Source organism: Oncorhynchus keta, chromosome 20, assembly GCF_023373465.1.
Source record: "Oncorhynchus keta strain PuntledgeMale-10-30-2019 chromosome 20, Oket_V2, whole genome shotgun sequence".
Classification (NCBI taxonomy): domain Eukaryota; kingdom Metazoa; phylum Chordata; class Actinopteri; order Salmoniformes; family Salmonidae; genus Oncorhynchus; species Oncorhynchus keta.
In genome coordinates this window covers 47705535-47757130 of record NC_068440.1, presented here as the reverse complement: position 1 = coordinate 47757130, position 51596 = coordinate 47705535, and the positions used below count along the sequence as shown (strand labels likewise).

At 43.2% G+C, this 51596-nt stretch overlaps 1 long non-coding RNA gene across 1 annotated transcript; it reads right to left on the bottom strand.

Moving 5' to 3' along the window:
* Positions 1-32351: 32351 nt before the first annotated feature.
* On the bottom strand, positions 32352-33032 carry LOC127910135 (uncharacterized). Its single transcript, XR_008073999.1, has 3 exons — positions 32901-33032; positions 32575-32810; positions 32352-32501 (listed from the first exon to the last, which is right to left on the bottom strand). It is a non-coding gene; the product is annotated as an uncharacterized LOC127910135 (long non-coding RNA).
* Between the last annotated feature and the right edge of the window lie 18564 nt (positions 33033-51596).

Sequence of the window (51596 nt, the reverse complement as noted above, 5' to 3'; positions counted from 1 at the left end):
AGAGTAGCAACGGTGTAAAAGGGGGGGTCAATGCAAATAGTCTGGGCAGCAATTTCATTAGATGTTCAGGAGTCTTATGGCTTGGGGGTAGAAGCTGTTTAGAAGCCTCTTGGAACTAGACTTGGTGCTGCGGTACCGCTTGCCGTTCAGTAGCAGAGAGAACAGTCTATGACTAGGGTGGCTGGAGTCTTTGACAATTTTTAGGGCCTTCCTCTGACACCACCTGGTATAGAGGTCCTGGATGGCAGGAAGCTTGGCTCCAGTGATGTACTGGGCCATTTGCATTGCCCTCTGTAGTGCCTTGCGGTCGGAGGCTAAGCAGTTGCTATACCAGGCAGTAAATCAACCGGTCAGGATGCTCTCGATGGTGCAGCTGTGGAACCTTTTAAGGATCTGAGGACCCATGCCAAATATTTTCAGTCACCTGAGGGAGAATAGGTTTTGTCGTACCCTCTTTACAACTGTCTTGGTGTGCTTGGACCATGATAGTTTGTTGGTGATGTGGAGACCAAGGAACTTGAAGTTCTCAACCTGCTCCACATCAGCCCAATCGATGAGAATGAGGGCGGCTCGGCCCTCTTTTTCCTCTTGTCCACAATAATTTCCTTTGTCTTGATCACGTTGAGGGAGAGGTTGTTGTCCTGGCACCACATGGCCAGGTCTCTGACCTCCTCCCTATAGGCTGTCTCGTCGTTGATCAGGCCTACCACTGCTGTGTCATCGGCAAATGTAATGATGGTGTTTGAGTCTTGCCTGGCCATGCAGTCACGAGTGATCAAGGAGTACAGGAGGAGGCTGAGCACGCACCCCTGATGGGCCCTTGTGTTGAGATTCAGTGGTGGATGTATTTTTACCTACCCTTACCACTTGGGGGCAGGAAGTCCAGGATGCAGTTGCAGAGGGAGGTGTTTAGTCCCAGGGTCCTTTGCTTATTGATGAGCTTTGAGGGCACAATGGTGTTGAATGCTGAGCTGTCGTCAATGAATAGCATTCTCACATAGGTGTTCCTTTTGTCCAGGTGGGAAAGGGCAGTGTGGAGTGCAAGAGAGATTGCATTATAGTGGATCTGTTGGGGCGGTATGCAAATTGGAGTGGGTCTTGGGTTTCTGGGATAATGATGTTGATTTGACCAGCCTTACAAAGCACTTCATGGCTACAGACGTGAGTGCTATGGGTCGGTAGTCATTTAGGCAGGTTACCTTAGTGTTCTTTGGCACAGGGATTATGGTGGTCTACTTAAAACATGTTGTTATTACATACTCGGACAGGGAGAGGTTGAAAATGTCAGTGAAGACACTTGCCAGTTGGTTAGCGCATGCTCGCAGTACATGACCTGGTAGCCTGTCTGGCCCTGCTGCTTGTGCATATTGACCTGTTTAATGGCCCTGCGGCTTGTGAATATTGACCTGTTTAAAGGTCTTACTCACATCGTCTGCGGAGAGCGTGATCACCCAGTCTTCTGGAGAAGCTGGTGCTCTCATGCATTTTTTCAGTGTTTTTTTCCTCGAAGCGAGCATAGAAGTAGTTTAGCTCGTGTCACTGGGCAGCGCTTCTCTTTGTAGTCTGTCATGGTTTGCAAGCCCTGCCACATCCGACGAGCGTCAGAGCCGGTGTAGTTCAATTTGATCTTAGTCCTGTATTGAAGCTTTGCCTGTTTGATGGTTTGCCGGAGGGCAAAGCAGGATTTCTTATAAGCTTCCGGGTTAGAGTCCCGCTCCTTTACAGCGGCAGCTCTAGCCTTTAGCTCAGTCCAGATGGCTTCTGGTTGGGGTACGTACGTAGGGTCACTGTGGGGACAAAGTCATCGATGAAGCCAATGACAGATTTATTTTCATTATTCTTTTTTAAATTTTATTTAACTAGGCAAGTCAGTTAAGAACAAATTCTTATTTACAGTGATGGCCTACGAACAGTGCACTGCCTTGTTCAGGGGCAGAACAACAGCTCGGGGATTAGTCCAACGCTCTAATCACTAGGCCGTGCATGTGATGTGGAGGGCTCCTCAATGCAACTGGAGGAATTTTATTTTTTTATTTTATTTTACCTTTATTTAACCAGGCAAGTCAGTTAAGAACACATTCTTAATTTCAATGACGGCCTGAGAACAGTGGGTTAACTGCCTGTTCAGGGGCAGAACGACAGATTTGTACCTTGTCAGCTCGGGGGTTTGAACTCGCAACCTTCCGTTTACTAGTCCAACGCTCTAACCACTAGGCTACGGAATGCCGGAACATATTCCAATCTGTGCTAGCAAAATAGTCCTGTAGCTTAGCATCTGCCTCCTCTGACAACTTTTTTATTGATCGAGTCACTGGTGCTTCATGCTTCAATGTTTGCTTGTAAGCAGGAATCAGGAGGATAGAATTATGGTCAGATTTGCCAAATGGAGGGCGAGGGAGAGCTTTGTATGCGTCTCTGTGTGTGGAGTAAAGGTGGTCCAGAGTTTTTTTCCCTCTGGTTGCACATTTAACATGCTGATGGAAATGTATAAAACAGATTTAGGTTTCCCTGCATTAAAGTCCCTGGCTGCTAGGAGCGCCTCCTCTGGGTGAGCGTTATCTTGTTTGCTTATGGCAGTATACAGCTTATTCAATGCGGTCTTAGTGCCAGCCTCAGTCTGTGGTGGTATGTAAGGGAACACCCCCCTGAAATGTACAAAAATGAATGGGAAGTCACTGGCACTGGACAAACCATATACACGGTGTCCAATACCACTCAATTCGGTGTCGTTTCATTCAAAGTTAATTGCAAATGCCATATGGCAAATGCCAGGTGTAACACTTTTAAAAAGATGGCGAGTGCGCTCCACCGTGGTTTTTCATATTGCAAATGTAACACAAGTCAACATCCAAAAGTACAATTTTGAAAAACTGAACATTTTTTCAAAAACGTATCAACCCCTTAATTAAAAAAGGGCTTTCTGGACCGTTTTTCGAAATTCTTTAAAAAAAATGTGTCAATTAATCATGTGTAAGACTGTATGAATATACTTTTGTCAAATTTTATTATGATCATTCTTTTTTAAACTTTTTTTTTTTACTTGTGCATAAAGCATATGTTTTGTCTATTTGCAAAATGATTTCATAGGAAGTCAAAAGTCAAAGTCAAAAGTCACTATTTTTGGGCCAAATGCCATAAGAAATGTCCAAATGCAATATGAAAGATTTGAAAATGCCAAATCAGGATGTTATGTCCATTTGCCATGTACCATCATGAATTTGAAATGCACGTGCATTTGCAATATGTTTCAATGGGCATTTACCATCACGAATTTGTCATGCTCAAAAATCGTGCAGAAATACAAAATTGACTGGCCTGATGAACACAGGATGGCCGGGCAGTGATAGTGGTTCCTCTCCATCGCTCGTTGTGTTGATTTCATCATGTCCATTTGGTGATGTTTTTCACTGTTGAATCATATTGCAAATGCACATACATTTGTAATATGTTTCAATGGACATTTACCATCACGAATTTGGCATGCTCAAAAATCCTGCAGGAATGCGAAATTGACTGGCCCGATGAACTCGGGATAGCTGGGCAGTGATTCTGGTTCATCTCCACCACTTATTGGGGTTGATTTCAGAATGTCACTTTGGTGATGGTACCTCACTGTTTAAACATATTGCAAATTGACAAAAGTCACCAGCAAGTCACCGTCCATCAGTCAATTAGATATCATTCTGACACCAAACTGATACAAACTGACACCACACCCACTTTTTCCAACTCGTTTAGAAGCCAACTATCACATATTTCAGAGCTGGCCCAAAATTCACAATGCCTTTTGTTCAAACCATAATAAAAACGTAAAACACATAGTTATGTTCTAGCTGCGGGTTCAGTTCTGAAATTATGTGTAGGCCTATGTGAGGCTCGATAGGTCATTTGGTGCCCGAGCAAGACCCTAATTGGTGCTGAAAATCCACTTTTTTCCATGCCTTGCTACGGCGTCCTTGAATGAGTTATCGGACAGAAACGTAGGGGTCCGTCTATATAGGCTGAGGCGGTCGCAAAGCACCTAGGCTTGCGACTCTGGGACATTTCTAAATGTCTGCATTTTCGTGATGCAAAAATTAATTGAAGTTATTGCAAATATACGAGGCTGTTTCTCGGTCCGAGAACCTTCTAGAGCCACGTAACTCACCACGCACTATTGACCTGAGGTCTAGAACAGGTTTCTAAAGTTTCAGAACTCTAGGTCTGACGTTTTTTTTTAGCTCTAACATACCTTAATAAGGGAACATTTTGACATTTGCTGTATGGTTAGTGAGAAAGTTACCCTTACTAGACGTCCGAAAACGTTTTGTAAAATTCACGGACGGCGTCGGGCCGAGCGGCAGGGCCGGACCTACCGGGAAGTCATCAAATGAACTTTGTCGGACATTCGGTTTCCGTTTTATAAAATAATCAAATGTTGGTCATTTTTCCGCTGTCCCGGAAAATCCCACAAGAGGGCATAAGCAATCATATTGGGATTGGACAAAACATCACGAATCACGACGGGGCCTTATCTCGAAAACTGAAAATATTTTGAAGCCGAAACTTGGTGAGCATAGGTTTGGCATAATGGGCAGTTGGCCCCGAACAAGATGGTGTCTAGGCCTCAACAGTTTTTGAGTTATGGCCATTTCTCTGGGATTAAAGGTCCAAAATGAAAATAGAGAAATTATTTTTCCACTTCACGTCAAAGTCAAGGAGCCTCCGGTGTCAATAAAAAAAGAACCAGCCATTTATCTATCGTCATTTAAGAGAAATAGTACAATGACAGAGTGGTGATGTTCAAAGATAGGTGTTTTTTTTCAACAGTTACAGATCGATATTTGTGTGATTTTCTGAAATAACACACACTCACTAAACCCTCTGTAAATAACTCAGTTCTTAACGTAAAGACTTAAAACTCAGGATTCTGTAAAGGCATACCCCAATCAGGATATGAGTTTATTTATAGCTTCCTGTGCCAACCGGAAGTGCCTTAAATGGTGTCATAGTGGCAGTTTCCAAGGGTTAAAAAGGTCAGATCTTTTCAAAACTTCATATGTGTGATTAGGCAACCCCCATGAACTATAAGTCAGTCATTTCTACTAACAGATGTCAAAGAAAAGCTCTCTCTCACACACACACACACACACACACACACACACACACACACACACACACACACACACACACACACACACACACACACACACACACACACACACACACACACACACACACACACACACACACACACACACAGCAAGGATGGAGTGACAAAGTACGGTGCTTAAAGTCACACAGAGCCTACAATGGCATTTCCATGTTCTCTAGGCCATGCCGAGTTCAACGAGATGCCCCGCTTGACCATAGCTCGCTCGGTCTAAGCGCAGCGACCATTAGAAAAGTAGGCCCAAAATGAAGCCTGCCCCACAACGTCATTTGCTTTTGGGTGACAGTGAGAGAACCGTTAGGGTGAGAAGCACAATTCGACCTCAGGTATGTTCCTAAGGTCCTCCCGATCTGTGCAAGCCTAACCTTGACCGTGTAGCATTAACCCTTAACAGTAAAACAGGGTTTTTTGATCTCACAGATTACAATGACATCTCTCCCCATAGGGATACATTGCCTGCTCCTCTAAATTCAACCTGAGGGTTATGAATGCCTTATGAACCTGTCCTCGATGACAGTCCATCAGGACACTATGAGGTCTACCTGTGTCGATTCTAAGCTTCCTGGACCAACCGGAAGTGGTTAAAATCGCCCTAAAAGTGTATATCCATACCCTGCCTGCAGTTTGATAGACATAGTGCATTCAACCCTGTGTAAATCAGTCAGTTCTTAATGTAAGGACTTAAAACTCAGGATTCTGTAAAAGCATACCCCAATGAGGATATGTGTTGACTTAGCTTCCTGTGCCAACCGGAAGTGTCATAATTGGTGTCTCAGGGGCTGTTTCGAGGGGTTAAAAATCAGATCTTTCCAAAACTTCATATATGTGATTAGGCAACCCCCATGAACTGTAAATCAGTCATTTTTCCCATAAAATTTCAAAGGAAAACTAAATCACACACACACACACAGCTTGGAAATAGGGACCCATTGGGGTGCATAGAGACATACACTGCCCGCATTAGTTAACCTTGTTGGAACTTTTAAAGAACCGTCAGACCTAGAGTTCTGAAACTTTAGAATCCTGTTGTAGACCTCAGGTCGATAGTGCGTGGTGAGTTACGTGGCTCTAGAAGGTTCTCGGACCGAGAAACAGCCTCGTACATTTGCAATGACTTCAATTCATTTTTGCATCACGGAAATGATGACATTTAGAAATGTCCCAGAGTCGTAAGACTAGGTGCATTGCGACCGTCTCGGCCCATAAAGACGGAACCCAACGTTTCTGTCCATAGCTCATTCAAGGACCCCGTAGCAAGTCATGGAAAAAAGTGGATTTTCAGCACCAATTAGGGTTTTGCTCGGACACCAAATGACCTATCGAGCCGAAACTTGGGATTCAGGGTCGCCTCAGCTAGGCCTACACATAACATAAGAAATGGACCCGCAGCTTAACTACGTGTTTTATGTTTTTTTTATGGTTTGAACCAAAGGCGTTGTGAATTTTGGGCCAGCTCTGAAATATGTGATAGTTGGCTACTAAACGAGTTGGAAAAAGTGGGTTTGGTGTCAGTTTGTATCAGTTTGGTGTCAGAATGATATCTAATTGACTGATGGACGGTGACTTGCTGGTGACTCTTGTCCATTTGCAATATGTTTAAACAGTGAGGTACCATCACCAAAGTGACAGTCTGAAATCAACCCTAACGAGCGATTGAGATTAACCAGAATCACTGCCCAGCCATCCCGAGTTCATCAGGCCAGTCAATTTCGCATTCCTGCAGGATTTTTATAGCATGACAAATTTGTGATGGTACATGCCCATTGAACCATATTGCAAATGCACAGTGACTTTGCAAAAGTGAGAAAATATAAACAAATGGACATAATGAAATCAACACAACGAGCGATGGAAAGGAGCAACTATCACTGCCCGGCCATCCTGTGTTCATCAGGCCAGTCAATTTCGCATTCCTGCAGGATTTTTGAGCATGTCAAATTTCTTATGGTAAATGCCCATTGAACCATATTGCAAATGCACGTGCACTTGCAATATGATTCAACAGTGAAAAAACATCACAAAATGGACATGATGAAGTCAACACAACGAGCGATGGAAAGGAGCAACTATCACTGCCAGGCCATCCTGTGTTCATCAGGCCAGTCAATTTTGCATTTCTGCAGGATTTTTGAGCATGTCAAATTTCTTATGGTAAATGCCCATTGAACCATATTGCAAATGCACGTGCACTTGCAATATGATTCAACAGTGAAAAAACATCACAAAATGGACATGATGAAGTCAACACAACGAGCGATGGAAAGGAGCAACTATCACTGCCAGGCCATCCTGTGTTCATCAGGCCAGTCAATTTTGCATTTCTGCAGGATTTTTGAGCATGTCAAATTTCTTATGGTAAATGCCCATTGAACCATATTGCAAATGCACGTGCACTTGCAATATGATTCAACAGTGAAAAAACATCACAAAATGGACATGATGAAGTCAACACAACGAGCGATGGAAAGGAGCAACTATCACTGCCAGGCCATCCTGTGTTCATCAGGCCAGTCAATTTTGCATTTCTGCAGGACTTTTGAGCATGTCAAATTTCTTATGGCATTTGGCCCCAGAAAAAGTTACTTTTGACTTTGACTTTTGACTTCCTATGAAATCATATTGCAATTGGACAAATCATATTGCTTATGCACAAGTAAAAATCAATAAATAATTATGATAATAACATTTTACAAAAGCATATTCATACAGTTCTTACACATGATTAATTGACATAAAATCGTAACAATTTCGAAAAACGGTCCAGAAAGAACTTTTTTTACGAGGGTGATACGTTTTTTTTTAAGTTCACATTTTCAACTTTTGACTTCCTATGAAATCATATTGTAAATGGACAAAACATATGCAAGTAAAAAAATATATATATGATAATAAAATAAGACTAAAGTATGTTGATACAGTTCTTATACGCGTGTAATTGACTGAAAATTTGAAAGAATTTCGAAAAACGGTCCAGAAAGCACTTTTTAAAGGGTGTGTGAAGTTTTTTTGAAAATTTTTGACTTTTGACTTTTGACGTCCTATGAAATCATATTGCAAATGGACAAAACATATGCCTTATGCGCAAGCAATTAAATAAAAAAATATGATAATAAAATTGGACAAAAGTATATTCATACAGTTCTTACACATGTGTAATTGACCAAAAAATTGAAAGAATTTCGAAAAACGGTCCAGAAAGCACTTTTTTAAGGGGTGATACGTTTTTGACAAAAAAAAAAAAAAATTCAAAATTTTGCTTTTGTATGTTGACTTGGGTTACATTTCCAATATGAAAAACCAAGGTGGAACGCATTCGCCACCTGTTGGATTTTTAAAGTGTTACAACTGGCAATTGCCATATGGCATTTGCAATAAACTTTGCATGAATCAACGCCGAATTGGGTGGTATTGGACATCGTGTACATGGTTTGTCTGATGCCAATGACTTCCCATTCATTTTTGTCCAATTCAGGGGGTTATTCCATTTACATTTACATTTAAGTCATTTAGCAGACGCTCTTATCCAGAGCGACTTACAAATTGGTGCATTCACCTTATGACATCCAGTGGAACAGCCACTTTACAATAGTGCATCTAAATATTTTAAGGGGGGGGGGGGTGAGAAGGATTACTTTATCCTATCCTAGGTACTCCTTAAAGAGGTGGGGTTTCAGGTGTCTCCGGAAGGTGGTGATTGACTCCGCTGTCCTGGCGTCGTGAGGGAGTTTGTTCCACCATTGGGGGCCAGAGCAGCGAACAGTTTTGACTGGGCTGAGCGGGAACTGTACTTCCTCAGTGGTAGGGAGGCAGTGATCAGTGCCCTTGTTTGGGTGTAGGGCCTGATCAGAGCCTGGAGGTACTGAGGTGCCGTTCCCCTCACAGCTCCGTAGGCAAGCACCATGGTCTTGTAGCGGATGCGAGCTTCAACTGGAAGCCAGTGGAGAGAGCGGAGGAGCGGAGTGATGTGAGAGAACTTGGGAAGGTTGAACACCAGACGGGCTGCGGCGTTCTGGATGAGTTGTAGGGGTTTAATGGCACAGGCAGGGAGCCCAGCCAACAGCGAGTTGCAGTAGTCCAGACGGGAGATGACAAGTGCCTGGATTAGGACCTGCGCCGCTTCCTGTGTGAGGCAGGGTCGTACTCTGCGGATGTTGTAGAGCATGAACCTACAGGAACGGGCCACCGCCTTGATGTTAGTTGAGAACGACAGGGTGTTGTCCAGGATCACTCCAAGGTTCTTAGCGCTCTGGGAGGAGGACACAATGGAGTTGTCAACCGTGATGGCGAGATCATGGAACGGGCAGTCCTTCCCCGGGAGGAAGAGCAGCTCCGTCTTGCCGAGGTTCAGCTTGAGGTGGTGATCCGTCATCCACACTGATATGTCTGCCAGACATGCAGAGATGCGATTCGCCACCTGGTCATCAGAAGGGGGAAAGGAGAAGATTAATTGTGTGTCGTCTGCATAGCAATGATAGGAGAGACCATGTGAGGTTATGACAGAGCCAAGTGACTTGGTGTATAGCGAGAATAGGAGAGGGCCTAGAACAGAGCCCTGGGGGACACCAGTGGTGAGAGCACGTGGTGAGGAGTCAGATTCTCGCCACGCCACCTGGTAGGAGCGACCTGTCAGGTAGGACGCAATCCAAGCGTGGGCCGCGCCGGAGATGCCCAACTCGGAGAGGGTGGAGAGGAGGATCTGATGGTTCACAGTATCGAAGGCAGCCGATAGGTCTAGAAGGATGAGAGCAGAGGAGAGAGAGTTAGCTTTAGCAGTGCGGCGCGCCTCCGTGATACAGAGAAGAGCAGTCTCAGTTGAATGACTAGTCTTGAAACCTGACTGATTTGGATCAAGAAGGTCATTCTGAGAGAGATAGCGAGAGAGCTGGCCAAGGAGGGCACGTTCAAGAGTTTTGGAGAGAAAAGAAAGAAGGGATACTGGTCTGTAGTTGTTGACATCGGAGGGATCGAGTGTAGGTTTTTTCAGAAGGGGTGCAACTCTCGCTCTCTTGAAGACAGAAGGGACGTAGCCAGCGGTCAGGGATGAGTTGATGAGCGAGGTGAGGTAAGGGAGAAGGTCTCCGGAAATGGTCTGGAGAAGAGAGGAGGGGATAGGGTCAAGCGGGCAGGTTGTTGGGCGGCCGGCCGTCACAAGACGCGAGATTTCATCTGGAGAGAGAGGGGAGAAAGAGGTCAGAGCACAGGGTAGGGCAGTGTGAGCAGAACCAGCGGTGTCGTTTGACTTAGCAAACGAGGATCGGATGTCGTCGACCTTCTTTTCAAAATGGTTGACGAAGTCATCTGCAGAGAGGGAGGAGGGGGGAGGGGGAGGAGGATTCAGGAGGGAGGAGAAGGTGGCAAAGAGCTTCCTAGGGTTAGAGGCAGATGCTTGGAATTTAGAGTGGTAGAAAGTGGCTTTAGCAGCAGAGACAGAGGAGGAAAATGTAGAGAGGAGGGAGTGAAAGGATGCCAGGTCCGCAGGGAGGCGAGTTTTCCTCCATTTCCGCTCGGCTGCCCGGAGCCCTGTTCTGTGAGCTCGCAATGAGTCGTCGAGCCACGGAGCGGGAGGGGAGGACCGAGCCGGCCTGGAGGATAGGGGACATAGAGAGTCAAAGGATGCAGAAAGGGAGGAAAGGAAGGTTGAGGAGGCAGAATCAGGAGATAGGTTGGAGAAGGTTTGAGCAGAGGGAAGAGATGATAGGATGGAAGAGGAGAGAGTAGCAGGGGAGAGAGAGCGAAGGTTGGGACGGCGCGATATCATCCGAGTAGGGGCAGTGTGGGAAGTGTTGGATGAGAGCGAGAGGGAAAAGGATACAAGGTAGTGGTCGGAGACTTGGAGGGGAGTTGCAATGAGGTTAGTGGAAGAACAGCATCTAGTAAAGATGAGGTCGAGCGTATTGCCTGCCTTGTGAGTAGGGGGAAGGTGAGAGGGTGAGGTCAAAAGAGGAGAGGAGTGGAAAGAAGGAGGCAGAGAGGAATGAGTCAAAGGTAGACGTGGGGAGGTTAAAGTCGCCCAGAACTGTGAGAGGTGAGCCGTCCTCAGGAAAGGAGCTTATCAAGGCATCAAGCTCATTGATGAACTCTCCGAGGGGACCTGGAGGGCGATAAATGATAAGGATGTTAAGCTTGAAAGGGCTGGTAACTGTGACAGCATGGAATTCAAAGGAGGCGATAGACAGATGGGTAAGGGGAGAAAGAGAGAATGACCACTTGGGAGAGATGAGGATCCCGGTGCCACCACCCCGCTGACCAGAAGCTCTCGGGGTGTGCGAGAACACGTGGGCGGACGAAGAGAGAGCAGTAGGAGTAGCAGTGTTATCTGTGGTGATCCATGTTTCCGTCAGTGCCAAGAAGTCGAGGGACTGGAGGGAGGCATAGGCTGAGATGAACTCTGCCTTGTTGGCCGCAGATCGGCAGTTCCAGAGGCTACCGGAGACCTGGAACTCCACGTGGGTCGTGCGCGCTGGGACCACCAGATTAGGGTGGCCGCGGCCACGCGGTGTGGAGCGTTTGTATGGTCTGTGCAGAGAGGAGAGAACAGGGATAGACAGACACATAGTTGACAGGCTACAGAAGAGGCTACGCTAATGCAAGGAGATTGGAATGACAAGTGGACTACACGTCTCGAATGTTCAGAAAGTTAAGCTTACGTAGCAAGAATCTTATTGACTAAAACGATTAAAATGATACAGTACTGCTGAAGTAGGCTAGCTGGCAGTGGCTGCGTTGTTGACTTTGTAGGCTAGCTGGCAGTGGCTGCGTTGTTGACACTACACTAATCAAGTCGTTCCGTTGAGTGTAATAGTTTCTACAGTGCTGCTATTCGGGGCTAGCTGGCTAGCTAGCAGTGGTGATTACGTTACGTTGCGTTAAAAGAACGACAATAGCTGGCTAGCTAACCTAGAAAATCGCTCTAGACTACACAATTATCTTTGATACAAAGACGGCTATGTAGCTAGCTATGTAGCTAGCTACGATCAAACAAATCAAACCGTTGTGCTGTAATGAAATGAAATGAAAATGTGATACTACCTGTGGAGCGAAGCGGAATGCGACCGGGTTGTTGAGTGCGGAAGTTCTATTCGGTAGACGTTGGCTAGCTGTTGGCTAGCTAGCAGTGTCTCCTACGTTAAGGACGACAAATATCTGGCTAGCTAACCTCGGTAAATTAAGATAATCACTCTAAGTCTACACACTCTAAACTACACAATTATCTTGGATACGAAGACAGCAAAGACAACTATGTAGCTAGCTAACACTACACTAATCAAGTCGTTCAGTTGAGTGTAATAGTTTCTACAGTGCTGCTATTCGGTAGACGGTGGACGTTTGCTAGCTGGCTAGCTGCTGGGCAGATAGCAGTGTAGACTACGTTAGGACGACGAAATACGATAATTACGCAATTATCTTTGATACAAAGACGGCTATGTAGCTAGCTAAGAAGAAATTGCTAAGATTAGACAAATCAAACCGTTGTACTATAATGAAATGTAATGAAATGTAATGAAAAGTTATACTACCTGCGGAGCGAAGTGCGGATGCGACCGCTCGCTCCAACCCGGAAGTTGTAACTCCCTCTGACCTTAAACTGACAAAGGTAACTATTTGCAGGCACTGTCTTTCTCTACGCACCCCAATGTGTCCCTCCTTCCAAGCTGTGTGTGTGTGTGTGTGATTTAGTTTTTCTTTGAAATTTTATGGGAGACATGACTGATTTACAGTTCATGAGGGTTGCCTAATCACACGTATGAAGTTTTGAAATTTGATTATTTTATAAACTTGAAACAGCCACTATGAGACTTTGATGACTTCCTGGAAGGCACAGGCCCTGCCGCACATATCCTGATTGGGGTATGCCTTATACAAACGTTTTAAGTGTTTAGTAAGGGACTGACAATTTGCAATGTGGACTTTCTCACTAACCATATGGAAAAATGTTCCCTTAAGGTATGTAACCAACTTGCTTCAGGAAAAATACAGAGGTTGACTCTATTGGTAGATGGTGTCATCTACAGCTCATCATGAGATACTCTAGGCCTCAGGTTGACTTTAATAACAGGCAATGAACTCCTTAGATATGTCACCATCTGTTATTTACAAAAAACATTTAACTGTCCCTTGTCTTAATGCCAGATGCCGCTGTTCTATCCTGCCGTTGCAGGACCTCATAAACAGCCAGCTGTATGTTTATAGTGTCGTAGTTCACCCTAACGACTCTCACTGTCACCCAAAAGCAAATCACATTTTTGGCAATGTCCTTTTTGGTAGTTTAAACTTCTGCACTCAGGCATCGGTTATTTTCCAAAGATTGCACCTTTGCTAGCAGAATGGAAGGAAGTTGGGGTTTTATTTGATCCATCCTTGCTGTGTTCTCAGAAGTGTGTGCCCCCTTTTTATTTTATTTTTATTTCACCTTTATTTAACCAGGTAGGCTAGTTGAGAACAAGTTCTCATTTGCAGCTTTTCTTTGACCTGTTCAAGATAAAGACTGATTAGCAGTGTGAACAGACAATCACAGAGTTAACATGGAAAAATCAATTTTGCCCTTCAATAACAGCAGTATGAAAAAATGGGCACTTCTATTACAATGAAGCTGAAAGGCATGAGGAGGTAGGCGAATAATAGTCTAAATGTAATGCAATTATAGAATTTTGAGTTTTAAGTCACTGGAGTGATAAATTATCAGATGGTCATGTACAGGTAGAGATATTGGTGTGCAAAAATCACAGAAAATAAATAAATAAAAACAGTATAAAAACAGTATGGGAATGAGTTAGGTGAAAATGGGTGATCTGTTTACCTATTTTGAACTCATCAATTTGACATTGTACGATTTAGCTGCTCGGATAGCTGATGTTTGAAGTGGTGTTCTTTTTTTTAGGGCAGATAAAAGTCTCCAACTTCAGCTTTTGAATTCGTTCCCGTCACAGGCAGCACTGTTTCATTTGGACCTTTAATCCCAGAAAAATGGCCAAATAACTGAGGCTTTATTTTTTTTATTTTATTTTTATTTCACCTTTATTTAACCAGGTAGGTTTCTGTTTAGCAGATAAGGCCACATCTCATTTGTGAACTGTTTTGTACCTGGCCAAGATAAAGCATAGCAGTGTGAACAGACAACACAGAGTTACACATGGAGTAAACAATTAAAAGTCAATAACACATTTGGTTATTTTAAAAAGGGCAGTCTATATACAATGTGATGACAAAAGGCATGAGGAGGTAGGCGAATAATACAATTTTGCAGATTAACACTGGAGTGATAAATGATCAGATGGGCATGTACAGGTAACCATATGTCAAAATGAGCAGAAAAGTAAATAAATAAAACAGTATAAAAACAGATAAATGAGGTAGGTGAAAAAGTGTGGCTATTTACCTATAGATATGTACAGCTGCAGCGATCGAGAACTGCTCGGATATCTGATCTTTGATTGGTGAAAAGATAAATTCTCCAACTGTCCCTTGTCTTACCAGATGCCGCTGTTCTATCCTGCAGCAGAGTACTGGAGCGTATAACCAGCCAGCTGTATGTTTATAGTGTCGTAGTTCAGCCACGACTCTGAAGCATAAGATATTACATTTTTGAATGTCCTGTTGGTAGTTTAAACTTCAGTGAACTGAGATCAGGCGGATTTTACCAAAGCATGGACTTGCTAAAGAATGGAAGCCAGTGGGTCTTATTTGATCGCCTACGAATATCTCAGAAGGCCAGCCCTTTTTATTTTATTTTTTATTTCAGTGGTGGGTGGTTAACCAGGTGCTTTAGTGACAACAAGGATGGCATTTGCAACTGCATCCAAGTTTGCTGAGTAGCAGTGTGAACAGACATTTTGTAGATGACATCGGAGTAAACAATTAGGAAGTCAGTTTTACAGTAGAAAAAATGGGCAGTCTATATGAATGTGAAAAAGGCAGAGGAGGTTGCGAATAATACACTCTTTGGATTAACACTGGAGTGATAAATTATCAGATGGTCATGTACAGGTAGAGATATTGGTGTGCAAAAGAGCAGAAAAGTAAATAAATAAAAACAGTATAAAAACAGTATGGGAATGAGGTAGGTGAAAATGGGTGAGCTATTTACCATAGACTATGTACAGCTGCAGCGATCGGTTAGCTGCTCGGATAGCTGATGTTTGGCATGCGGGTGCAGGCAGATAAAAGCATGCATTTGGTTTTACTCCGTTTAGGCAGCAGTTGGAACAAAATGCGGAAATGAGTGCTTTAGGGATGATCAGTGAGATACACCTGCTGGAGCGCGTGCTACGGATGGGTGTTGCCATCGTGACCAGTGAACTGAGATAAGGCGGAGCTTTACCTAGCATGGACTTGTAGATGACCTGGAGCCAGTGGGTCTGGCGACGAATATGTAGTGAGGGCCAGCCGACTAGAGCATACAAGTCGCAGTGGTGGGTGGTATAAGGTGCTTTAGTGACAAAACGGATGGCACTGTGATAAACTGCATCCAGCTTGCTGAGTAGAGTGTTGGAAGCGATTTTGTAGATGACATCGCCAAAGTCGAGGATCGGTAGGATAGTCAGCTTTACTAGGGTAAGCTTGGCAGCGTGAGTGAAGGAGGCTTTGTTGCGGAAAAGAAAGCCGACTCTTGATTTGATTTTTGATTGGAGATGTTTGATGTGAGTCTGGAAGGAGAGTTTGCAGTCTAGCCAGACACCTAGGTACTTATAGATGTCCACATATTCAAGGTCGGAACCATCCAGGGTGGTGATGCTAGTCGGGCACGCGGGTGCAGGCAGCGATCGGTTGAAAAGCATGCATTTGGTTTTACTCGCGTTTAAGAGCAGTTGGAGGCCACGGAAGGAGTGCTGTATGGCATTGAAGCGTCGTTTGGAGGTTTGATAGCACAGTGTCCAATGACGGGCCGAAAGTATATAGAATGGTGTCGTCTGCGTAGAGGTGGATCAGGGAATCGCCCGCAGCAAGAGCAACATCATTGATATATACAGAGAAAAGAGTCGGCCCGAGAATTGAACCCTGTGGCACCCCCATAGAGACTGCCAGAGGACCGGACAGCATGCCCTCTGATTTGACACACTGAACTCTGCAAAGTCTGCAAAGTAATTGGTGAACCAGGCAAGGCAGTCATCCAAAAAACCGAGGCTGTTGAGTCTGCCGATAAGAATATGGTGATTGACAGAGTCGAAAGCCTTGGCGAGGTCGATGAAGACGGCTGCACAGTACTGTCTTTTATCGATGGCGGTTATGATATCGTTTAGTACCTTGAGTGTGGCTGAGGTGCACCCGTGACCGGCTCGGAAACCAGATTGCACAGCGGAGAAGGTACGGTGGGATTCGAGATGGTCAGTGACCTGTTTGTTGACTTGGCTTTCGAAGACCTTAGATAGGCAGGGCAGGATGGATATAGGTCTATAGCAGTTTGGGTCCAGGGTGTCTCCCCTTTGAAGAGGGGGATGACTGCGGCAGCTTTCAATCCTTGGGGATCTCAGACGATATGAAAGAGAGGTTGAACAGGCTGGTAATAGGGGTTGCGACAATGGCGGCAGATAGTTTCAGAAATAGCGGGTCCAGATTGTCAAGCCCAGCTGATTTGTACGGGTCCAGGTTTTGCAGCTCTTTCAGAACATCTGCTATCTGGATTTGGGTAAAGGAGAACCTGGAGAGGCTTGGGTGAGGAACTACGGGGGGCGGAGCTGTTGGCCGAGGTTGGAGTAGCCAGGCGGAAGGCATGGCCAGCCGTTGAGAAGTGCTTATTGAAGTTTTCGATAATCATGGATTTATCGGTGGAGACCGTGTTTCCTAGCCTCAGTGCAGTGGGCAGCTGGGAGGAGGTGCTCTTGTTCTCCATGGACTTCACAGTGTCCCAGAACTTTTTGGAGTTGGAGCTACAGGATGCAAACTTCTGCCTGAAGAAGCTGGCCTTAGCTTTCCTGACTGACTGCGTGTATTGGTTCCTGACTTCCCTGAACAGTTGCATATCACGGGGCTATTCGATGCTATTGCAGTCCGCCACAGGATGTTTTTGTGCTGGTCGAGGGCAGTCAGGTCTGGAGTGAACCAAGGGCTGTATCTGTTCTTGGTTCTGCATTTTTGAACGGAGCATGCTTATCTAAAATGGTGAGGAAGTTACTTTTAAAGAATGCCCATGCATCCTCAACTGACGGGATGAGGTCAATGTCCTTCCAGGATACCCGGGCCAGGTCGATTAGAAAGGCCTGCTCACAGAAGTGTTTTAGGGAGCGTTTGACAGTGATGAGGGGTGGTCGTTTGACTGCGGCTCCGTGGCGGATACAGGCGATGAGGCAGTGATCGCTGAGATCCTGGTTGAAGACAGCGGAGGTATATTTGGAGGGCCAGTTGGTCAGGATGACGTCTATGAGGGTGCCCTTGTTTACAGAGTTAGGGTTGTACCTGGTGGGTTCCTTGATGATTTGAGTGAGATTGAGGGCATCTAGCTTAGATTGTAGGACTGCCGGGGTGTTAAGCATATCCCAGTTTAGGTCACCTAACAGAACAAACTCTGAAGCTAGATGGGGGGCGATCAATTCACAAATGGTGTCCAGGGCACAGCTGGGAGCTGACGGGGTTCGGTAGCAGGCGGCAACAGTGAGAGACTTGTTTCTGGAGAGAGTAATTTTCAAAATTAGTAGTTCAAACTGTTTGGGTATGGACCTGGAAAGTATGACATTACTTTGCAGGCTATCTCTGCAGTAGACTGCGACTCCGCCCCCTTTGGCAGTTCTATCTTGACGGAAGATGTTATAGTTGGGTATGGAAATCTCTGAATTTTTGGTGGCCTTCCTGAGCCAGGATTCAGACACGGCAAGGACATTTGACTCCTTTTTCTCCACATTCTCTTCACGCAAATCACATTGATCTGGGCATGTTCCCGGGAAAGTGGTACATCATCCACGTCGGGCTCGTCAGACTCGTTAAAGGAAAAAAGGATTCTGCCAGTCCGTGGTGAGTAATCGCAGTCCTGATGTACAAAAGTTATTTTTGGTCATAAGAAGCGGTAGCGGCAAATTTATGTACAGAATAAGTAAAAAAAATCAAAGTTACAAAGAAACAAACAAAAAAACACAATTGGTTGTGGACACGTAAAAGGTCAGCCTTCTTCTACGGCGCCATCTTATCAACACCAACACAAACCTTTAGTCTCAATTGCTTGGCCATTGTACGCTTTGAGAGGCACAGCCTTTTGCGTGATGACTGGTTTGTGCTTTAAAAATTAACTCATGAAAATCCCTAATATTTATTAGGTTGGATTAGATTGTACCATTGACCACTAGTGGTACAATCCAGTGATTGTTTAGACCTGTGATGGTTCTTGCCCGTCCTCCATGCAATCCACAGTGCTCACAAACAAATCACCTTGTTCATTCTGCTCCATTTCAATGGTGTGAACATTATGTTTCCCATACTTACTTGTCCTTTGCAAAACACATATTTCCAAAATGACTTTTTCCCTTGCACTTGTAGCAACATTTCCTAAAGGCAGGACACTTCCTGGTCTGGTGCCTGTTACAATCTGTTACAATCATATTGCTTGTGAATGCTTTAATCAAAGTCCTATTGCTTGTGGCTCCTTTGCTCATAGCGTCCCCTCGTGTCCTTATCTACAAAATCCACTGCAGCGCTCTCCACCTCCATAGCAGTGTTGGCTGGTGTGGAGCTAAAGGTTTTAATTGTTAGTTACTGAGAGCAAGAACAACCAACACCATCGATCATAGTTCCTTTTTATTGTTATTCCGCCATTGCCACACATATACAACAGGTGTCGTGAAAGAGTGTTGTAAACCATCACTCAGAACACCATCAATACACCCTCCTCTCCTGTAAAACTACTTAATCACAGTGGCTCCCCTCCTCTCCTGTAAAACTAGTTAATCACAGTGGGTCTCCTCCTCTCCTGTAAAACAAGTTAGTCATAGTGCTCCCCTCCTCTCCTTTAAAACTGGTTAATCACAGTGGCTCCCCTCCTCTCCTGTAAAATGAGTTAGTCACAGGGGCTCCCCTCCTCTCCTGTAAAATGAGTTAGTCACAGGGGCTCCCCTCTCCTGTAAAACAAATTGCTCTGAGGTTATACAAATTATTTTAAATAAGAATTTAAGACAACAAAAGCCATAAACTGATTAAACTATATTAAAACCATCACAAGTTGTAATGGAATTGTTGTTGTTTTAAGTACAGTGTACCAATTTCTGAGGGACTAAAACTGCCATGTTTATTTTAATAAATAGAGTATACTTTAATAATAGGACTCAAGTTTCGACTGTTTAACAAGTATTGTAAATACTCATGTGTCCCTGGGTGGGATCAAACCATGTCTCAAAAAATGGCAAAAAAGGTCAAATAAGGTCACCAAAATCGTGGTACGACTGTACAAAACTGGCCTCCACGTGACAGACGGGGATCCTCAACACTACACTAAATAGGACTGAGGGTGAGAGGTCAGGGAGAAGATTGCACAAGGTGCCTCAAACCCACAATCAATTATCAAAAGTATTCACTAGGATGTCAGTTTCAAAAAAGTTACTACACTGGGGGGTGGGACGAGGGTACAACTGTTACAGGCTTTTGTTTTGAGGTTGGACTTTTAGCACGTATAGCATTTTACCAGGTAAGGCACACAGATTGATGTCACCTCATCAGTCATTATGCGTTACACCTGTGCTGGCTGCCATCTCGTTAGTGGAAAGTGTGTCACCTGTGTTGGCCCAGGTGCTATTTAGGAGTGGCTGACCCAGTGCTCCAGTAGAGCGTGAGAGATGTTGGGGAGAGCTATACTTCACATCAGCTGAGGTGCAAATTCAAGCTCAACCTATATAGGGTTGAAAGAAGTCTGACTTTTGGTTTCCCCTGTTTTGATCCATATTATTTTTACTCCCTGTCCTAAGTAGTTGTGGGTTTTTCTTTTGGTTTGCCTTACTAGTGGCTTTGCCAACTTTCAGTGAGCACCCACATAGGTGCTGTTCAGCACCCCTTTCTGTTATGTTTGGTTGTCAGTGATTTTCTTTATTAGTTTCCTTTGTTGTGAGCAACATTTTGAGTTAGTCTTGTGAGAATGTAACATAATGGGGGCTTGCCCGGGATTTTGTTTCCCATGAGTATGGTAGTCCCTCTAGTCACCTACTCTGAAGCTTTGATGTGCCCAGATAAATACACTTAGGTAGTTTTTCACTGACATGAAACTTTATTGGTGTAATCAGGCTAATAAAATAAAACCATGGACTTTAAGTAGGAAGCATTTGTGGAAAACCCTACATGGACGATACTAGATAAATGTACAAAAGTGAATCTGCTCGTCATTGTAAAGCATTATGACATCAACAATGGCATCTGGTGATCCAAAAGCAGTAGTCAGAGTGGATCAGTGCTGCTTTGGTGGAGAAAATCCTTCCGGAGAGGGAGGTTGCTGAAATGGGTCCTACGGGTGGCAGAATACATCCTGTAGATGTGTAAATAAGGAAGTTAGAACTAAGGACCAAGTTGGAACAAAACAAATTTGAGCTTGAGCACAGAGAAGGAGCCAAAAAATGAAAACGTGCAGCCAGACTATAACAAGAACAGTGTGCTCATGTCATTTGATTTAAAAGAGCACGACAAAGAGAGCTCTGGAAGCACTCCGACTCAATCAGGCCATCTTGCACCCTCAAGAGTTTGATATTGGTTGAAACAGCCAACTTGTACCACCTTTTCAATGGATGGATGTATATTTTACTCTGAGCGGATGGATGTATATTTTACTCTGAGCGGATTGCCTCTTCCCTAAAATGCCCACAAGATATTAGGTCACTGCTCCTCAAGTGTTCTGGTGGGAAAAGCTCAGTGAATGCCGCTTTCTCTTGACCAGATTTCAGATTATGACACTTAAAGCTGTACCATAACGCAACGTTAACTATTCATGTAAATCGCAAATGAAATGAAATTAATATGCTAGCTCTCAAGCTTAGCCTTTTGTTAACAACACTGTCATCTCAGATTTTCAAAAATATGCTTCTCAAGCATAGCAAATTAGCATTTGTGTAACAGTACTGATAGCTAGCGTAGCATTTAGCGTTAGCATCAGCAGGAAACAACATTTTCACAAAAACCAGCAAAAACATTCAAATAAATCATTCACCTTTGAAGAACTTCGGATGTTTTTCAATGAGTAGACTCTCAGTTAGATAGCAATGTTCAGTTTTTACTGAAAGATTTTTTGTGCAGGAGAAATCGGTCCGTTTGGTGCGTCACGTTTGGCTACCAAAAAAAAACTAAAATTCAGTTATCCAAACGCCAAACTTTTTTCCAAATAAACTCCATAATATCGACTGAAACATGGCAAACGTTGTTTAGAACCAATCCTCAAGGTGTTTTTCACATCTCTTCAATGATGTATCGTTCCTGGAAGTGTGCTTCTCTGTCTGTATCGCATGGTAAAATTATTGCCACTGAGAATTACGCACCAACGTAGACAAAGGACACCGGACGGGCCCCTGGCAAATGTCGTCTCTTATGGCCAATCTTCCAATGATATGCCTACAAATACGTCACAATGCTGCAGACATCTTGGACGAACGGCAGAGCGCATAAGCTCGTTCACAGCATATTCACAGCCATATAAGGAGACAATGGAAAACAGAGCCTCAAAAATCCTGCTCATTTCCTGTTTGAAGTTTCATCTTGGTTTCGCCTGTAAGATCAGTTCCGGGGCACTCACAGATATCTTTGCAGTTTTGAAAACGTCAGTGTTTTCTTTCCAAAGCTGCCAATTATATGCATCGTCGAGCATCTTTTTGTGACAAAATATTGCGCTTAAAACGGGCACGTTTTTTTTTATCCAATAATGAAATGGCGACCCCATAGCTTCAAGAGGTTAATTGTTCGAACAAAGGTAACTATTGCAGGCACTGTCTGTCCCTCCTTCCAAGCTGTGTATGTTTTTCTTGGAAATTTTATGGGAGAAATGACTGATTTACAGTTCATGAGGGTTGTCTAATCGCACACATGAAGTTTTGAAAAGATCTGACTTTTTTTAACCCTTCGAAACAGCCCCTATGACACTTCCGATTGGCACAGGAAGCTAAAAGTAAACACATCCTCATTGGGGTATTCTTTTACAGAATCTTGAGTTATGTTTATACGTTAACTGGCTGATTTACACTGGGTTGAATTCACTATTTCTATCAAACATCAGGTTGGGTATGGAACAACTCTTTTTTTAGGGTGATTTAAAAAAAAAAACACTTCCGGTTGCTCCAGGAAGCTTAGAATCAACACAGGTAGACCTCATAGTGGCCTGATGGATTGTCATCGAAGACAGGTTCATAAGACATTGAATTTAGGGGTGCAGGCAATGTATTCATATGGGGAGAGAAGTCATTAAACTGTTTGATGAAAACACCTTCTTAGAGCTATCCACTACTTTTTTCCATTTCCGCCTGAAGACATACCCAAATCTAACTGACTGTAGCTCAGGCACAGAACCAAGGATCTGCATATTCTTGGTACCATTTCAAAGAAAACACTGAAGTTTGTGTAAATGTGAATTGAATACAATGAAGAAAAGCATACGTTTTTCTATTTATTGTTGTATCTTTAAAACAAACATTCAGATTGGATGACGGGGACAATTTCAGTGAAAAACATGAGGACCACAGTACTTGTGCAGAGTTTCAGAATGATAACTTCCAAAATGAGTGTGCTACATTTATTATGAAGTGTCCCACGTACCCAAGTGGCCAAATTGGTGAAGGTATACATTTTGAAACATAACTACACACAAAATGCCAAAATGGTATTCGAACACAACCTACCCCCCCCCAAAAATTTACAAAATAACATGGATAACTATTTACACACTTTCAATATTTGGAAGACCCTCAGTCTATCAAATCAAATGTATTTATTTAGCCCTTCGTACATAAGCACATTTTTTTTCACCTTTTTATTTAACCAGGTAGGCAAGTTGAGAACAAGTTCTCAATTACAATTGCGACCTGGCCAAGAAAGCAAAGCAGTTCGACAGATACAATGACACAGAGTTACACATGGAGTAGAACAAACACAGTCAATAATACAGTATAAACAAGTCTATATACAATGTGAGCAAATGAGGTGAGAAGGGAGGTAAAAGGCAAAAAAGGCCATGGTGGCAAAGTTAAACACTGGAATGGTAGATTTGCAATGGAAGAATGTGCAAAGTAGAAATAAAAATAATGGGGTGCAAAGGAGCAAAATAAATTAATTAATTAAATACAGTTGGGAAAGAGGTAGTTTGGGCTAAATTATAGGTGGGCTATGTACAGGTGCAGTAATCTGTAAGATGCTCTGACAGTTGGTGCTTAAAGCTAGTGAGGGAGTAATAATATCTCAAAGTGTTGTACAGAAACCCAGCCTAAAACCCCAAACGGCATGCAATGCAGGTGTAGAAGCACGGTGGCTAGGAAAACTCTCTAGAAAAGCCAAAACCTAGGAAGAAACCAGGCTATGTATTTACATTTACATTTAAGTCATTTAGCAGACGCTCTTATCCAGAGCGACTTACAAATTGGTGCATTCACCTTACGACATCCAGTAGAGCAGTCACTTTACAATAGTGCATCTAAATCTTAAAGGGGGGGGGGGGTGAGAAGGATTACTTATCCTATCCTAGGTATTCCTTAAAGAGGTGGGGTTTCAGGTGTCTCCGGAAGGTGGTGATTGACTCCGCTGTCCTGGCGTCGTGAGGGAGTGTGTTCCACCATTGGGGGCCAGAGCAGCGAACAGTTTTGACTGGGCTGAGCGGGAACTGTACTTCCTCAGTGGTAGGGAGGCGAGCAGGCCAGAGGTGGATGAACGCAGTGCCCTTGTTTGGGTGTAGGGCCTGATCAGAGCCTGGAGGTACTGAGGTGCCGTTCCCCTCACAGCTCCGTAGGCAAGCACCATGGTCTTGTAGCGGATGCGAGCTTCAACTGGAAGCCAGTGGAGAGAGCGGAGGAGCGGGGTGACGTGAGAGAACTTGGGAAGGTTGAACACCAGACGGGCTGCGGCGTTCTGGATGAGTTGTAGGGGTTTAATGGCACAGGCAGGGAGCCCAGCCAACAGCGAGTTGCAGTAATCCAGACGGGAGATGACAAGTGCCTGGATTAGGACCTGCGCCGCTTCCTGTGTGAGGCAGGGTCGTACTCTGCGGATGTTGTAGAGCATGAACCTACAGGAACGGGCCACCGCCTTGATGTTAGTTGAGAACGACAGGGTGTTGTCCAGGATCACGCCAAGGTTCTTAGCGCTCTGGGAGGAGGACACAATGGAGTTGTCAACCGTGATGGCGAGCTCATGGAACGGGCAGTCCTTCCCCGGGAGGAAGAGCAGCTCCGTCTTGCCGAGGTGACAATAAAATGACCAAAATGATCAATGGAAATCAAATGTATCAACCCATGGAGGTCTGGATTTGGAGTCACACTCAAAATTAAAGTGGAAAACCACACATGTGCCTGTATGATCTCCCAACAACGCCTGGGCATGCTCCTGAGGGATCTCCTCCCAGACCTGGACTAAAGCATCCGCCAACTCCTGGACAGTCTGTGGTGCAACGTGGTGTTGGTGGATGGAGCGAGACATGATGTCCCAGATGTGCTCAATTGGATTCAGGTCTGGGGAACGGGCGGGCCAGTCCATAGCATCAATGCTTTCCTCTTGCAGGAACTGCTGACACACTCCAGCCACATGGGGTCTAGCATTGTCTTGCATTAGGAGAAACCCAGGGCCAACCGCAGCAGCATATGGTCTCACAAGGGGTCTGAGGATCTCATATCTGTACCTAATGGCAGTCAAGCTACCTCTGGCGAGCACATGGAGGGCTGTGCGGACCACCAAAGAAATGCAACCCCACACCATGACTGACCCACCGCCAAACCGGTCATAAAGGAGGATGTTTCAGGCAGCAGAACATTCTCCACCACGTGTGCTCAGTGTGAACCTGCTTTCATCTGTGAAGAGCACAGGGCGCCAGTGGCAAATTTGCTAATCTTGGTGTGCTCTGGCAAATGCCAAACGTCCTGCACGGTGTTGGGCTGTAAGCACAACCCCCACCTGTGGACGTCGGGCCCTCATACCACCCTCATGGAGTCTGTTTCTGACCGTTTGAGCAGACACATGCACATTTGTGGCCTGCTGGAGGTCATTTTGCAGGGCTCTGGCAGTGCCCCTCCTGCTCCTCCTTGCACAAATGCGGAGGTAGCGGTCCTGCTGCTGGGTTGTTGCCCTCCTATGGCCTCCTCCACATCTCCTGATGTACTGGCCTGTCTCCTGGTAGCGCCTCCATGCTCTGGACACTACGCTGACAGACACAGCAAACCTTCTTGCCACAGCTCGCATTGATGTGCTATCCTGGATGAGCTGCGCTACCTGAGCCACTTGTGTGGGTTGTAGACTCCGTCTCATGCTACCACTAGAGTGAATGCACCGCCAGCATTCAAGTGACCAAAACATCAGCCAGGAAGCATAGGAACTGAAGTGGTCTGTGGTCACCACCTGCAGAACCACTCCTTTATTGGGGGTGTCTTGCTAATTGCCTACAATTTCCACCTGTTGTCTATTCCATTTGCACAACAGCATGTGACATTTATTGTCAATCAGTGTTGCTTCCTAAGTGGACAGTTTGATTTCACAGAAGTGTGATTGACTTGGAGTTACATTGTGTTGTTTAAGTGTTCCCTTTATTTTTTTGAGCAGTGTATATATAGAGTACATAAGGTTGAATATATTATGACATTTCAGCTAGATCTACAGTCTTTATTATTTTATAACAGACTAGCTGTATCTACTGTCTCCATTTCACTTTGGCCATTGTTGTGGACCTGCCCTCCCCTCAACAGCCTCAAATAGGCTATTTCATGTGGGTTGGGGTGGGGCGGCAGACACCCGCATCTCACATTTCATTACATTTTTATATATTGCTTCTCAAATTAAAAATCATATTTTATATTATTAATTTCAAACAAAGGCATTAGCATGAGAAGAACTTACCGGTCCAAAGCATGTCCTCTCCATTCAAAAAATAGTCTTGGGAATCGCTAAATTAATCGTCCTACAACAATGTCTCACTTTTCCGATCAATTTCTTCTAAAATTGTGTGTACATCTGTATATCTGGGTAGATATCTAGACTTAGCTTTCCCTGACTTAGTCACCATGCTGAATGTACGTGTTTACCAAACAATGCTGTGCGTAATATGCGTAGCTCCTTCCGGTATAAAACTTCAATAGCGAATGACTCTCTTTACGCCGGAGTTTACTACATGGGTTGGTCTTCCAACACATAACCATTGCATATTGCCGTTTACCTCAGCCAATGAGCTAGCTACCCAGCTAGATTTCAAGGTGATCAGTGGTCATTGGGTTAAAATACAGTCGATCAACGAAAGAGTGGTCATATCATTGGTGCACAGTGATGTCCTCAAATCGTTTTCTTTCAGTCAATACGTCCCACAAAATGGCCCATCACGTTTGGTTGTGTTACAAACAAACCAAACATGACTGGAAAAGTCCACGTTTTGTGTGGGTATTTACCATGGAATGAGACTGAATTCACAACACAAGCGGTTCACAAAATGTTTTGTGTTAGGCTATAAAAACTGATTTTATCAAACAAAAGATCCTTCATTGTGTAACAATGAGCATTGGGATTGCAAACAGACGAATACCGTCAAAGGTAAACAATTTTAATGCAGTTTGATTTTGTTACGCCTGTGCTGGTTGAAATAGTTTTCTTTTTTTAGGGGGCTCCATCCTCAGATAATCGCATCATATTCTTTCGCAGTAAATCCTTTCTTAAATCTGACAACGCAGTTGTATTAGCAAGATTATAGGCTTTTGATACATGTGAGACACTTGTATTTTCATGAATGTTTAATATGACTATGTAGCGATCACCATATGTTATGGAATTTCAGCCCGCTACCGGGTTCCGTGTGCAGAGGTTAAGGGTTAATGCCAGGCTTGCACAGATTGGGAGGACCTCAGGAATGTTCCTGAGGTCAAATTGTGTTTCTCACCCTAAAGGTTCTCCCACTGTCACCCAAAAGCAAATGCAAATTAGGGCCAGGCTTCATTATGGGCCTACTTTTTCTCATTGTCGCTACGGTCAAGCGGGGCATCTCGTTGAACTCGGCACAGCCTAGAGATTATGGTAATGCCATTGCAGGCTCTGAGTCCTTCAACTTTTGGAACTAACCATCCCGGATCCGGGAGAATTGTCATAAACTACACTAATTAGCATAGCGCAACGGTTAATTAAATATTAATATTCATGAAATCACAAGTGAAATATAGTGAAACACAGCTTAGCCTTTTGATAATCACCCTGTCATCTTAATTTTGAAATTGTGCTTTACAGCCAAAGCAAGACAAGCGTTTTGTAAATGCTTCGATAGCCTAGCAATCAAATTAATCGTTTACCTTTGATCTTCAGATGTTTTCACTCACGAGACTCCCAGTTAGACAGCAAATTATCCTTTTGTTCCATAAAGATGATTTTTATACACAAAATACCTCCATTTGTTGGTCATGTTATGTTGAGAAATCCACTGGAAATGGCGATCACGACAACGGCGGAAAAAAAATCAAAATGATATCCATAATATCGACAAACATGGCAAACGGTTTTTATAATCATTTTACATTACATTTACATTTAAGTCATTTAGCAGACGCTCTTATCCAGAGCGACTTACAAATTGGTGCATTCACCTTATGACATCCAGTGGAACAGCCACTTTAAAATAGTGCATCTAATAATCAATCCTCCCCTCAACAATAATCAATCCTCAAGGTGTTTTTCTAATATATCAACTTGGACAATTGGCTTTTCAGTAGGAGCGAGAGGAAAAATGACTACCTCTGTCTTTTACGCAAGAATCCCTCAGCTGGCCACTCACGCAATGTAGTTGTTTACGCTCATTCTTCAACAAAGGCCTGAAACTACGTCAAAATGCTGTAGACACCTTAGGGAATACGTAGAAAAAGGAATCTGGTTGATATCCCTTTCAATGGCCAATAGGGGTGCATAGGAACACAACATTTTCAAAATGAGGCACTTCCTGATTGGATTTTTCTCAGGGTTTCGCCTGCAATATCAGTTTTGGAAACTTTAGAGTTTTCTATCCTAAGCTGTCAATTATATGCATATTCTAGCATCTGGCCCTGAGAAATAAGCGGTTTACTTTGGGAACGTTATTTTTCCAAAAATAAAGAGTGCCCCCTAGCTTCAAGAGGTTAAGGTATGGAATCGTTTAAGCCAAGTGTATTTCTCCTCCAACATTGCACTCCCCGAAGCTATAATTAGTTTTGTGACTTGAAACACAGAGCTGAAAACCCCCACTTTCCTGGGTTACTTCCAGAAAATACCTCTCACTAAACATCGTCACTGGGGCTCGTCTAGTGCCATTAAATACGGCCAACCTGCTGGTCATGAGTCGCTAACCTCTGTCTGTCATGGCAGGTTGCTCGGACCTCCAGTCTGCTGAGAACCGAAGGAATAGCTTGAGCACTTAGCTGGACAAACCACCCTAACTCTGCAGCGCCTGCTAAATTCTGCTCTGTACTTTGCCTGGGTCTGCCGGGAATCACGATCAATCTTTGGTGTTACTCTACTTTGCAATCTAATTGCCCTGGCTTTAGCCCGCAGACGTTTAGACTTAAACTCAATAAGATATTTCAGGAAACGTTGAACATCGGAGCAGTACATTTTTAATGTGGATGGGGCTATACCACGGTCTTCAACTTGGCTATATCACCCAGAAATATGACTAATTATCCAGGGAACACAGTCCATCGGCCTTGCCCTCTGACATAACACAGAGGAATCCCCTTACTCTGGAAGCACTACTGCGAGTGGTATCAATTCGATTCAATGAAGGGTGCTCATATTCAGTCAAATTGCGTTCTCCTCACCCGCAAATTAATTTCTCTGTTTGTTGAAGTCTCCCCAACGGTTCCAAACCTGGTTCACTGAGCTGCCCTGATTCGGCCTGATGTCTTGTGGTAGAATCCTGGCTAGCTTTCTCCCATTCGATAGTCCCAAACTTAAGGGCATGGGCGGACTTGAAATGTTTGTCTATCTGCACAATATTCTGCTTAGAACAGAGCCCACAATCACGTGTTTTCCTGGTATTCTAACCCTAAGAAGTTTTAATTAATGAGTAATTGCAGTCCTGATGTCCAGAAGTTATTTTCGGTCATAAGAGACCGTGGCGGCAACATTATGTGCAAATAAACTAACAAAAAACAATCTGTTGGGGGCACCATTTTACAACTGCCTTCAGTACTTGTCTTGCTAGCTGGTGTCACGCCTTAATATTTTGTGTTTTCGTTATTTATTTGGTCAGGCCAGGGGCCTGTTGCACAAAACTAGGATAAGGGATTAAGCCAGGATATCTTGGTGATCCTGGCTCAATTGATCCGTAATCCGGTTGCACTAAAGATGGATAGGGGGCAGGAGGATATGTTATGGTATAAATTACCATGGAGATTTATTCTGTGGAGCTAGCCTGCTCCAGACCAGGCTAAATTCCAGGATCTATTTAATCTCATCCCTAATGTCAGTCAGCAGTCACCACAAATGGAGAAAAAAAATGTTATTTCACTGCTCACTATACATTGTTATCACATATAACTAGACCCACTGTCATTATTTAAACGTTTGTGATCATTAATTTCAATGATTTTGGATAAAAAATGATTTTTAGATGTTGCTATCATTAGATAATTTACAGTTTCCCATAGACTATATATATAAAATGATAGAATATTAGGGCCACAGAGGGAAAAAAAAGACAAGTCATAATATTGTAACCAGTTGTTTTAAAGGAGGACAGTTGTTAAAATGACAGATGCGGGGCATTTCGTGAAATTGTACTTCAGTATGGTTTCATAAACAAAGACATGCTGATGTGCCAGAATATTAAGTATCACATTGTCATAAGTATCAACTGTAAAAACAATACGTAGCTTTTCTGCAGAAAGAACCAGCCTCATAAATGTATGACTTTATCCTTTTTCTTCAGTGTGGCCCTAGTACTCTGTCATATAAACAAATACACATTCCATATGAATATAAAAACACAATGTGTAACATTATGTTCCTTTATTGAATAAGGACAAAACAAAGCAGGTAAACCAGCTCCTTTCGAAACTGAAGTCACAGTGACTCTACAAGATGGAAAGCACAGAATCCAAGCATATTATACAAAATGATACATACACATTCAAAGGTCTGTATATAACACACCCTGCATGTCTGCACACTAAAATAAATGCAGGACAAATCCATACACATCAACTGAACAGACAAATGAATGGATGCAGTAGCCTCCCTGCAGCCTTGTATTACACACAGTATACCGCACAAACATCATAAGAGGCCAAATTCGTAAAAAAACGAACCCAAAAAACCCAAATTCCTCTGCCACCGCAGGACATATTTAACCAAAATTGAAAGCACACATACTAACTAAAATAATTCAACACATCTTGGTCCCTCAGCAGCCGACCACTGTCGTCATCAGGGAAGATTGCCGGATTGTCCCAGTCCATGGCTGGTGGCACTCTGGGGGCCCTCTCCTTCCTCAGGCAGGCCACATTGTGGAGGACAGCACAAGCCACAGTAATATCACATGCCCTAACAGGGCTGACCCTTAATTTGTGAAGGCAGTGAAAGCGTGCCTTCAGGAGGCCAAAGGTCATTTCAACTCTGGCCCTGGTCCTGGCATGGGCATGGTTGTAGGCCTGCTGTGCTTCCTGGGGGTCTGTGAAAGGTGTCAGGAGAAAAGGCTGGCAGCCATACCCCTGTCTCCCAGCAACACACCAGAGAATTCACCTGTCAACACAAAATCTCATCATTACTACCTCATAAACACAGTGATATTCTTGACACAGCCATGATGGTTATAAATAGGGGTTGTGTGGCTTACCTTGTGATAGGCACTGATAGATTTCAGAGGCCCGAAAGATTCTGGAGTCATGGACTGAGCCAGGCCATTTTGCCACAACATTGCTGATCACACAGTCAGCATTGCAGACCATCTGAAATCATAAGATGAGGAATATTACACCAATCAATGCACATCACTGGCAATGCAGAGTGTTTCGTCAATGGACAATATCAAAAGTTATGTTCACCTGAACATTAATGCTGTGAAAGGATTTCCTATTCACAAAATCGGCCTCATGGGCACCTGAGGGGCTTTTATCCTTATGTGTGTGCAGTCCACTGCACCAATGACATTGGGGAAACCTGTCACACAAAGTAATGAGTATCCTACTATGTGTTAACAGTTGTCCTGTAATTTGTAGATCCTCTTACCTGCAATCCTATAGAACTCCTCTTTGATGTCACAGAGTCTTCTGTGGCCAGGGAAGGAGATGAAGACATCTGCTAATGCTTTGATAGCCAGACACACACTCCTTATTGTGCGGCAAATTGTGGCCTTGTTCAGCTGTTCTGCATCCCCCACTGAGTACAGGAAGGCTCCACTAGCAAAAAGCGCAAGGCCACACAAACCATTTGCTCCACACTCAGTGCATGGCTCCGTGCAGTGCGGTGCTTAATCCTGGGACCCAGTAGTCTGCATAGATACCTGATGCCATCTGCAGAAAACCTGTATCTTTCATATAGATGGTCGTCAGGGAAGGCCAGTGGGTCCAACCGGTCCCTGAAGACCCTTTCTCGCCTGAAGGCTCTCCTCAGCACAAGTGCTTCTTCATCCACCACATCTCGCACGAATGGGCATGCCATTGTCAGAGCAGAAAGGAACACACAATTTTGGGCCTTCATATAGGCTAGTGGCCACACCTGGTGCTGGGGGTGGGCAAAAGAGGGCGATGCCTTATAACGATGACTTGGTTGTACTGATTGCTGGGAAAATAAAAAAACCTTAGAAAGATGCCACCGTCCTGTGTGCTCACAATAAGAGCTCATATGTCATGGCTCACTTGACTTTACGAGAATATACCTAATTTTTATTTTGAGCTGTGTCATCTTCTTGGAGCTGGGGAGGAAATACAAATAATGATTAATACATTTGTGTTACAGTTAGCATACAGTGTACATTGAAGGCATATCTCACCTCCCTCAAGTTTTTTTATTTCAAGGTCCAGTTTCCTAATTGTCCTCTTTATTTCGGACTCCAGTGCAAGATTTTCCATCTTTTTCTTCTTGTACTGAATGTCTATGTCTGCCAGTTCTATTTGGCGCCGGAGGTGGTTGCCATACAACTTTCTGATAGCTTGTGAGCTCTGTGAACACACTACAATTAGCGCAGCTGGAATTTGGCAGGATGTGGTGTCCTTTTATTAATACGCACTATGTTGCCAGGCTGGTTTTCCCACTGTATAGCATCTGGGTCCTGTAAAAGAAATTAGATATTTTGATGAGGACTCCTCACCATTGTAGAGTAAATAGTACTTTCACAGTCTTACCATGATACCTCATGCCTTCTGGAATCCAGAGAGATGGTCTCCTCCTCATCATCATCGTCTCCATCATTTGCTGCTGCACTGGGGCCTTCACCCTATCACATTTAATCGGATTCATATTGAAGCTAGTAGACAAGACATGCCAGGCCTACAGTATGCCTTTGATGGAGTACTCACTGGATCAGCATTGTCTGGTGCTTGTGCTGGTGGCTCTAACAGGAACACAGTGCTGCCAGACACTGCAAGGCAATAGGTAAACCAAAGTCGGACAGTCCAAATTGATTCAATATGAATGTGGTTGTATCCCATGTAGAGATGGAAGGACATACCTTGAATGAAGCGGGTGGCATCTTGGGAGGAACCTATGCTCGTCTCTTTCCCCCCAGGGATCCCCTCTAAGACGGGCCTGCCTTTATTTAGCTCCAAGGCCATGTCCTCTGCTGGGGTAAGGTCAGCCTTTGATGACCCACCACCCGTGCCTTGTCTGTGGGTATTCTTTTCACTGCTAAAACAGTACAGACAATGTGTGAGCAGGCACCTTCTGGGTACAATATATGCTTGTGCTTTAAATATTAGTCAGGGACCATACCATTCTGCAGAATGTTCTTGTATTTGATTTTGACCTGCTGCCATGTCCGTTTTGGCCCGTTCATGTTTAATCTACACACACACACACACACACACATTTAATGGAGTCACACTGCAAAAAATTACTTGGTATTTTTGTCTTGTTTTCAGTAAAAATATTTTAAAAAAAAAATTAAAGATGTATTTTCTTGATTTGCTAAATGACCTAGCAAAATAAGTATAGTTTAGACAAAAATATAAACTTTAAGTAAATGTGTGCTTAAAACAAGCAAATAAAAAATCTGTCAATATAATAAAAATTCTCTTGAAATAAGTTTACTTTTTCCATAAACACTTAATTTTAGAAAAGTTCTCGTTTCACTGGCAGATTTTTTTGCTTATTTTCCTAGGTAATTTTGCTCAAGAAAATATTAAAGATGTTTTTTTAGATATTTTTTTTTACTGAAAACAAGACAAAAATACTAAGTAAGAAAGACATTTTTGCAGTGCAGTGAGCAACCGACCTTGGGTCCTTTGAAAGGCGCTATATAAATTAAAGTGATTATTATTATAGCTCATCTATTTATTCAATTAAATTTTATTTATATAGCACTTCACAATTGTTTCATTCTGTCAAAGCAGCTTTACATTAATGAAAGCAGGAGAAACATACAACATAAGAAGCAGAGTACAACGGCTAAGATTAAATAATAAACGTGTAAGGCTTTAATAATAATTTATCATAGCTTTATACAGTGTGATGGACTTACTTTACACAATTTCACTCATATCTGCAGTGCATTTCAATTAAAAATTTAACCGTTTCATAATTACAGTACAACTGCGTTTTTGGAGATGTGAATTAAATATTTGAATTGTAATTGTGATGTTTGAGCGGTGAGTGTGTAATTGTGCACTACTTACGCATTCAGGCGGTCTGCAATACTTTGCCACGCTTTTTCTCTTTGCTTTATCACTGTGGCGGTGTTGCCTTCTTAATTATATCTTTTACCTCCTCGTATGCCTCCATGAGGATTTGTGCTTCCGACGGGGAAAAGTACGCGGCTCTAGTTGCCATGGTAAATCAGTTAATCTGATCTGTGGCGGGGTCTATTTGAGTGAGCCGTGAGCGAGCACCTATCCAGGATTGGTTTCACCTGGCTTAATGAATCCGTGTCTGCTCATCCTGGCTTGGTCTTTGTGCAACCAATTAAGCCTGGACGCACATGTTTTGGCTTTATTGAGCTCAGCTGAGTCATTTATCCCGGATGTCTTAATTCTACTTTTGTGCAACAGGCCCCAGGGTGTGACATGGGTTTATTTTGTTATGGTGTGTTATGGTGTGTTTTTGTATTGGGGTTTAATAGGTATTGGGATTGCGGCTGAGTAGGGGTGTCTAGATTAGGCTTGGCTGCCTGAGGCGGTTCTCAATCAGAGTCAGGTGATTCTCGTTGTCTCTGATTGTGAACCATATTTAGGTAGCCTGGGTTTCACTGTGTATTTTGTGGGTGATTGTTCCTGTCTCTGTTTGTTGTCACCAGATAGGCTGTGTAGGTTTTCACATTTCCGTTTGTTGTTTTTGTATTGTTCGTGTTTTTTTCTTTATTAAAGATGTATCGAACTAACCACGCTGCATTTTGGTCCGACTCTCCTTCAACGGAAGAAAGCCGTTACAGCTGGCTTGTGATGTGGGGGAGTTTTGCATCTGATGAAAGAACAAGATACATTTATTTTAGAAAACTGTTGTACTTACTTGGTATGAAACCTTTGTAGACTATTGGCATGCTTTTCCAGTAGTGGAAATGAAGAATCTTCAAAGTTTTTAAGAAAAGCTGGTTGAACGTGTCTGTAGTACACATCTAACCACTGAAAATGTAGAAAAATTTACTAGGTGTATTAAATCGTATTCAGAACCAGATTGTATTAAATATACTTACTGCATCTTCCTCCTCGTCTAATGAAACACTTGCAAATGTCCCTGTCTAGTTGCTTAACACCGATGACAGTCCATTTCTCATCAATTGGCAACTTGCATACCTCCCTTGAGCGCCATTTGTTCAGCTCCAATTGGAACTGACATATCAATAAATATGACAGTTAACTTAAAGTTATATTTTTTACAGCTCCAGCCCTTTGGAGATGTTTCAGAATGAGCAGAGACTCCAGACTCTACCTCTCGGACTTAGTGTCATAGGTTCCAGGCGTGGAACAGATCAGTGGACATGTCTGTAAAACCTCTTTGAGATATACGTGCTGCTAGGAACCAGCCTCGACAACATCCTGTGAAATTGCAGAGCGTGAAATTCAACAGCCATACATCATTTAAAAGCTTTATCAGATTTCAAAAAGGCTTTACCGCGAAAGCACACCATGCGATTATCTGAGGACAGCGCCCCGCGTACAAAAGCATTAAACATTTTCCAAACCAGCAGAGCCGTCAAGTCAGAAATTGAGAAAATAAATCACTTCCTCAATTTGCAATCCCAAGGGTCCCAGCTATATAACAAATGGTCTGTTTTTTTTCAATAAAGTACTTTAGTTGGCACGCTTGATTCAGTAATCCACCTGTTCCACTTGTTCAAAATGCATACAAAGGAATCCCAAAAGTTACCAAAAACAATGTTTCTAATCAATCCTGAGAGACCCTAAATTTAAGACGGAAAATAGTGTTCAATACCGGAGATGAATAACGAAGTGCGCGCCCTCATCCACACGCGCCAAAACACTACAGTCAAAATGAGAGCCATCTTGAAAAACTACAAAATTCTAGCTCATTTTTCAAAAACAAGCCTGAAACCCTTTCTAAAGACTTGACATCTAGTGGAAACCATAGAAACTGCAATCTGGGAGGATTTACTTTGATTTTCCCATAGACAGGCATTACAATTGGTGGTCACCTCAAAAGAAATTCTGGAATTCTGGATCCTCTGGTATTCGCCTGCCGTATCAGTTATGTTATACTCCGACATTATTTTAACCGTTTTAGAAACTTCAGAGTTTTCTATCCAATACTACCAATTACACGCATATCCTAGCTTCTGGGCCTGTCAGTCATCCAAACTTCTGAATACTGCTCCCTATCCCTAACAACTTCAAATGTTAGTAGGGGACTCAGATTTGGTATCACTTCAAGAACACTGGCTTTTAGGAGTACCACCCATCACTTTTTGTCCACCTAATGGTTGAACCTTGCCAATACCAAACTGAGCCTGCTCAGCTCCACACCTGGACCATTGCTCTTCTGTGTCTGGAGGAGAAGCAGAAGAGATGGAGTTGCATGGCAGCACTCCCTTCTGAATCACTTTACTGTTTCTGGGAAAATGTTCCTGATCTACTGCTTGGTAGAGGGGTTCACAACAGGATGCTGTTATTTGTGACTCAACAGTGTCTGACCCAGAAGACAAACAAATAGGGCTTGGGGGCTCAGTCTTATTCCCAGTGGTTTGTTTCCCTCTTGGAGAGGAGACGCCTGACCAGTTACTTCATTTTATATCTGTGGGCTGAGGCAGACGGCTCTACCAGCACTGTGACCTGAACTACACAGGAGGGTCTAAGAATAATGGAATCGGACTGTGCCCTAACCATAATGGAATCGGACTGTGCCTGAAGACTAGAGGATGTCGTCGTTTAATTTAACCTGAATTTGTAGTTGGTCTAACGCTTCCGGTTGACCATATAGAGCAGATGAACTACAGCAACGACTCCAACATATGTTCTGCATCGGTAGAGCAAATTGGCAGTTATGTGCACTTCCACACACATTGGTAGGGAGAGTTTAACCATAGCAGGCCTTGAGTCTGGTGTGGGGTGCTCCAGGGCCCAGAGGCTGGCCTGAAAGGTATTGAACACACAGGTTGGGTCCCTAACGGCCTCAATGAGATTGTTCTAAACTTTTATTCTATGATGATTTGATGACCTAATGCCTTTCGTTTCTTGTGATATAGGTTTGGTTTTGTCTGGTCTGTCCTTGTGATACGGGGGACGCATAGGCCACTTAGATTTTTTGTTTCTTTAGACAATTCTTTGGGTTAAATATAGCACTTATGTATATTAGGCATGGTTTTCCCTAGTGTGTCCTTGAGATAATTATCTGCCCTCTTATTTATGCACATGTAATAAAGCACTTATCAGTTTATAAAGTAGATGTGTTGGTGTTACTTTGCCACAAGACGAACTCAAAATGTTGCTCAGAATTAAATCACTGCCAACCAAACAAAAGGGGTTCTGAAAGACACCCATGTGGGTGCCCAGTAGGCTTGCCTAGGAAAAGACAAACCTAATAACACCAACAACAACTAAGGATAGGGAGCAAAACAAACAGGGAAAAACTCAACTCAGACCTCTTTCAAACTTAACTTGAGCTTGTAATCGCACCTCGGCTGATGTGAAGTGTAGCTCTCGCCAACATCTCTCAGGCTGCACTGGGCCAGCCACTCCTAAATAGCACCTGGGCCAACAGGTGAAACACTTTCCACTAACGAGATGGCAACCATCACAGGAGTAACACATAATGACTGACGAGGTGACACCAATCTGTGCACGTACATGCTAAAAGTCCAACCTCAAAACATAAAGGGAAAAACAAAAGCCTGTAACACCTCACCTTGTTTTTCCTATATTTGTGGCTGAACACAACTTATGAACTGCCCACCCTCGAGACAAATCCGCGACCAACTTGTCCTTACCATGGACATGTCTGATTTCAAGGGGAAATTCCTGTAATATTTGTATTTATTATGGATCCCCAGTACTCTTCCTGGGGTCCGGCAAAATGAAGGCAGAGGAAAGTTACTTCCTTACTGCAGAGCTTCTTTGTCTTTTCAGGATTCATTCTGTTTGATTGGGGAAGAGTCCCCAACGTAATGATGTAGTACATTTCATTTGAGTGGGAGAGAATAAACCATGGTATTCTAAAAGCAGAGCAACAATGTAAACTTTTTAATCTGGAGACAAATATGCCAAAATACATCAAGGTTTTTCTAGAATCTGATTTACTCAACCGTCCAACCGGCACAGGGTGTATTGGGCTTTTCTCGTACTCTCGAGGAAGACTATACAGTGCATTCAGAAAGTATTCTGACCCCTTGACTTTTTCCACATTTTATGTTACAGCCTTATTCTAAAATGGATTAAATCGTTATTCCCCATGATTACAAAGCAAAAACTGTCTTAGCAATGTTACATAAGAATTCAGACACTTTACTCAGTACTTTGAAGCACCTTTGTCAGTGATTACAACCTCAAGTCTTCTTGGGTATGACACTACAAGCTTGGCACACCTGTATTTGGGGAGTTTCTCCAATTCTTCTCTGCAGATCATCTTAAACTCTGTCAGGTTCGCTGCTCAGCTATTTTCAGGTCTCTCAGATCGGTTTCAAGTCTGCACTCTGGCTGGGACACTCACGGACATTAAGAGACTTGTCCCGAAGCCACTACTGCGTTGTCTTGGCTGTGTGCTTAGGATCATTGTGGAGTCACTAAACTGGTAGCTGGATGACAAATCAGAAAAATTATTAAACAGATTCCAAATCTCTACCATAAACTTTATACAAGTAACTCCATAAGGGATCAATTGGGGTAAGGTAAGGATTTTACGAAAGGCAAAACTAAATAAATAAACTAAGGTATAAACCAACTGAATTGCTCCACTCACTTAGACCGGATAGATCCAAGAGCAGGTCTCTGCTCTCATCTCGTGGCCATTTATTGTTACTGCTTGGAACCTTAATGTTGAAGTTTTTATTACATTTTTTTGTCCTTTAACTCGGCAAGTCAGTTAAGAAAAATTATTATTTACATCGATGGCCTACCCCGGCCAAACCCTAACCCGTGCGAAGCTGGGCCAATTGTGCGCAATTGTGGGCCCAAACAATTGTCAGACTTGGATCTATAAAACAGTATGTTCTCCAAATGGCTTCTAATTAATATTTATTCTAGAAACATAAAAGGAAAAAAAGGAAAAGCGCTCCTGACGTTTCACCATCATAGGCTTCTTCAGAGGATAGTTGGACATGCAGGAACATAAGAGGGTGTGGAGGGGTTGGCCCAAAATTCAAGGGATTGTTAACAATTGGCCATGGGATCTATCCCTCAAGTCCACTAAAGGGTCCCCAGGAATACACCGGCTCCCTCTATTGGCTAATAGGACTCAAACAAAATAAATTATGAATTCCTAACAGGTTCCAGTGCTAGAGTAAAATGTCATTTTCATATAAAGGAAGGAGGATATTGTTAAGGGAACATCTGTAGATGTAGATAACGGTCCCCTCAAAATGCAAAAAAAAATAACACAGGATGAAAACAAGAGAATTATAATAAAAACGAAGGGTGGTGAAGGTGGTAATTTTAATATAAGAAAATAGGGGAGAATATTAAAAATAATTTCTATACAGATATTTGTTGTAGGTTTAAGTAAGGACATCTGGATCTCACTAGAGGTTAAGGTTAGGCATGGAAACCAAAGAGGTTAAGGTTAGGACTCAGGCCTCAGGAAGGGCTGGGGTTAGGTTTTAAGTCAGCTAGTTTGCTTTCCGGTGTGCAGGACTATCTCCTATGTATCCCTTTTTAATAACACGCCGTCATGTTGGCTATAATACTGAAAGGACAGATCCTCCTAGGATCATGAAGTAGGTTCTAAAATGACTGTTTATCTGGGTGGCAGTACAGGATCCGATATGGTGAGAAATGCATTCAACCATAGTGTTTGTTGTTAATATAAATGCAACATTGTACATTCAATTGGTTTTGTTTTATTCTGTTAAAAGAAAGGAAAAGTCAAACTTAACCAAATAAAACTTAAATATAGAGAATATAATGAAACCATGTTCTATTCCATTCATTGTCCTATCTGTTAAAACCCATTTTCTAGAACTTCTCATTCAGGCCATTTTGGTGTTATTGTTTGTAGGTGCTGGATCCACCCCCATTCTACCATCTTTTGCTGCCCACAGGTCCAGCCTATATGTGACTGTAACCCTGATATGGTGAAGTGAGTGATGGGGTACTCCTGGAAGTTGGTTATGAGTACCGTTTGTAGGTGGGCCCTTTGATGTTATACAGGTGCTGTTTGAGTCTGGTTTCTATGGTTGGTTTGGTTTCTCTAATGTATTGTTTATTGCAAAGTGTGCATGTAATGATATAAATGGCATTACGTGTGTTCATTGGTCTTTTTTTGAATGATTGTTTTCTTAATGCTGAAATGATTCTATGGTTTGAGTGGTATGTAAGTGTGAGCTGTAGAGATGTGTTTGATTGATGTAAGGGTCTGATTCTATTTGAAAATGTAGTTACTAGGGCAATGATGATTTTCTGCTGATTTGAATGTTGAAGACAAAGGAACAAAGACAGAGTTGCGGTTTGCTAATTGGTGCAGATCCCACAGGGGAGTCATGGTTAGGGTGGAGAATAGAGATGGTGGTTAGGGTAATGGTTAGGAGTGGGGTTTGGGAAGAGGTTAGGGGTAGGATTACAACCCTGGGTAATGGTGAAGGTTAGAGTCCTGGGAAGGAGTGGGGGTAGGAATGGGATTAGGATTAGGACAGACAATAGGAGAGGTTTGAGTAGAATTGTAGTGGGGTGGAGAGATGGATTATTTTGTGGTCTGAGTGTTGGATGAATGGGAGGGAGGGCGGCCAATGTGTTATTTTTAATGGTTCTTAAACATAGTTTAGAATATCCTCTTCTAAGTGCATTGAATAGTGAATTTATTGCATAATTCAGGTCTTGTTTGCAAGATGATATCCTGTAGAACCGTATAATTTGATTTTATTATTCCCTTAAATGTATGTTTGGGGTGGTAACTGTGTTTATGAAGTAAAGCATGTGTGTCTGTTGGTTTGAAGTAGACTCTAGTGTGTAGTGTTTTCTGTGATTGATTTGTTATTACTGAAAAAAACTTGTCTAAGAAGGTGACTTCTTGCGGATGAATTGTGTATTTAACCTTGATGGATGGATGATGACTGTTGAGAATGTTGTAGCTGTTCCCTCCACCTGCAGGTAATATTGGTCATTGAATAAGAAGTCATTACTAGTCAGGCTGATTTCTAATAGTTGTAATATTTCTTTGTCCGGTCTAGTGTTGTCTGGGTATCTCTTGAAGATATTTCTAATTGCTTGTATTCCTGTTGCTGTATTTATGTTGGTGTATAGGCTATCAATATCTATTGTGAATATGTGTGTATGGGAGGGAACAACTATGGGTCCAATCCTCTCCATGAAGTGGTAGGTGTCCCTGAGGAAGCTGGGGTGCCTAGTGGAGAGAGGGTTGATATGATGATCTATATATTGCGAAATGTTATAGGATTCACTATTGCAGTCTGAGACAATCGGTCTGCCAGGAGGAACTTCAAAGGGAATTGTCCATGTCTCCGGTTCCTTGTGTACTTTTAACAGTAAATAGAATAGTCTAGGTCGTGGGGTGTCTGTACCGTAGAGAAAGTCCCGTTGTTTTGCTGTGATGTAGTGTTGGTCGTAGAGTCTTTTTATTATTGTCCTTAGCTGTGTCTGTGTCTGTGGTTGTATACTGTTTTCTATATGTTTATAATGTTTGGTGTTTGATAACTGTCTGTTGGCTTCATACATGTATTGATGTTTATCCAATATTACTATTTTTGAACCTTTGTCTGCTGGTTTAATGATGATGTGTGGGTTGTTTTTAAGTTGTTGTATTGCCTGTCTTTCTACGTGTGTGAGGTTATCCTCCCTATCTGTGTGAGTCTGATGACTGTGAAGTGTGTTTTTGTCCATTCTAATTAGTCTCCTGATTCTGCCATCTATCTGGGAGGTTTTAGGTTCCCAGGTAGATGGTAAAGTAAATGGTAGGTGATTGTCCTCTGTGTTGTAGTCAAAATAGTCCAACAGTTTAAGTCGTCTATGGTATTTGTGGGTGTCCCTTTGAAGTTCCTCCAAAACAAATTTGGTTGGGTGAGGGATGAATGTCAACCCTCTCTCCAGGAGCTGTGCCTGTGCTGCTGTGGGGATGAATGTCAACCCTCTCTCCAGGAGCTGTGCCTGTGCTGCTGTGGGGATGAATGTCAACCCTCTCTCCAGGAGCTGTGTCTGTGCTGCTGTGGGGATGAATGTCAACCCTCTCTCCAGGAGCTGTGTCTGTGCTGCTGTGGGGATGAATGTCAACCCTCTCTCCAGGAGCTGTGTCTGTGCTGCTGTGGGGATGAATGTCAACCCTCTCTCCAGGAGCTGTGTCTGTGCTGCTGTGGGGATGAATGTCAACCCTCTCTCCAGGAGCTGTGTCTGTGCTGCTGTGGGGATGAATGTCAACCCTCTCTCCAGGAGCTGTGTCTGTGCTGCTGTGGGGATGAATGTCAACCCTCTCTCCAGGAGCTGTGTCTGTGCTGCTGTGGGGATGAATGTCAACCCTCTCTCCAGGAGCTGTGTCTGTGCTGCTGTGGGGATGAATGTCAACCCTCTCTCCAGGAGCTGTGCCTGTGTTGCTGTGGGGATGATGGATTTGGAAATATTAGATGATAACATTAATGTTGAATGGTCCCACGCTCCCCCTGGTGAACGATCTGCACCGGTTTCTGAGGAAGGAAAGATGTTGAAAGACTATTTCTATCTAGACTGTGGCTTGTGGTTAATGTAAATTTAACTGTCTACACCAGTGTTGAAAGATGAGGTCTGCTGTGGTGGATGTCCAGTATATGAGGTCTGTTGTTGTGTGAAATGTGTCTTGTGGGATCTCTAATAGGGTTGGGAAGTTAGTGGTGATGTAAGCGTTGATGAGCTTAAGGTTTCTCTTCTGCTGTGGAGTAAGAAGAGGTGAATGGCTGATGACAGGAATGTATATTGTTGCGTTTGGAAATGTTTTTTTTGCCTCCTTGTGCATACCTGACAACTGTTTTAGTGATGTTTGGAATGGGTCATGGTCTTTATTGTTCAGGCCCACCGAGATAACAACCGTCGCTGTGTCTGTGTATGGGGGTTTTCTCCAGTACTTTTATGAAGTGATAGAATGTTGCCCCTGGGTAACTGTCTACCTGGATGTTGGTTATTGAATGGTGGGACCCGAGTTTGAGATTTATGATGAGTGTTGTGCCTCAATGTTCCAATCTGCTACCTTGTGGGTTGTTAGGGTTGGGGGGTTTTTAGGGTTAGGGTTTAGGGGGTTGTTGGTTAGGGTTAGGGTTGGGGTTAGGGTTGGGGTTAGGGTTTGGGGTTAGGGTTAGGGTTGGGGTTAGGGTTGGGGTTTAGGGTTAGGGTTAGGGTTAGGGTTTAGGGTTTAGGGTAAAGGGTTTGGGTTAAAATAAACTGGTTTTTCAGGTGCACAGGCCTTATGTTCCCCTCCAATGTCCTAATAAAATGCTATTAAAAATGTGGTACCCTCCAAGAGTCGCTAGATGGCAGCATAAGATCATAAATAAAACACAGATGGTAAAAAGTCTTGAAAGCAGTAGGCCAGGCCTCTAGAGGGCAGAATTTTCAGGTAGGTCATGAATAAACAAATGTATGCTCTAAAGTCAATCACTCTTGGTTGTAGTGCTATATATCAACAGGGAAACCTACACACGATCCATAAAACCACCTTTTCTTTATTAAAAATAATGTTGTATTCCAACTAAAAAAAGTTCAATCCCTCCAACCCCTCCCCACCGCCCTATCCATGTTTCTTATTTAAACCCTCTGGTGTAATGGTTTTTAAAACTCTGATCTAATTGCGTTCTGCTGTCTCCTGGTCCACCCAGGACCCGACTGCAGACCCGATGTACTGAGGTTGGTGATGGGGTGGTCTTGAAAGTGATTAACCTGTACGGTCTGTAATTATGCTTGTTTGATGTTGTACAGATGTTTCAACCGGGTTTCTATTGTATGTTTTGTTTGACCTATATAGTGTTTATTTCATATTGTACAGGTGATAATATAGATAACATTGAAGGTGCTGAGGGAAAGGTTCTCTGTGATTGGGGCAGAGGTGTCACTGTGGGGATTGGAAATTATTTTTCTCTGTCTAGTGGGTGGTATAGGGTTTGGTGGTTGTGGTGGTACGTTACTGAACTTTGCCTGAGTGAGTAAGTCTTTGAGATTTTTATTCTTCCTGAATGCTGAAATGATTCTGTAAGGTTGAAGGGGTGGGTTAACCTGTTGTACTATGGAGAAATTGTTTTATTGCTTGATGTAGGGGTCTGACTCTATGAAAATCTTGAACCCGGGTTAGGGTAAGGCTTAAGGTCAGGATTGGGGGTGGGATGCGAACCCGGGTAAGGGTTAGGGTCGGGGGTAGGATGCAAACCCTGGTAAGGGTTAATGTTTAGAAAATTAACCATTGATATAGGTGGACTGTTTCCTGTCAGTTAGATATGACTGTACCCAATTCAATCCTACCTTCTTAAAGGGAGAATTAATTTAGTCAATTATTTAATGATCCACTAAATCAAATGCTGCACTGAAATCTAAAAATAGTACACCCACAAACCTGCCATTATCCATAGCATTGAGCCACTGGTCATTCATGTCAACCAATGCAATGGTTTTTGAGATAAGCATGCTGATTGGCTGTAACCAGATTGTTCGTTTCCATGTACTCCCATATTTGTCTACTCACAATACCCTCCAATATCTTACTGAGTGAAGGGAGTAGACTAATTGGTCGACTATTGGCAGGAGTAATGGGTTCTTTGCAGTCTTTCGGAATAGGACACAGTTTCGCATGCTTCCATACATTTGAAAACATCCCCTTTTCCAGTGACCAATTAAATATGTATTTCAGTGGAGCTGCAATCTGGGGAGCAGCATAGCAAAGTAAAACATTGTCCATAAGATCATAACCTGTAGATTTACAATCGGGTAATAACTTCAATATGTTTCACACCTCCTCCACTGACACTGTAGACTAAAAGTGCAGGTCTTGTTGCTCAATATGATCATCAATCCATTGGACAATAGCTTGTTTGGAAGAATGTATGTTTACATTTTTGCTCAGTAAATAAATGTTTATTTTGTAAAAAAATCAAATCATTGACAGTATCAGCTGGTTTTGTTATTGTTCTCCCACCAACCTCCACACTAGATGGGCTTGATAAGATAGATGTACCAAGTAGGCCCTTAACCAACTGTATTCCATACCTTTTTTAGAATCAAAAGCATTTTTGTAAAATAACGTTATTTTTTTTACATTTAATTTAACTGCATAATTACATAATGTTTCATATTTCTAGTTCTGATTTGGCTGCTAAAAGTTTTTGCCATATTTCTTTGAGAAAAAGCCTCAGCAAGTTCATCATCAATCCATGGAGATGGAGGAGCCCCAACAGTGCTCTTTCTTATAGGGGCATGATGGTCCATTACCTCAGTGAGCAAATCAATAAAACATTCTGTAGCGTGATTTAAATCATCCTCTAGATAAATCAGCTCCCAGGGTACAGCAGCCAAATATCTCATGATTAAATGTTATACAAATTCTCTTGGCCACAATCCTAGGGAGTTTCTTTGTAACCTTGGTGTTCATGGTTATGGTCACAATATTATGGTCTGTTCAGCCCACTGGCATTGATCTGGCTTTTAAGCATTGCAATGGTATATTACAGAAGATCAGATCAATGCATGTGTCTGAACGATGACCCTTCTTAGTTGATGATCAAGTAGTATCATTAGCCATTTGTTTCAAACCACAGCTCTTGGCATATCTCAGTTAACTTAGTTCTATATGATTCCTTCCAATTTATATTGAAATCACCCAAGATAAATACATCTCTGTGGCCTGGTCAAACCCAGTGCATAAGTCACCCATATAGGACACCTTAGAGCTATGAGGTCTATACACACATCCTACCAATATGGGTGCTGGTGAGGCAGATTGAGCCTATAGTGCCTCTATTTGACCTACATTAAGAAAATCCCCCCTCTTAAAGGGTATATGATTCTGAATGTACAGTGCTACACCTCCACCATTCCTATTCCTGTCTCTTCTCAGTAGACTATATCTATTATTCCTCCCTTCTCAGTAGACTATATCTATTATTCCTGTCCCTTCTCAGTAAGACTATATCCATGAATGTTCATTTGCCCATCATTTACAGGTGCATCTAAATGTGTTTCTGTCAGAGCCAAAATATGAATATGATTTATGTTGACCAAGTTAAAAACCTCATGTATTTTGTTAGTAAGGCTACATACACTAACCTGCGCTATATGCAGCCCTTTCCTTGTCAAGTGGAGATCAATAGAGCATGTATTTGTTGAAGTTGTCATGATACACTACAACAAACTCAGACTTGAACATTAAATTTAAAATAGCCAGTGAGTTACTCTAGAGTCCCAATACAATTGCCCGTTGATGTAAAGTTTATCCATCACCATAGAGACTCGTTGATTCAGGCAACGCCTTTCCTTCATGATGGGATACATTTCCTTTTCTCCTTTCATTGATCTCGGTGGGGAAGTGATCATTCATTCCAAAATCAGTGTTTCTGAGTTCTCTGCCCCTGCTCTTCGTCATTTCATTTTGCTTAAATTTGTCAACGTGCAAGAGGCCTAAAAGAATGACCTTTGGCCTTCTATGGACACTGGGCACACCATGAATGCATTGATGTAGAGTCTACAGTACAGCACCATCCCTTTACCTCCATCATGAATAATATATCCAAGATAGAGTCACAGTACAGCACCATGTTCCCTTTAAGCCTTTTCATGGGTGGCACCATTTTTTAACAAGTCAAGTACATTTCCACCATACCTCCACCATGAATAGAGTCTACAGTACATTTCAGCACCATGTTCCCTTTACCTCCACCATGAATAGAGTCTACAGTACATTTCAGCACCATGTTCCCTTTCCTTAGATCATCAATCTGACATTGTCTGAATTCTAGACGGGCACATAATGCATTGATGTCCTCTTGTAATATATCCAAGATGTCAAGTTTAGCAAGCCTTTCATGGGTGGATTTTAACAAGTCAACATCCATATCAGTAAACCTCTCCCCACTCGCCACGTGCGGACTCATACTCGGGGTTGGTTTCGTTCAATCATTGATACCGCTTGGTCAACTTGGCTTTGGTTTGTTTTGTTGATTGGGTTTGTTGTCCTTTTGGGGTGGGAGGGGGGTTGTTGTCCTTAACAATGCTTGAATCCTCCCAAACCAGCGACATGTTTCTCTTTGAGTTCATAAGTATCTCTCGTCAATAAATCGTTCGAGCTCTTCAATGGATTCTGAATCATGGTGATCAATGTAAGTTTGTGTACTGTTTCTCTACTTAGCCTACCGCTATATTAAGTGCCAGAGTTGAAGGTGTTTTATGGTTGTGTGAGTGATTGGATGATGTTGTTGTAGTGTGTTTGGATGAACAGCAACAAGCGGATATTACATTGGTTGGTGTTTGCTGCTATCAGGGCTGTGGTGTGGTCTGTAGGTGAGGAGTGCTTGATGAAGGCGGTGAAACGTTTCCCCCGTCTCATGCCAACAGGGAACATTTGGGTTGAGATGGCAGTCTCAATTTATTGCTCTGGTGTATTGCTTGAATTAACTTAAAGTACACCTGGACTATCTATATAGTCACATAATCAGGGGGTTGGTTGAGTTGGGGCAGTCGGTGGGTAGGCCCTGGTGGGATTGTGTTGATACGGGATTGTTCGGCTCTATAGGGGAAGCGTTGTGTTGTTCCATGGAGGAAGGGCTGTGGTGTTCTGTTCGTGTGAAGGTGTCGCTCTTTTCAACAGGGATTGCATTATGAATGAATTACACTGGGTGTGGTCCTAAAACTATAGCAAACAGTGTTATCAATAGGCCAAATGACAAGACAGTTTGTCCTCCCGGGCGTGTGAACTATATTTAACAGGATGTGGATCTTCCCAAACAGCACAAGGCTTCTTATGCCTTAATGTTTGTGGGCTTGAAAAAAGTGGATAATTGAGGTGGCTGATAGTTGAGGGTTATTTTGATGTTCGGGTTACTCCTAGGGTTGAAATGGTGGATGAAGTCCTGATAAAACAGATTCTCCTTGCAGTTAAAATGTCCTGGATGAGCCCTTCACACCCACCTTGATGTTTGTAGGCTGAAGTTCAGGGTTCTTTGTTTTGTTTGCTCATAGGGTTGAAGTGGTGTTGCCTGGTGGATTCTTCTGGCAATTTAAAAAATGTCCTGGATGTTATATCACCAAACTCCTAAAACATTCACTTCCTGTTTTTAAAACATAACCTTTAATAAATGACTTATAATCAAGTTCAATGCAAGAAAACCAAAGTGAGGCCCGCTGTGTTGTCCTGTTTTAAAAGTCCTCCTGGCGTTTCACAGTAATGCTGCTTCTTCATAGGACATTTGACTCATTGAGAACCCCTAGTGCTTTTAAAAGAGAGCAGTTGGAACAGGGGAGGAGAAACCATCCCATTGCTCCTCCGGTGGGTGCGGGCCTAGCTGTTGCCCTTGTTGTTAGTTGGCTGGTGGTTATCCCTTAGCCTACAGGCCTTTGAGAAGATAAGCCTATCCAAACTATTGGTTCATTTGAATGTTTATGCAAATGTAGAAGGTCACTGATTTGCTGTAGAAGTTAATCAGACTAATGTCTTGTCCTAAGAGTGTATCGATTGGTCCCAGGTCTAGCCCTTTTTTGCCCCAACTGTCCCTACCTCATCTATATACTGCCTATTTTCTGTTCTCTTTCCCTTTACTATCCCTTTTCTCACCCTCTCCTGTCCCTATCCTATGTATATTTTCTGTGTTATGTTGTTCCTTTCTCTGTCACCGTTCATTTTATTGTTTGGTTGTTTTGTATGGCTCTTGGTGATGTGGGGTCACTGTGGCATAATGAGACAAAAGGGGGGATCAACAGTTATTGCCAAGGTTACTGGTCTAGTAAATCTCCCAGTGGGCATAAAGGTGGGGGACCAGCAGACAGCAAGAGACCAGCACCGAAAAATAAAAATGCAGGGTTAGGGGTTTTGCCATTCAGACCCAGGGTGGCGAATCACTTGGATTCTGTGTCCTTTCTCTGGGCGATGGTAGAAATAGTTCCTAGTCCAGTGATATTCAGATGTATAATGGGGTGTGTTTGGAAATGTGTGGACAATTTGTTATTGATTGTATATAGGTGTTTGAGATGCAAACCCAGTTTCAAATCAAATGTTATTTGTCACATACACATGGTTAGCAGATGTTAATGCGAGTGTAGCGAAATGCTTGTGCTTCTAGTTCCGACAATGCAGTAATAACCAACGAGTAATCTAGCTCACAATTCCAAAACTACTACCTTATACACACAAGTGTAAAGGGATAAAGAATATGTACATAAGGATATATGAATGAGTGATGGTACAGAGCGGCATAGGCAAGATGCAGTAGATGGTATCGAGTACAGTATATACATATGAGATGAGTATGTAAACAAAGTGGCATAGTTTAGTGGCTAGTGATACATGTATTACATAAAGATGCAGTAGATGATATAGAGCACAGTATATACGTATACATATGAGAAAAAATGTAGGGTATGTAAACATTATATTAAGTAGCATTGTTTAAAGTGGCTAGTGATTTTATATTTTCCATCAATTCCCATTATTAAAGTGGCTGGAGTTGTATCCGTGTGTTGGCAGCAGCCACTCAATGTTAGTGATGGCTGTTTTAACAGTCTGATGGCCTTGATAGAAGCTGTTTTTCAGTCTCTCGGTCCCAGCTTTGATGCACCTGTACTGACCTCGCCTTCTGGATGATAGCGGGGTGAACAGGCAGTGGCTCGGGTGATTGTTGTCCTTGATGATCTTTATGGCCTTCCTGTGACATCGGGTGGTGTAGGTGTCCTGGAGGGCGGGTAGTTTGCCCCCGGTGATGCGTTGTGCAGACCTCACTAACCTCTGGAGAGCCTTACGGTTGTGGGCGGAGCAGTTGCCGTACCAGGCGGTGATACAGCCCGACAGGATGCTCTCGATTCTGCATCTGTAGAAGTTTGTGAGTGCTTTTGGTGACGAGCCAAATTTCTTCAGCCTCCTGAGGTTGAAGATCTGCTGCTGCGCCTTCTTCACGATGCTGTCTGTGTGGGTGGACCAATTCAGTTTGTCTGATGTGTAAGCCGAGGAACTTAACTTACTACCCTCTCCACTACTGTTCCATCGATGTGGATAGGGGGGTGTTCCCTCTGCTGTTTCCTGAAGTCCACAATCATCTCCTAAGTTTTGTTGACGTTGAGTGTGAGGTTATTTTCCTGACACCACACTCAGAGGGCCCTCGCCTCCTCCCTGTAGGCCGTCTCGTTGTTGTTGGTAATCAAGCCTACCACTGTTGTGTCGTCCGCAAACTTGATGATTGAGTTGGAGGCGTGCGTGGCCACGCAGTCGTGGGTGTACAGGAGAGGGCTCAGAACGCACCCTTGTGGGGCCCCAGTGTTGAGGATCAGTGGGGTGGAGATGTTGTTACCTACCCTCACCACCTGGGGGCGGCCCGTCAGGAAGTACAGTAACCAGTTGCACAGGGCGGGGTCGAGACCCAGGGTCTCGCTTGATGACGAGTGTGGAGGGTACTATGGTGTTAAATGCTGAGCTGTAGTCGATGAACAGCATTCTCACATAGGTATTCCTCTTGTCCAGATGGGTTAGGGCAGTGTGGTTGAGATTGCATCGTCTGTGGACCTATTTGGGCGGTAAGCAAATTAGAGTGGGTCTAGGGTGTCAGGTAGGGTGGAGGTGATATGGTCCTTGACTAGTCTCTCAAAGCACTTCATGATGTCGGAAGTGAGTTCTACGTTTAGTTGTTTAGCTTAGTTACCTTAGCTTTCTTGGGAACAGGAACAATGGTGGCCTTCTTGAAGCATGTGGGAACAGCAGACTGGGATAGAGATTGATTGAATATGTCCGTAAACACACCAGCCAGCTGGTCTGTGCATGCTCTGAGGGCGCAGCTGGGGATGCCGTCTGGGCCTGCAGCCTTGCGAGGGTTAACACGTTTAAATGTTTTACTCACCTCTGCTGCAGTGAAGGAGAGTCCGCATGTTTTGGTTGCGGGCCGTGTCAGTGGCACTGTATTGTCCTCAAAGCGTGCAAAAAAAGTTATTTAGTCTGCCTGGGAGCAAGGCATCCTGGTCCGTGACTGGGCTGGTTTTCTTTTTGTAATCCGTGATTGACTGTAGACCCTGACACATACCTCTTGTGTCTGAGCCGTTGAATTGCGATTCTACTTTGTCTCTATACTGACGCCTAGCTTGTTTGATTGCCTTGGAGGGAATAGCTACACTGTTTGTATTCGGTCATGTTTCCGGTCACCTTGCCCTGATTTTAAAAGCAGTGGTTCGCGCTTTCAGTTTCACGCGAATGCTGCCATCAATCCACGGTTTCTGGTTTGGAAATGTTTTAATCGTTGCTATGGGAACGACATCTTCAACGCACGTTCTAATGAACTCGCTCACAGAATCAGCGTATTTGTCAATGTTGTTGTTTGACGCAATACGGGGGCGGCAGCGTAGCCTAGAGGTTAGAGCGTTGGACTAGTAACCGGAAGGTTGCAAGTTCAAACCCCCGA